This window comes from Macrobrachium rosenbergii, chromosome 15 (assembly GCF_040412425.1).
Source record: "Macrobrachium rosenbergii isolate ZJJX-2024 chromosome 15, ASM4041242v1, whole genome shotgun sequence".
Classification (NCBI taxonomy): domain Eukaryota; kingdom Metazoa; phylum Arthropoda; class Malacostraca; order Decapoda; family Palaemonidae; genus Macrobrachium; species Macrobrachium rosenbergii.
The window spans coordinates 13,340,202-13,392,701 of NC_089755.1; the positions used below are offsets into that span (position 1 = coordinate 13,340,202).

General features: G+C 40.1%; 1 long non-coding RNA gene across 3 annotated transcripts; it reads left to right on the forward strand.

Annotated features, from left to right (window-relative positions):
- The first annotated feature begins 5,816 nt into the window (after positions 1–5,816).
- On the forward strand, positions 5,817–29,699 carry LOC136846443 (uncharacterized). Of its 3 annotated transcripts, XR_010855389.1 has the most exons (6): positions 5,817–5,917; positions 10,306–10,506; positions 24,154–24,315; positions 25,248–25,423; positions 25,723–25,846; positions 29,234–29,699. It is a non-coding gene; the product is annotated as an uncharacterized lncRNA (long non-coding RNA). The 3 variants fall into 3 exon arrangements; XR_010855387.1 differs by lacking the exon at positions 25,723–25,846 and having other exon boundaries at positions 5,839–5,917; XR_010855388.1 differs by lacking the exon at positions 25,723–25,846 and having other exon boundaries at positions 5,864–5,917; positions 10,306–10,376.
- The last annotated feature ends 22,801 nt before the right edge of the window (positions 29,700–52,500 follow it).

Consider the following 52,500-nt stretch of genomic DNA (forward strand, 5'->3'; position numbering starts at 1 on the left):
GTGGCGACCACCGCCTTAACCTGTATTTGAACTTCCGATAATACGGATTCCGCTTCTTCTCAATATTCAACAAGGTAGTTTGACAAGAAGACAAAACTATCATAACATCTAAGTCTCCCCCCATCTTATTACTGTGACCAATAACCCATTACTATCTCATAAAGTCATCAAAGTTTTACCTTGGCTGCTAATTCTGCTGAGACCTGTTCAGTTTTCACCAAATTACAATTGACACACCAACAATTGTTCCTATGACCAGAACAGTTCCAATTAACAATGGTGCAGCCCTCTTACTCCTGAGAAGCCGAAGAACCTAAATTTGGAAGCCATGTTAAAGTCTGCTTAATCTTATCCTTTACCCTAACAGCTGTAGCATAAAGTTCGGTTAACCGACCCCGCAGCTGATCAGACGGATTTCGTCCGGTATTCATTTCACCCAATAAATTCCTAAGCAACTGAACTTTATTCTGGGATGCTTCAAGCTCATTCCTTGCTGAACCTATATCCTCAAACTCTATACTCAAAGTTACCTCGTCAGACAACAACCACACATCACAGTCTTCTTCTATAATAACACCTGGGCCTAACCTCACTATGTAATTAACCCATGCCATGATCTATAAGTTACCAGATCCCGAAACGAAAAAAAAGTACAAACAAAGAAGCGAAACCTGTGTATCTATAAACTTTACGGTATATTGTGTCTAATTTAACTAAGTTTTCTCCTCTCAGATATTATTGCAACACACAAAAATAACTACTCCTAACTGCTGCGCTTACACAGAAAAAGGGAAGAAAGCAATAGCAAAAAAAACTGAACTTGGACTATAAAAGATTTGTATAACTCTATGGACAGACGTCTTCCTCAGTTAAGAAAAAAAACTACAAACCATGCACCTTTAAAACCCGTTAAGAAAACAAAAGAGAAAGAAAAAAAATGATCAGAAATAACAGTATGTCATACTTTATCTTTCTTTCTGTTTATGTCTGCTATTCGTTGCCAAGTTAAGAAGATTTCATTTCTTTATAGATGCTTACCATTCTGGCTTTGTTATGTAGTAGCATATTTAGTCCCAGGAGGCTTAAGAAGACACTTAGTAGTTTCTTTCTTTCATTGGCACCAATAGAAACAAAGTTACTGTAGGTTACAAAATAAATTGCTGTGCAAGATTAAAGTGTGAGTCAAATGAGAGCCTTTCTAATTATATCAACCCACAATTGGTGAGGCTTACAACCTCACACCCTTTCTTCTTCTGCTTCCTTGCCTTCTCTCTGCTATCTTCTCTCTCTGCTGCTCCCCCTCAGAACTGAACTTGATAAGGATTTCTGGAAGTCCATGTCCAGCCCCTCGTAGGTGGGAATCTTGCTTCTGTCATGCCTTTGTAGATGCCTAATTGGTTAAAGCTAATCTAAAGACATCCCTTTTTGGGTGGATTTTTGGAAACCGCACCACCTTCAAAGGAGGTGCTTGCATGTCACCAGAAGTTATGAATTCCGGCGGCTGTTTATCCAATTAAGGCCACATGCGTTTTGTTACGAATTCCTTGTGATTTCCAGCTCAATTAAGTGTCGTAACACATACCCAGTCGTAACACATACCCAAGTTTGGCTTTTTGTAATCACAACACAGGTTTTGCTTTCCTAGCGTTGGTTTACAAATCTTTTGTGATTTTCAGTTTGACTAAGCGTACCCGAGTTTTGGCCGTGTCATCAAGATGTAGGCAAAACACAGATGTTTTGTTATTCTCTCTCTCTCTCTCTCTCTCTCTCTCTCTCTCTCTCTCTCTCTCTCTCTGTTCGTTTCTTCTAATCTCTCTCCCTTTCTCTAACTACCAGTGTCTATTAATGGAAGGTTTCTCTCTCTTTCACTCTCTCATTTCATTATGTTAATTAACATTTAGAATATTCAGAATTCCTAGTTATCACTTCATGTATATCACAGGAATTAACCCACAAGATTCCCATTAACCTGTCCTTTTAATTTTAGATATATGTGTCAGCCGAGACACTCCCGTATTTTCATCCTGAACAACAAATCTACTCCCTTTACTTCTACAACCCGAAAAGGACCCTCAAATTTAGGACCTAGTTTATAATTCAACTGATTCCTAACATTTATTTTCACAAAAACCCTATCCCCCACAGCAACTTTAACTCTATCTGGCTTTGAATTTCTCCTGTCAACCATATCCTGAGTTTTCAACTCAAGATTTTTAGCAAGAAGCACATATCTCTCCTTAGCAGTAGAGATCAGCAGTTTAACTGTATCATCACCCAATGGAATAGGTAATAAATCGAACATGCCCCACACTGGGTATCCAAATAGCACTTCATTGAGAGACATTCCAATGGTATCACTAACCATAGAATTGATGCTATGCTGCACCTGTGGAATATATCGATTTCAATTCACATCATTGCCCCCTTCAGTAATTCTGGGAGCTTCAATTACCTTCCTATTTGCCCCATTCACATAGCACATTAGCTTCTGGTCTATAGGGAATAACATCCACAAGACTAGTGTCATGTTCACAAATTCTCAACCATTATCTGTAATCAGCACCTCAGGAACCCCATGACAACAAATATATCAAAGAATGTGACTGCCACCTCCTCTGCTGTTTTATGCTTCAAAGGAAAAATCTCTACAAACCTAGTTAATTCGTCTACAACCACCAACAGGTGCCTATGGCCATAACTAGATTCACAGAAGTTGGGCAATAGGTCCATATGGACCCTAGAAAATGGTCTATTGGGAATAGAAAACGAACCCAATCTACAAGAAACGACCCTTGATGGCTTACACGTATTATGAACCGAACCACCTCTCGCAAAGTTTTCCACTGATGCGAGCATATTCTTCCAAAAGAATTTTCCCCACATATACTGATATGTCTTCTCAATACCCAAATGCGGACTGCCAGACCTACAATGAACAATGTCCAGAACCGTAGGTACTAAACCCCTAGGGACAACTATTTGCATCATATCACTCTTATCCTCACTATTTCTCAGTCTGTGTCTAATCTTCCTAACTAACAAATTACCTTCTAATTCAAGACTTGCAAAATGCAACTTATAACCCTTCCTAACTAATTCCCCTCTAGGAAACGCTTTGCATCTGCCAAAATCTCATTCTCATCCTGTATAGATTATACTAAACCAATATCCCAGTATGTGCAATCTCCAGATACTAACATACATAAGAATCATCCAAATCAGAAAAACTTCTACTAAGGGCACCTGCTGCAGCATTATGTCTACCCCCTATATACCTGAGCTTGGCATCAAAATCCCTGATTTTCAAATACCACGTAGCTGTAAGAACCTCTACTTGACTGCCCATCAGTAACATCTTAAAATGAACTTAACTAGACACTACGTTGAATACACCCTTTCCTATATTGTTTTTTTTTAAATCATTAATAATCAGTAATAATTAATAATAGAATTAGTGTTGTGGTGGGTGATAAAAGTGATGCTAAGTGCACGTTATGAAGCTGAGGTAATTGGAAGATGGTGTGGTGGGTGGGGGTGGATGGAGGAGGTTGTTGACGTTAGGGTTTTTGGGTGGGGAGGCGGAGGTGGGATTGGGGTAGGGATGGCGGTGGCTGCTGCCCTCTGTTCCCTCTTCCTTCGGAGGTGGCTGATGTGATGGGTATTTTTCTTCTGCCTCCCCCTTCCTCCTCCTTCTTCTTCGATCAACTGGAACAGAAAAGGAAGTGAGGGAGGAGCTGAATTATCTTTTATTCCTGATGAGTTCGAGAGGTTTCGAGGCCATAGCTGACCCACCTCTTGAAGTGTGTGAGCCTTTAGTTCATTTGGCCTCTCATTTTGATTTTGAGCGGTATTCAAATGTTTATTCATTCCATTATCAGTTCATTCATTTCATAATCAATTTATTCATCTCATTAAGGTTTCCCGTATTGAGAGTGAAGGGTTTCAAACAGCTTCTAGACCTATATAGCATAGCCTATATACTAACACAACTCATCCGTGTATTACGTATAAATGTATATAAGCAACAAAGTAAAGCCATGACCGAAATAACGATATTTTGGCAAGTCTTCCTTTCACTATTTAATCCTCCATTATGCCCCGATCGCTCCTCCTGGGAATAAAAGAGGGAAGAAAACCGGTCATTCAAATGGTTCACGTCCAATGCTTCATGTTCCCCAACCTTGTTATAATTGCTGCGATGTTTCGCTTAACTGGAATAGGATTGCTGAATGAAAGTCTTACCTCTCACTACGAGAGAGAGAGAGAGAGAGAGAGATCAGATCTATTGAAGCGATAAGTACTGATCATCGAGGCAGGATGTTCGTTTGTGCACGTCTGAAGAATTTGAGAATTTTTAAATATACTCGTTAACTGGCCTATAGTATGTTGATAATCTTTATTATTATTATTATTATTATTATTATTATTATTATTATTATTATTATTATTATTATTATTATCACAAGTGCACATTTATGGCTTCAGTGTTTGTGTAGTCGTGGTGAGATTCCAAAGTGTTTATTTCCTTCCCACGGAAACTAGACAAAATGCACCATTGCCTGAACGCACCAGACCAGAATGCACCAATAGCAGCTTAGTCTGAATGCACCACCAATAGTCTGAATCTAAATGCGCTTGTTGCCCGGTTGAACCTGAACCATTTTTGTCATTAGTCTGAAAATGGTTAAATCTCAAAGTTTTACCATTTTGTAAAGGTAATTTAGTCTTGAATGCACCACACTGCATATTTGATAAAATGCGCTTTTATGCCAGTATAGTCTATGGGTTGATTCTGGATCATCAGATTTTTGTCATTCTTACTAGTTTAAAATGGTTTTAACTTCTCCCTCAAAGCATTTTTAGCTTGTTAAAAGTTAGTAATTTTAGGTCATTTAAAGAATTGAGTGTCATATCTTTACTAAAATTTTTATGCATTCATTAATCATTTTTTTATAATCTTTGATATCAAATGTATTCGCTGGTTTTTAATATCTTTTTATGTAAAGATTCATTATACCCCAGCGTAGCCTATAGGGTTATGTGAATTTTTCTGGGACCACAGGAAAAATATTCTATTTTTATTCAGAAACAGACCATTATGGGCTTGTAGTTTGCCTTTAAAGTGGTATTAAGTCCATCAAACTTCTCATTTCAAAGCATAATGTGTTTGTTGGTTTTGTAATGTTCTCATTGTTTTTATTCAGAATTTTAAAATGTTTTGCTTATCAAAGAAAATAATCTTGCAAAGTGAATATTGGAAGTTACCTTTATAGTTACCCAAAGAACAGGTGTTATGTGAATGATTTAGTTGGTGCATTGGGATTAAATAAGCATTGACCGTTTGGGAGTGCACTTTGTTTTGTGTCTGGAAGTAGTGCATTGGGACCATAAGGAAAAGGTGCACTTTAGTCATCGGAAGTGTAATTTTGCATTTGGGACCATAAAGGAAAGGTGCACTTTAGTCAGGAAGTGGTGACGTTTGGGACCAGATAACTCAGTGTTGCATTCGGACCATTTGGTGCATTCAGCCTGGAACAATGGTGCATAAAGTCCAATTTAAACCTTTTCCCATTTCAAACCATGACTTCCTTCCTGATTTCCGGTGGCGTTGCCATACCTATAGTCGTCCTTATTAAAAAAAGTCTCAGTGCCCTTACATATGTTGATAACTCTTGAATGAATAACATGAAAATGCATTTATAATGTGGAAATTAAATAATTAAATAGGGAGCCTGTATTGCTGCCTTGTAACTTTATTAAATGTATATTTATAGTTTAATTTCATATGTTTTTAATATCAACAACGTAAGAAATGAGGAATTCTGGGAAATTTCTGCTTTAGGATTGAGGGAACTATGGAAGACGGTGGTTGGCATCACTAGTCCACCACCGAGTTAGTGATTGCGCCGGGACGAATGTGGGAACTCTTATTTGTAATTATTTGTGTGAGGAGCTCGTTTTGTAATTATTAATTTTCTTTAGTGCAGACTAAAAGTTGAATTTGGCAATGGAAATTTATTTTTGGCCTGGTTTAGTATTATACATTTTTAGTTTCAGAGGAAGTCTTCGTATGGAATAGGCCTAGTACCTATTGCTTTGTCATGCCTTTGGAGGTTATGACTTAGCCTAAAATTTGTTTTACTGTATTTTCATTTTTAGAAAGCTTTTTTCAATCTATCAATAAACAATATCTCAGTGAGCAGTTCCTTCTTAGAATTACTTCAAAAAACTATCCATGTAGGCTACTGTACCAAAAATTTTGACTTTAGCGTGCAAAATGCAGGTTAATTAATTAGGGTAATCCCTGTGTCTGTCGAGTTCTGCACAGACCCTGTAGCCATGAGGTGGTTCTTTTTATGGGGTTCGTATACTAACCATTGAGTTGGGTTGGGGTTATAAATCCATTTATCTATTGATGAGGTCACTCAGCAGACTGACATCTCGGTGGAGGTCTGTTCCAAGTGTTGAGTTGTGGAAATGGTTATTCATTGTTATAATAATACTCAAATATATGATTTAATGTTTTAGAAATTACAAAAATACTCAAAGTTTTCATCTTTTAAACGTTACAAAAATACAGGTACTTTGTTCAAGCTAATTATAAATATTTTCCACTTAACCCAACCTATGGGGTTTTGGGTTCTCACATGAACTCAAAAGTTACTGTTTTCATTCATTTTTATACCATTTTTATTTTATGTTGCCAATGAAGTTAAGGAACATATTATGGTCATAGAAACTGTATGGTTAAAGCCAGCATTGTATCTTCATATTAGTTAAGAATAGGTAGAGGGTAGCCTATGTGGAATCTTTCAGTTATGTCTTGTAAGAAATTTGTGAGTACCTTTGACACTTTGTGGCAGGTGAATCATATGTCACAAAGTGTCACAGGTACTTTGTGGTAGATGAGCACCTTCAGTGTCACGATTAGTTATCTGACACCAGGTACTAACCCTATAACAATTTTTCACAAGCACTGATGTCAGGTCATGCTCGAAAAAGCCAGGTTCAGTCCTCAGTAATGACCCCTGTAGTTCAGATGTACAATTTTTGTTCTTTATATTATTTTATCTTTATTGCAAAATTTCATGCAAAATTTTATGGCCCAAGTTTTGAAAGATTATGATGTTCATATCTGTGTCGTATTAGTGGTTTTAGAGATACTGAACTGCCCATACATACACTAATGCAATTATGGGGGGATACAGGGATATATTAAATGTCCCCATGATACTTCTGCAAGTTCTCATTCTAATTATTATCGATAAATGTTTTCACTGTCTAATGTTTATTGAATATTTTCAAAATGACACCAAGCACTAGGCTATTTTAGATTAGGAGGTCAAGGATGGCAAAGGCCCCAGCCTTGCTCACCAGATAGGGACCCAGCATCCTAGGTTAGGTTAAGGTGGGGGACATCCAATGGGGCTGGGTAAGAGACAGGTGCCCTTGGGTTGGGTTAGGTTGCAACCCTCTTATTTATTTTAATTTACAGTTCTTCTGGTCAGGTTAGAGCAGAATAGGCCCCTGTATTCCAGTTGGTTGTGTTTTCCTCCCTTAAAAATCCTGGTTTCCCTACTGTGGTCCCTCATCATTGCAGGATATAAGGGGCGTGCAGTGTCTCTAGAACTACTGATTTACTACCAAATTGACCACCAGAAACATTGAGAACACACACTAAAACATAGGAAAACCTGATATTGAATAACAGAATGCGATTATGGTCTGCATGTCCACAGGTGTAAAAGACCTTTCATCTAGAGCTTAAGCCAGTGTTGAGTGGGTTTGGTGTCTGAGCCTCTGTAATCACACTTGACTGTATGACCTGTATTTTCCAGTAACAGGATTACCTCCTTTTGATTGAATGTTGTAAAGTAATGTCATGAATACAATGCAAGCTGTTTGAAACTGATATTATGTTGGATGAATCTTAACTACAGGCACCACCCCACTTACAAACGAGTACATTCCTGATGGCCGTTTGTATGTTGAATTGTTTGTAATTCAGTTACAGTACTCTTCATGCCCATTTAAGTACAGTATAATATAAAGTCAATACAGTATTTTACCTTTATTCAAACTAAACCACAAAACACTATACTGTACATACAGTACAGTATGTACAGAGTAGGTGCACAAAATAAAGTTTGAACTTATGGATGGCAAAGGGGAGCACTCTGAAGACCATTTTAATCTGTGATCCCGTTTGTTTGTATCTGAATGTTTGTAAGTTTAATGTTCATAAGTAGGGTGGTGTCTGTATTGCATGAATGTTTAGTTGTTTGTTTCATTATGCCACAAACCCCTCAATCACTTAAACCATCCACCTTGGAAAGGAAACCTCAGGTTTTCAGGCATTGCCCAGGGAAGGACAAGCCTTACAATAGGTTCCTCTCCTCTTTCAAGACCCTCATGCCCTCCATGCCTCATGCAGGAGGCTTGATTGAAATTAGACTAGCTCATGTTCTAAGTACCATGTCTGGCTGTTTAAATAGTAGGTGAAGTTTACCAGGAAGATGAAGAGGGAAGAGGTCTCCTCAGTGTCATCAGATTGTAATACTCCACCAGTGACACTGAAAGTCCTCATGATCAGAGTGCCACTTGGCACCCCTGCCCTCCCCTGAGATGATTCTGTTCTTGGACACATCAAACAAGGGTTGGGGGTGTACACCTGGGGAGGTATTAGTATCAGGTGTGTGGGATCGGAATGACAAGCACCTCAATATCCTGGAACTGAAAGCTGCATTTCTGGTCCTTCTGGAGTTTCAGAGCTGAATTGATGGGGCACTCCTTTGGTGTTTATGAGCGACAACACCAGTGGTGGCATACATCAAAACACAAGGGGGATTGGTGTCCTTCCAGCTTCACAGTTTTGGGGGTGCAGTTACACTTGTGGGCAGTAGCTCACTAGATAGAGCTGTCTGCCTGGTACATGTCAGGGACTCAAAAAATAAGCTGAGTTGCCAGAGTCATGATAAGGAAGAAATGGTCTCTGAACCCAGGCATTGCAGAGAGACTCTTGAGCTTGAGGGCTTTGGGTATAGACCTCTTTCCCACCTGGCACAACAGGAAGCTTGCAGTGTTCTGTTCATGCCTTCTTCACCTTTGGGACAACCTAGTGACCTATGCCTTCCCTCTGTTTTGCCTAATTCGTTGGGTAATCAACAGGGTGCCGATTACCCTGAATCTCAGGTTGATTCTGGTGGCCCCCAAGTGGCCACATGCTGGGTGGTATCTGGACCTGCTAGCTCTGTCATCCGAGGCCCCTAGAGAGATTCCCACCAGGCCGTGAAAGTGTTGGCACTTCACACCTGGAGACTACCCAGCATCTCATATGAGTGAGAGGTTCCTCTCGCTGCACAGCAAAGGAGATGTCTGGATAGCTTCAAAAATCCTCAGTGGCTGCATGCCAGGGGAAATGGGCCATCTTCTATAGTTAGTGTCATCAGCAGAGTATCTCTCCAATCAGAGACACTCTTCAGCAGGTAGCGTGGACTGTCTCGTCTTTCTTTGCTGAAAGAAGCTTCTCTTTGTCTCAGCCATTAAGGGCTACATGTCTTCACTTGTCCAAATCCTTAGTTTGAAAGGAGTCGATCTCTCTTCCTCGTGGAAGATCTCCATGCTCCTGAGAAGCTTCGAACAGTCTTGCCTACTCAGAAAACTCAGTCCCCATGAGTGGGATGTGATTCTCATTCCTGAGGAGCCAGACTTGTCCCCTTAGAGCCTTTGAGAGAGTTGTCATACAGAAATCTGACCCTTGAGACTGTTTTCTCCTTTCACTGGCTTTGGCGAAGGGAGCAGGTGAGATTCATGGCCTCTCCTTTGATGCCAAGCATTTGAGGGGATGGGGATCAGTAAGTTTGTCCAAGAATTTGTTGCGAATACTCAGACTGCCCCAGGTATTAGAATGAGGGGTGGCTGAGGTGGGACGAAAATGTAAAGAACTTCAGGTTTGTATGTTAGGAAAAATACAAATTAATGTAAAAATTTTCTTTTTTTTTTTTTAGGTTATGTTCCTTCCTTGATGTTTTGTGAAATGGTGGTGAAGTGAATAGTATTAAAGGTCATGTATTTTCATTGGAAGCAGTCTTTGGCCTCATAGTTACCCCTATTCTGTTGGCATCATGGATCAAGTTGTTGAGGTTTTGTAGAAAGGTTGCTGATTTTGTAGAATGTGTTTGTTACTAATCTAAGACTTCTGGTATGCATTCATTCTTCACTTTCATATTTATTTATTATTTGCATCTGGTGTATAGATATGCAGATAATTACTTTCTCTGACCCCTCCCATTATTCTTCTTCCAGAGGTTGAAGCCTAACATTGCAGCAGAAGCCAAGGGAAAGGTGTCACTTAAAATTATCCATTACACCCAGAGGTACTGAATTCACCAGTTGACTTCTCACACTTCAAAAGCTGATACAGTTAAGCAATCATTGCCCAGTCACCCACCAGGACCTACTTTGCATCAAGAAGTGAGACAAGAGATCAGAATCTACTGAATACTGGTAATTCTATATTGCAGCTCCTGTTGCCCTCTCTTCTTTGATTCCTCTTAAATAAAATCCCTTCTGTGGTGGTGTGGTGTATCCTGCTTATCCACTGAGCTGCTTTTCTTATTGGACTGTTTTGTTGCGTTGTGGGATGGTGTATTTTTGGTGTTTGTAGGAACCTCTGTTGGTTTGTCTCAAAGGAACTTGATCTATCAGTTGCTTTCCTTAATCACTTGAATTTTCTTTTAAGTTTTCTTCTTATTTAAAGATAGAGGCCTATGTTATTTAGTGGTTATCTCGTTTGCATTGGCTATTTATAACAGTAGGTAACTATCCAAATAATAAATTTTAATATGAAACTTTATATAGTAATACTTGCTGACATTATTATTATTAATCAGGAAAAGAGAGCTCTAGACTTTGAATAAACACCCAGCCCGACCAATATGCAACAATTACTCAATTTACTGTACACACCTATTCCCGTTGCACTGCTCGCCCAAGTCAGCTCATGACCCCAACAGCCAAAAGAAAGACTTAAAAACCAACCCAACAAACCACCAACAAGAATCTTCTGACGTCACAGCAACAACCATTGCAACCATTCCTAACATAATGAGAGGACTGGCTTTACAAACACCCAATAAAATTAACAGCATACTTTATCTACATTTCTTAAATGTACAATGCCTACACCTACTTCACTAGCCCATTTAAGTAAAGTAACAAAATAACAGTGATTAAATTAATAAAACTGACAGATAATCAGACTTGGCCCTGGGTCACTTTCCCACCTCCTGATCATCTTTCCAGATGAATGAGAGTTTGGAAGTATAAATAAATGTATTATATATCCCTTTAATATGTTTGTCACATTTCGTAAATTGATTCGCTTGGCAGATGTTAAGTCTCTACTTACAGTAATACTTATACAGTATAATCCTCTTCAACAGTGAATAACCAAACAAGTGAATTTGGGAGTTATTGTAGGAATGGCATGCAATAATGATTATAAACTGCGACATGACTTCGAAATTCAACTTGCATTCTCATACACTTCATAGCTTCAAGTGCCATCTGAGTAAATTATGTACACAGTTTCCTATGAGATTAATAGTTTTTCTATATATTAATTTTGCAAAATTACATGTTTACAGTTTTGAAAATTAATTCTTTGAAGGGTCAGTTATATAACTGGAATGCAGATGGATGAAAGCTAACTGAATAATCCCTGTCCGGCAATGCAGATGTTAGATACAATGTACAGAGGTATTATGGTAAATGCCAGAGAAAGTTATCTGTTATCTGTTCACTGTATTTACCAGAGAAGGATATCTGTTAGCTGTTCACTATTTGGAGTGCTGTTTTTCTAGAATAATCCTTCCTAACATCATGCAACAGAACATTTTATATAAGTGACTTACCAAGCAGTTACAGAGTTGCTAGCCTTCTACATGACAGTCTGACGAAATTCATATTATTATTGGCGGTGCAGGCGCTGCTATCGCAGTGTAGTAAAGATAAAAGGGTCCCGTCCCACTTTTGGGACTGAAAGGTACAACTCAGCATAGAGCTTCAATTCCTTTTTGTGCTGGCTCCCAATTAATGTCTTTGATTCAGTCTTGTGCAATCGCTGCTTCATCTTTTTAAATTTTTGTCCCCGTATTTTTGGTGAAGTATTCTCTCTCATTTTTTTGTGGTGGTTGTGCCCAGTGACAGTGTTGTATCTTAGTAGTATCGTTAGTTAACTTTATTTGTAAAATGAACAAATATGTCAGACTCCAGCTCTTCAAGTCATTATTGCTTTGAAGGCTGTAAAATTAGACTATGATTCGCACACTAAGCATGGCAGTGTAGGGAGCAGGAATATAGTAGAGAGCTTACATGTCCAGAGTGTCAGGATTGGGAAGATAGTAAAGGGAAGACGTTGAATCCCATGTGGACAACTTAGACCAAGATAGGAAAAGGAAGGCAGCCTTTAGAGCCAAAAGTAGAACTAGTCTTGAGATTCTTTCTCTACCTGATGTGGTAGAAGACAGCTGTTTCATCTCCTTTGATTCATGTAATGTGGACGAGTGGCTGGCCATGATCCTATAAGCCCTCCTCCAAACAAATTTACCCCCACTCCTTTACCAGGCTCCCATGCTCCCAGGGGTTTTCATTCTGATCCCAACTCTGTTGCCAGTCTTGAAGCAAAATTCTTGCCAACACTGTTATGGAATTAACTTCCTCTTTCAGGGATTTTGTGTTGAAAACAGCGCCAAGTGTCAGTGTTGTACCCAGTGACAGTGTTGTGGGTGTTGAGGAGGTGGCTGTTGTCGGCTGGTGCTCCTAGATGACAGGTCACTGTCCTGCTCCCTCTGATCTTCAGGAGAAAACACACCCCCTTGGCTCATCCAAGCGGTTGGAGCCAGGCTGCAACACCTCTTTTGGGAGGATTGGAGCTTTCAGAGGGGCAGGACCTTAATCTAGACCTGGGTAGTCCAAGTATAGAGGAAAGGATTTAAACCAGCCCTCTCCATGAAAAAGTCCTCCCTTATCCAAGTCGCCAGTCAACTTGACTGCCTGACAAAAACTTATCTGGCTCACTGCCAAGTTCAAGCTTGCCACTTTTTCTCTGGAAGTAGAGTCCCTTCTTCAAAGGGGCAATAGAAGAGTTTTAGATCTCAACTCAGAGGGATTTTAATGCTGTCTCTTCATGGTCCCCAAGTCATTGGGGGGGGCTAGAGGCCAGTTCTGGATGTCAGTTTCTTGAATTGTTTCATGCTGGAAACCAAATTTCATATGGAAACCAGTCAATAGGTCATGTCCTCTCTCTATAAGGGCAACTGGATGGTTACCCTGGGCATGCAGGATAGCTTTTTCCATGTCCTGATACATCCAGATTCAAGAAAATACCTGCACTTTGTATATTGGGGCAAAGTTCTCCAGTTTCGAGCCTTGTGCTTCTGCCTGTCCACTGCCTCACAAGTGTTCACTCAAATCCTAGCTCCTCTTGGGAAATGGCTTCATCTTCCCGATGTCAGTGTTTGTCTCTGTCTCGAAGATTGGTGCTTTGCTTTCCTTGGACTTGCTCACTGCTTCAGTGGATGATTCTGCTGGGGACCAGGGCCTCAGTAGAATCGTTTGTAAAGAGGGCCAGGCTTCATGAAGCCTCTTCAGTTTAATCTAAAGCGTGCTGGAGTGGGAAAACCCAACCAGACTCCTTCCTTTACCCCCATCTCCTCAGAGATCAAGACAGACCTTTGATGGTGGTTGTCCATAGAAAGACTTTTAGAGGGGAGTCTCTTCTACCACTGCACCTAGAATTTTATTCTGACGCTTCAGGAGGTTTGGGGAGCCCTTCTATGGAGTCGGAATATCTCAATGATGTGGCCTGTAGATTAGAGAGCTCCACATCTGCGAAGGAACTACAGGGCCATTCACTGAGTCTTCAGGTTTTTTCTCCTTTAGTTTCTGCAAAGAAGTAAGGGCCATTCAACTGAGCCTCCAGGTTTTCTCTTTTAGTTTCTGGCAAAGCAGTAGCAGTTTATGTGGACAACACTTGCGGCTCTGTTTCATGTCCACAAACAAGAAAGCACAAACCAGCTCCTTCTCACTGGGCGAGTGCCATGGTGAAAGACCTTCTCTGGACAGATCAGTACCACAGTGAAGATTATCTGGCCCAGGAAGGAAGTTTCTTCTTGTCTGTTAATGGGGAAAATGAATGTCCTTGCAGACTAATTGAATCGCTGCAATCTAGTGTTGCTGATGGAGTGGACTCTGGACTCTCTTGTAGTGATGATTTCTGGAAACTTTGAGACAAACCAGCTGTGGACTGCTTTTGCAACATCAAGAAATCATTGTTTGCCTCCTGCTGCTCCCCAGTCCTGGACCCTCTCACATGGGCGATGGATGCCATGCTGTTGGATTGGATGGGGCTGGATGACCACGCCTTCCCCGCCTTAGTATTGGGAGGCGATCAACAAGTTCTCTTGATGACCCTGGTCGCTCCATTCTGGCCCAGGGAGGAATGGTTTCCGGATCTGCTGTGTCTGTTAATCGACTTCCCAAGCCTCTCTTCTTAAGGTCCCATCGGGGATTGTCCTCTCTTGCCATAACAGGCTTCAGACTGTCATAAGCTTCATCAGAGCAAAAGGCTTTTTGAAGCAAGCTATAAGATGCTTTTGCTGGGTGCAAAAGATTTTCTGCTAGCAGGCTCTACCAATCCAGGCAGTCAGTTTTCAGAGGATGGTATGTCATCAGGCCTTAACTGACAAAAATAACATTTCGTCTTCTAGAACCTTTATAAACCAGTTAGCTGACTTTTTACCTTTCCAGAGGACGATAGGATGTTGTCTCCCTCTACCATCAAGGGGTATAGGTTATTGTTTTACATCTACCATCAAGGGGTATAGGTTATTGTTTTAAGACATCAACGACCTCATCAGTTCAAAATTTAAAGAAAAATAAAATTTTGAAACCTCCAAATTAGAAAAAAATAAAATTCTCTCTGCCAGAAAACCCTGGAATTCTCTCTTGAATTTGGATGTTATTCTAAATAAATAACATTATGAGCTCAACTTTCGAACACCTCAGCTTGACCTCTTTTAAGAATCTCATGAAGGAGACTCTCTTTCTTGTGGCATCAGCGATTGCCAAACAGGCGTGAGCAAGCGGCAAGCCTTCAGTATGACAAGGCTTTTCAAATGGAAATGCAGTATACTCTTTCTCTCTCTTGGTTTCCTTGCCAAGAATGAGGACATTTTCAAGCCATGGCCTCTGCTCGTTAGTTAATAAAGAGGGTAACGGACATCCTCTTGGGCCAGAGAGGAAGAAGAAAGACCCTTTTGTCCTGTGGGAGCCTTGAAGTACTATCTTCAGAAGACAGAAAAGATCAGAGGACCCTCTGACATGTTTTGAAGGAGCTCTTTCTTCTCTTTAAGAATCTCATGGGGGAAGTTCGATTACAGAAGTCCATTTCAAGTTCAATAAGATGTTTTATTCTCCCTAAGGTCAGAAGTGCATTTTCAAGCTCATGAGGTTAACAGAGTAACGGACATCCAGGGGCCAGAGGAGGAAGAGAGAGCTCGCACTCAGCCCAGAAGACAGAAAAGCAGTGCCCGTCTTTTTGACTCGATGTTTTATCTTTTGCGCCTGCTTCGTCAATCTTCCACACCTGCCAACCGATTGTGCGCCAATTCCTACTATTTGGGCATTTGGCAACAGTGGAGCACTTGACGCCAAACTCTGGGCACTTGGCGCCAACTTCTGGGATCCGTGGCTGGCATGGTTGGGAAAGGAAGCGTAGGGGGCTCTCTGTCCCTCTACTGTCTCTTCCCCTTGCTGTAAGGTCACTGAGTTTAAGGGAAGCCTGGGGTACAGTTTATCTGAAATAACCACCAGTTTTTAATGGTTGGGGTGGTGGTTCTTAATTTTGACTGTAGGTGACAATGTTGTGTTTATTCTGGTCTATGCCCAGGGCAGGGTGCTGTTTGTTGTCTTTGCCAGCCATCTGAGAACTTCCATGGCTGCAGATACCCACTGAAGTAGGGGTGACTCTTGGCCAATACTGCCACGCCCTCTACAGGTTAAGATGAGTCGACCAGAGCCTGCCTGAAGCAGCTCTCTTACCAGATAAGGTACAACAAGCATTGATCCAATGCTAGCAGCCTTTCTAGTTCAAAGTCATTATCTTTATTAATGTTTTGGATTAGAACATATCCATGATTCCCACCTCCTCGCAGTGTGGAATCAGCTATGTAATTGCTCAGTAAGTCACTTATTTAAAAATGATATTTTTATGATAAAGTTTTATATATACTTACCAAGCAGTTACATAATCAGAGACCACCCTCCTCCCCCTCAATGGACATTTAGGCATCAAACGAATTGAAGCTCTATGCTGAGTTGTACCTATCAGTCCCGAAAGTGGGTGAGACCCTGTCACCTACACTAGTGATGGCAGCACCAACTGCAAACATTTGAATTTCGTTAGACTGCCGTATGGAAAGCTAGTAGCTATGTAATTGCTTGCTAAGTATAAATAAAACTTTATTTTATCATAAAAATGTCATTTTGTAGAATTTCCATTTATCATTAATATCAAGCAGTTACAATTCTTTTATATTATTAAGCAGTGTATGATGTTTCATCTTTGTATAAGCAAAGTATGGTTTTAAATTATGCACAGTATTGAGAAAGATCTGGCAAACAATTATGTACTTTATTTCTAAACTAGCATGATGTTCATTTTAAGTAAGGATAGGGATGTTAATTTTTGTAATGATATGGAGGTAATCGTTAGTGTGAATATCAGCTTTGAGGAAGGGAGTCATATCTTTGGACCTCTGCACTCCCATGTCCCTGTTCATTTTGTAGAGTAATTCAGGCTGCTCTATTTTGGGCACTGCCCTCAAGTCTTAATTCCCAGAGTTTACACACCAGTAGCTGCCTTGGATGGCTTCCTCAGTGATGCATCTTTAGATGTTTCTTCATTATATGTCAAAATTTGACTTAACTGTGAAGGATACTATAGTATGCCATGTCTTTCAGATTATCATCATCAGTGCACAGGTTTCTCCAGAGTCCAAAATCCTCTATCCAACAGTGACAGCGTCTCATTCCTGGGGCTTTTTGTTTGTTTTCTTCTTGAGGGCCATTTTGCCTCCTCAGATATTACAGTATGCTGTATTCTGTATCTGCCCTTCTGTCCTGCCAACATCCTCCATTTGCACTCATTAGAATACTGTTTCAATCTTGCCCGGATCCTTTTTTTAACTTTAATTTTTCCATGTTTATCTTTGGTTTCCTTTGTTCCTGTTACATCTCTACAAGTTTCAGGCTCATATATTCTGAATATTGGTCTGGTGTTTGTTAGTGCTAGTGTATGTATTGTATGGGGTTCATTAGAAAATGTAATTGTTTTTCATTTTTATATAAGTGTTTGCCTTCAGGCTTTTTTGCATGACTTTAAGATTTGATTTGTAGCTTTTTAAGCTCATTAATCATTTTTATATATGTAACTTACCAATTACATAGCTATTAGTTTCTACTTTAATGGCAGCTTTAGAATTGTAATTCATGGTAGAGCTCTTTTGCTTTGCTGCAGGTAAGTGGCCCGCTCACTTCAGGGAAGTATAGGTACAACATAGCTGAAGAGCTCAGTTTGTTTCTGCTGCTCAATGGCCATACATCAGTTGTTCACCAGCTTTGTTTTGAAGTTCAGGGTATTCCCCAGATGGTTTTGATTGTTTTTGAAGGATTTGGTGAAGTATTCTTTACCTTGGTAGCCTCTGTGCTATATTTTCTTACCTTAGATAAACCTAGCTTAGCTTTTTTTTTTTTTGACTTATTATGTCAGATTAAATTGTGTCTAGTAACTGGTATTGTAGCAAGGGCTGTGATACTAGGTTGACTTCTTCCAAATAGGACACTCATACAGTGTGTTGTCATTGCTGAGGGACAAGTTTGTTCTCCTGACTTGATGCGCGAAGAATGTAGAGACTGGGATGAAATTAAATGGAGAATTTTGACTGCCCGTTTAGATAAGTTAGAAAAGGCTAGGCATAGAAAGGCAGCTGCTAGAGCGGAGGCTAGAGCTTCAGTGTCCTCTACTCCTAGAAGGGTCTTTTCAACACCCGTGACTACTTGCTCGCCTATTCCTACTTCTCTCACACTCCCTACGACTCCGTTGGCTGGTTCCTTCCCTCTGAACCTAGTGCCATTGCTAGTCTTGAAGCTTGGATAGACAAGAAATTTGGCGCAGTAGTGAACACGGTCACTCAAATAGAAGCTTCAGTTAGAGTCCTTTTAGATAAGGCAAGTGGTGATCCCTGTGTCGGTGCAAGTGTTAGTGCTACTGCTTTGTCAGTGGAGGGGGTGGCTACTCGTCCCATTAATGCTCCTAGACAGAGGTCCCTGCCAAACTCCCCAGCCCGTGGGAGGAGGTAAACTGTAAGTCCAAGAGAGGTTGGTGGGGTTCGCCCACAAGTAGTTGCTCCCTCAACTGAAGCTGTTGCTATTTCCTAGGTTTTGGTAGCTAAGCGCTGGAATGGTGTACCAGTGGATCACACCTTATCCTCCACTGGTTCTGATTCCAAGCCCAGAGGACACAGTTGGTGTTTTCATGATTCCTCCAGACCTTTGAAGAGACATGTATTGGAGGACCAGAACCCCTCGATTCCTCGTAAGCACCAAATGGACCAAGAGCCTTCATGTAGCCATTGGGACTATAGAGAGCTCCTGTTGGATAACAAATTCCCAGTGGTTCACAAGAGCCCATTGGCTCCCAAGCGTCAAGTGGCTCACAGGCATACAAAGGAATCAACTTCTCCCATGGGATCAGAGCTCCCAGTGGCTCCTAAGCATGCAGTGGGATCAGAATGCTCAGTGGCTCCCAATCTCCCAGTGGCGTCCAGCTCTCATGCAGTGTTGGATTACGTGGCTGAAGAGTCTTCTGATTCAGACGTCCCTATAATGGTGGGTAAACCTGTCTTGGTGCCTTCTGTTAAACAAGTTACAAAGACTGTGCATTCTTCTCCTGTCCCTGAGCTCCCGAAGGCGTCCTTAGTACCGGCGACTCAAGATTCATCACTGTTTCTGATTCATCAGTGATTGGACAATATCATGGAGCTTCTGAAGAAACCGTCTTCTCCTCAGCAACCAGAGGAAATGCAACAGAACTTGTCACTTTCCGCTATTTCTTCAGCAGAAGAGGAAACTGAGCAGGAGCAGCCTTCATCGCCTTATGCATCCCTTTTAAATTATTTTCTGTTCTGCTTTCTGTTGTACTTTTTCACCATGGCGCCTTCTTCTCCTGGGTCGTCCTTCATGTTGCGACAACCAGCAGGATCTTCTAAACTTCCGAAGATGGCTCTCTCAATTTCGCCCAAGAAGGCTTTAACAGGCACTGATGCTTGGTTGGCTGAGAAGAGGGAATTAGGCAAGGGTGTATTTTGTTCCCTTCCTTCATGCCTGTCTAAGAATTTGGGCATTTTAATCAATCAGGAGAAATTCTAACTAGTCCCTTCTCAGTTGATAGTCTATTTGGGGATGAAGATAAACTCGGATTTTTCAGGTTTTTCCATCAGACAAGAGAGTGCAGTCATGCACCCAGAAAATCCGTCACTTTCTGAATCTATAGTCCTGCTCTGCCAACGATTGGATGAGTCTTCTAGGAACCCTCTCCTCCATCGAGATGTTCATACCATTAGGGAGACTGCATGCGAGGCTTTTACAGTTCTTCCTAAAGGCCAATTGGAGCAGGAAGATTCTTCCAGATTCCTTTGTATTCCCCATCACACCGGAGTACAAAGGAATCTGGTGGTGGCTCAAAGAAGGGAGGTTTCTTATAGGAAAGTCTCTGACGCTTAGGATCTGGGTTGGGGAATAGTTCTAGGACAGTAGGAAGTAGTAGGAATGTGGTCTCTACAAGAGAGGAAGCTACACACAAACCTGACAGAGCTGAAGGCAATTCACCTGGCGTTTCAACATTTCTCTTTAGTAACTCGCTAGCATACATCCAGAACCAGGGAGGCACACACTCCTTTTTGCTGTGCGAAGTAGCCAGAGATCTCCTTCTTTGGGGTCACAATAACAACACCCAGGTTCTTCTCACTCGCTTTGTTCAGGGCAAGTTGAATGTATTAGCGGATGAATTGAGCCATTGCAAACAGGTCCTACCCATGGAGTTGTCGCTGAATTCACAGGTGTTCACCAACCTGTGGAAACAGTGGGGAAAGCCGTGGGTAGATTTGTTTGCAACGTCCAGGAACCATCGCCTTCCCTTGTATTGTTCTCCGGCCCCAGACCCTCTAGTGTGGACAACAGATGCTATGCTCCAGGACTGGTGAGACCTGGAGATTTACACCTTTCCTCCATTCAGTTTAGTGAGGGAAGTCATAAATAAGTTCAGGACTTCCCATCACGTCAGTGATTCTGGTGGCCCCCTTTTGGCCTCAAAAGAATGGTTTCAAGACCTTCTAGAACTTCTGTCAGACTTTCCACGGCTCCTTTCACAGAGGAAAGATCTGCTCAGACAACCTCATTTCAACAGGGTTCATCAAGGTTTATCCACTCTCGCTTTGACAGGCTTCAGACTGTCGGAAAGCTTGTCAGAGCGAAAGGATTTTCAAGAGAGGTTGCAAATGCCATTGCGAGATGTAGATGCGAACCTTCTTCCAAGCTCTACCAAGCTAAGTGGGCAGTATTTCACAGATGGAGTAAGGAACGTAACATCTCTTCTACTAGGTTTGTCAACGTCTACAATCAAGGGCTACAGATCTATGCTGAATTCAGTGTTCAAGCATAGAGGTTTGGATCTTTCTTCAAACCCAGATATTTCAGACTTAAGTCATTTGATACTATGAAACAGAACATCCACTTGGAACCTGGATGTAGTACTACTGCATTGGTTATCAGGCCCTCCTTTTGAAACACTTCACACAACTTTTAGGGAATTATCAAGAAACTTTTTTTTTTTTTTTTTTTCGCCTTAGCCACACAAAACGAGTCAGTGAGTTGCAAGCTCTGGATAAACAGGTTGGTTTCTCCCAAGAGAATGCAGTATTTAAGTACATCTTAGGGTTCTTAGCAAAGAACGAGAACCCTTCTAATCCATGGCCTCATTCTTTCTCCATTCAGAGTCTTACGGATTTGGTGAGACCTTTGGACCGAGAGAGAGTGTTGTGCCCAGTGAGAGCATCTAAGATTTTACCTTGAGAGAACCAAGAATATCAGAGGGGATTTTTATAACCTCTGGTGCTCTGTTAAGAATCCTTTGTGCCCTCTCTCCAAGAATGCTATCTCATTCTTTTTGGGAGACATCAGTGTGGAATCTCACTTGGAGATTCAAGAAGGTAATTTAACTTTGTTAAAGGTAAAGGACTATGAATTGTGGGCAATAGTCACATCGTTGGCTTTTAAGTACAATCTCTATCTCTCTACTATTATCCAATTGACTTACTGGAAGTGTCACTCAGTCTTCACCAATCATTATTTATGTGATGCCGAAACACTGTTCAAGGACTACGGTATGCTGGGTCCATTTTCCTCAGCTGGCATGGCACTAGGAAATGAGGGGTAGGAGTGATTCTTCTGTTTTCTTCTATCTCTTAGCTTTTTAAGGTTGTTTAGTTATTTGGGAAGCCCTGGGGGTACTTGGTACCTGGAGTACCCTCCGATCTTTGTTTTTAATGGATGAGTAGTGGTTTTTATTTGGTGTTCAGGTAACACGGTAGTTTTTTTATGGTCAATTTTTGGTGGTTGTATTTTCAGGCCCAGGGCAAGGGCAATTGTTTTGTTGAGCTTTGCCAAGTCATATATTCTGAATTATTTACTGTGAATAATAAACCAGAAAAATAAACTAAAATTTAATAATAAATTCTAGTTTAATTTATCAATTCATTTTCCATCAAGCTGTTGTTAATATCCTTGCTTCCTGGTTTGCAACAGGTAATCCCAAACCATACGAGGTAGAGGGATGGTGCTGGCCCTGCTTCTAACTCACAGTTTCGGAATAAATCAAGAGAATCTGAAAATGAGGGAAATCTAATGTAAGAAGGGACTCTAATCAAATTAATCTAAAATTTCATGTAAAACTATTAAGAAATTGACTCAAGTAATATATATATATATAAAGTAAACCTCTAAATGCTCAAGAGCAATGCAAATATATGGGCGTGTCCATTCAAACAACGTAAGAACAATGAGGCAAGCTCTGGATAAACAGATTGAGAAGCTAAGCAAAACTAACTGGGATGAACAAGTAGTTACTAGGTTAAACGAGCAGACCCATAAATAGAATATTATGGTTGGAAAAATATAAATTACTACCTGGTAAATATAAGTAAAAGTACTATGCTAGCTCCAGAAATATTAATTTTGCCTTTAAATGAAAGCCCAAGAATATCAGGGGGTTATATAACAGGCTTACTTGGTAAATATAATTACATACATGGGTACCAATCGAATATGATTCTCTGATAAATTCCATGGGAAATTCTTTTAGGACATTATTGTTCAACAATAATTACTGAAATTGAAATTCAAATGACAAGCACCAAACGAAATTTTAAAAGAACCTTCAAATTTTCAGCTATCCTTTCTTGGTCCAAATTAAGCACGAATAGTCGTAATGGCAACTAGATGACATTATCCAAGTTGTTCTTGTGGAAAATGGTGGTGGCCTAAGGTGGATAATACCATTATTATTCTCCTCCCCACCCTCGGTTTGGGCCAGGTCACAGATACATGTTAGCTCTTCATAGTTCCTTTATAATACACTGCACGAAAAGATTAGTATGAGTTCTATCTAATCTTCTCAAAGTCTTCTCACTGTGTTTAAGGTTGTTGCTCACGTCTTGGGAACCTGGGGTGGTACTTCCTTCCGAGCTACCCTGCTGCTCCAAGGTTTTTTGGGAATGGGGTTAGCTGGAAGATCACCAAACAGGCAGTAATGCATTTTTTACAGGGGTGTAATTTTAACTACCTTCGTTGCTGGGCAATTTGATGTTTATTTTGAGTTAAGTTAAAAGAAAATCAATGACCAAACATTTATTTAAATGATGAACTCAATTAATAAGAACAATGCATAGTCATGTACCAAGCAATTACAAAGATGAACAACAACCAAAAGGCAGTATCTTCCTACTCTTGCTCTCTCCCCAGATAAGGTTACAACAAGCACTACCACAATGCTAGTTTTTTATCCATGCTTCCCATCTATCAAAGTGGGATTCAGCTATGTAAATACTTGGTAGGTTACATATATTAAAATGACACTTTCATAATAAAAAAAGGTTTTATATATACTTACCAAGTAATTACATGATCAGAACCCGTCCCCCCTCTCCGCACATGGAGACATAGGGCATAAACGAAGTGAGTTCTTCACCTATGTTGTACCTATACTTTCCCGGAAGTGGCCGGGGCTCCTGCACCAAAACAAAAGAGCGCTACCACAAATTTCAATTTTAAAGTCGCCATTAAAGTAAAAACTAACAGCTATGTGTTTACTTGGTAAGTATATAGAAAACCTTATTTTATTATAAAAATGTCATATATCTTTTTTTCATACAAAAGTATTCTTATTGAGTATGGTTTGTGTATGTGGGTTTTTTTTGTAAAGTGTGTCTGCTTGACTGAAGTACAGATTTCTCAGAAATGCATAACAAATTTATTTGCTATTACTTTGTGTGTTTGCCACGAAAGTAGAAGATAGTCCAGTTAAATGGGGCAGTGTGAATGTTCCATCTTAGTTTTCTGTAAAAGAAAACTATTGAGATGGCTTTGTCTGTCTGTCTGCACTTTTTCTGTCCACCCTCAGATCTTAAAAGCTACTAAGGCTAGATGGCTGCAAATTGGTATGTTGATCATCCGCCCTCCAGTCATCAGACATACCAAATTGCAGCCCTCTAGCCTCAGTAGTCTTTATTTTATTTCTGGTTAAAGTTAGCCATAATCGTGCATCTGGCAACGATATAGGCCAGGCCACCAACTGGCTGTGGTTAAATTTTCATGGGTCACGGCTCATGCAGCATTATACCAAAACCACCAAAAGATAGATCTATTTTCGGTGGCCTTGATTATGCGCTGTACAGAAAACTTGATTGTGCTGAAGAAACTTCAGTGCATTTTTTACTTATTTTTAAGTTCTAATGGAACTGTCTTTCCCTTCCACAGATGAGGACTTGGTGGTTGGTAAATGAAAGCTGGACAGGTGATGGTGATCCCATCCTCAGGTTCACTCCTGGAAGTGAGGGAATGTTAAGTGGACAATTTTACTGAAAGTGTTTTAAGGAAGTCTTCTCATCTTGCTGTTGCTCTTCTTTGAGAAGGAAGGAGGTATTTGATTTTTTTTATTTTGTTTTGGTTTTGTTACTTTATGTGGTCACTTTTTCTCTGTTTAAGGTCAGTTCTTTCTTTAAGAGTTGCAGCTTTTTCTCTTGTGGGTCACTGCTTTCTCTCTTTAGGATTACCCGGTACTGCTTTCTTTCTTTTGGGTCATCACTTTCTTTCCTTAGCTTCACTGCTTTCACTCTTGAAGGTCACTGCTTTCTCAACGTAAAGTCACTACCTTTTCCCTATGGGGTCGCCACTTTCTCTTCTTAGGTTCACTACTTTCTCTCCTTAAGATTACTGCTTTCTTTCTTGGGTCATTGCTTTCTCTTCTTAAAGTCAATATCTTTTTATTTTGAGCCACCACTTTCTCTCCTTAGGTTCATTACTTTTGCTTTAGGTCAACTACCTGTTTTTGAAGTTCACCACTTTTCTCTCCTTACCTGTTTTTAGTGTTTTGTTTCTTGAGGGCCGCTGCTTTCTCTCCTTAGGGTCACTTTTCTTTCATGGGTCATTGCTTTCTCTCTATAGCCTCAAAATATTATGAAGTAGATAGTCTGGCTCCATGTAACCTATCAGATGACAGTGTGCTGCTTAATCTCTTTGAATCTTTATCAATCATTTGCATATGAGTCATCGGTCATCACAGTAATTTATTTAAAGAACATACTGTACACAATTGACTTGCTATAAAAAAGTTTGTCTATGTCTGAAAAATGTTTGGATGCTCAGTCTGTCACTATTTGACAAGTCGTTCGTAAACAGAATCTGTAACAGACTCATTTTTGTTCTTTTAACATTTATGACACAATTAATAGCGTAACCTCTTTTTCTTATTTAGTCTTTATTAGTGGCATTTACTTTCTACACCTTTTCCTGATTTCCCTCTCTCTCTGTAAGTCATATTAATCCTGGACAAATTCATATATCTCTTACAGTGCATGAGTGAAAGTTTGTCAGTAGAGGCAACTATCAGGTTATGAAGTTGAGATATGTAAAGTAGTGAAGGCTTTGTGATGCTCTTATTGTGATTGTGTATTGGAACATACTTGGTTGCCAGACAACTGCAAGTGTCCATGCAGTAGCTATGGCCTCTGGGAGATTATTATTACAGGTATGTATTATTATTATTATTATTATTATTATTATTATATTCAATCTATTCGTATGGAACAAGCCCACAGGGGCCATGGACTTGAAATTCAAGCTTCCAAAGAATATGGTGTTCATTAGAATGAATTAAGAGGAAGTAAAGTGAAATACAAAATGAAGAGATCCCACCTATCAAAAAAGAAAAAAATTAATAAATAGATAAACAGATAAAAAGTATTAATATGCAAGGAGAATAGTATTAGGGTAGTAGTGCATTGCCTCTTTGCTTGAACTTCTGAAGTTCTAATTACATATCCTCAGGGAGGCTGTTCTGCAGTCCACTAGTGTCAGGAACAAAGGGCCTCTGGAACTGATAAGTTCAACAGAGAGGCACATTTGCTGCATATTGGTGCTGCTCTTCAGCGAATCTAGCAGATCTCGGCAGGTAAGGGGGATCAGGGATCAATTGTGAATGTGAAAGATCTGCTGAAATACAACTTATGAAAAAGTGACAAACAAGAGACCATCCGTCGATGGTCCAACTCATAACTGCTACTATTAGGAAACAGAAACCTACCACCATGAACAAGTCTATCTAAAAGAGATACATCTCTGGTAGAAGCAGACATCCACACCAGAGACTAGTTGTATTCCAGTAAAGGAAGTACAAATGAGCTAAAGCAGGTTGCATTGATTTTATCACTGTTATAGGCATCTTGTGCCATGGAGTCTGCCTCTGCCACTGGGATCACTTTCCTTATTTTATGCTCCAGTTAAGGTTGAAGGTCTTTAGGTCCATTCCATGGTCTCCCCCATACTGGGATAGTGCCATCAGTGTGCTTCATGCAGTGCACTTTAGGCATTACTTAAGGTTCTTTGCATTGTCCCTTCAGCCCCTAGCTGCAACCCCTTTCAATCCTTTTACTGTACCTCCATTCATATTCTCTCTTCCATCTTACTTTCCACACTCTCCTAACAATTGATTCATAGTGCAACTGTGAGGTTTATTCCTGTCACACCTCTAAAACCTTTTACAGTCAATTTCCGTTTCAGCGCTGAATGACATCATAGATCCCAATGCTTGACCTTTGGCCAAAATTCTGTATTCTGTTCTATTGTATTCTAAGGTCTCATTAAAGGAAACATTATCATTGTCCCTGATAATTTCCATAAGAGGAACCTCTTTAAGATCCTTGCCAAATTGGGTTCAATTCACGTGGGTCTCTGTGTTCCTGAATTTGAGAGGTAGGCTATGTTGAGGTCTGCTTTTGGGGCATCAGGCATCTCTTTAATTCCAGGTAAGGGGAACAAACTTTCTTAGTCCTTCTTGGAGTCCCTTGTTTGGGAGTCTTGTGACTTTAAGTTCTCATCCAAAACAAGATGATGATGAAGGCAGTAAGATGTATACCAAAGCCTATGCTCTGTCTGACAGCAAGCAGCTGGTCAAAGTTATACTTCTCTGAACAGGGTCCTTGAAGCCAGGAAAAGTTAGTATGATGCCCCTGTCTGCAACTCTCCTGGTCTTGATGTTTGGCATCACCTGCTGGAAAGATGACTGCTCTCTAGGTTGTGGACATAGTTGGCGTGTGGTTTGATGTGCTTGGAAGTACAGGTATCGTCTTTCAAAGGAGAAGAATGAAATGAGGGAGATCACAATTCCAGCTCATCATTGTGGATATTTCTTTGTATTGTAAGTTGAGTTGGTGATTCCACCATTGCCAAATGACTGCATCTTGGAACTGGATGAGTACCACACATGGGTCAAGAAGGATGAAAAGTTGGAGGTCGAGTTTCAAATATCAGGTGTGAAAGACTGTCTTCCATATATTTGTGAAGTATGGAAAACTGGTACTGCAGAAGTTGAATCCTATATTCATTCACAGAGATTGTGGCCTATGCCAAGGGAGCAGAAATTGAGAATGCTGGTAGGGCACTGGAAGGAGAAGCCATGGCACTGAAAGACACTGGGTTAGAGCCAGGCAGCATTGCTGGAGTATCATCAGTTTTAGAGAGTTCTTTAACTGTGCCATGTTATGTCATTAAGTAGCTCAAGACTGAAGTAGAAGAAAAGCAAACTTCTTTTCAGTACTATCAGAACTTCTTTTGCAATGTCTTCTAAGTTGTGACTGTTCTCTGCAAGTAGGATATGTTAGCTTAGGGAGCAAACCTGACCATGGCAACTACTGCAGGTTCCTGTCAAGGCAACATATATTCACAATAAGACTTACCAGGTAAGCTGTTATACCTATGCTGTAGTGTCATATGTTGAGCAAAGCAGAGATAAAAAAGCTCAATGACAAGCATAAGGCAAATACAGCCCTGCTTACAACCTATTAGCATACAGCCAAGCACATGTACATGAGAAACACAAAATAGAGTACAAAGATCACAACTATAAAAGAAAAGCTGACAGTTGTAAATTTAGACAATATGGTTACAAGAAATACAAAATGTAGACTACCCCGTATCACTTACGGAATGCTATAAAATGAACATTTTGAGGATTAAGTGAATCAGATACTCAATGCAAACTAAGTATTAGCTTCTACAAAGTAAAAAAATACAAATTATTAAAATAGCAAACAAGAACTGACCTTTAACATTAAAGGAAAAACAACTAAACAGAGGTGTAAGGAAATACAACATACAGTACTCCCAAAAACACTTCACACAAAAAAATTATATTTATACAGAATTTAGGATCCTAAACTTAGAAAATTCATTAGCTTTCTTGCCACTCATAATTACTAGCACTGACTTAAACCAAAATGAATACCAAAATAACCCCAAACATTGGAAAAAACAGAAAAACTAGCACTATAAGTGGTAACTGAAATAGTTCTCTTAATTGATTGCCACAAGTCAGGCAGTGAAAAACTTTTAGCAAGCAAAGATGGTCTTCACCTAAGAGGTGAAAATCTCACCAGAATTTTCCCCATAAGGGGGTAGTGCCATCAGTGCACCTCGCGCAGTGCACTGTAGGCATTACTTAAGATTCTTTGCAGCATGCCTTCAGCCCCTAGCTGCAACCCCTTTCATTCCTTTTACTGTACATCCGTTCATATTCTCTTTCTTCCATCTTACTTTCCACCCTCTCCTAACAATTGTTTTATAGTGCAACTGCAAGGTTTTCCTCCTGTTACACTTTTAGAACCTTTTTACTGTAAATTTCAGTTTCAGTGCTGAATGACCTCGTAAGTCCCATCACTTGGCTTTGGCCTAAATTCTATATTCTATTCTATATTGTAGGTAAAACTAGCACTAGAAATAGTACTTGAAGTGGTTCTCTTCATTGATTGCCATCAAGTCAGGCAGTGAAACCTTCTAGCCAGCGAAGATGGTCTTCACCCAAAAGGTGAAGATTTCACCAGAATTTCCTTCTGCTAAAAAGCAAAAATAAGGAGATAAAATAGTGGATTAATGCTTGACTGACTTTGTAAGCAAATGAAGGCAATCCTCTAGCAAGGAATCAGGAAGTCTGAATTTTGTGAGCTGTTGACAGTTCAAAAGACACATGAAACGTGTGACTGTTAACTGCTGAGGATTGGAACCCATGTGCACATGCTCATAGTTACCTGCTGACTAATGTTTTCTTTGGCCTGTTAAGGAAGCTTGAGATGGATTTGTGTAGAAATTTTGGGAACATGAAACTGGGCTAAATTATAAGCACTAAAAGGTTTGTGATGAAACAAAAGAATAAATTACAATATACTGTGCTTTTTAGTGTAAGACTTCAGAAGAAGGCTTAGGTAATGCCCCAGAGTATTCAATATTGGAATGGTCTTTTGAGTAGTTTTAAAGTCATTTCTAAAATCTTTGGTTTTCTTTTCAGATTATTGTCCTGTCTTCAGAAATCCACCTCGGCATCCAAGGATCTTGACAGTATTATTGACTGGCTGCTCAAGGAATAAGGACACATTTTAAAGTAACCAATTTTGGGCAAATTAACCTCCTGTATTTGCAAAGCTGTCTCACTTCAGAAGAACTGGAAGAAAGAGAATATGCTGTATTATGATGACCCAGTTTTTCTCAATTAATTTAAATTCAGCATTCAGTATGCTCATACATAGGAGATATATTTGGTACAAATGTATGCATACATCATCTGTACGGAGGTCTGAATGTTTGCTAGAGTATTGGTAATCTTTGAAAGGTACAGTATTTATGATATACAAGTGATGACAATTGATACAAGGATTTGGAATGTACCTATGCACATCAAGATTTTCATTCTGTTGTGTAATGACTGCATGGATGTGATTTCTATCTTTGGATTGTAATACAGTATATTGATTTACTGGTTCACTTTATTAATTGTTCATTCAGTTTTTCTTTGCTCAACTTTTCTGTCATCATACTTCAGTGCTCTTTTGTGCTAAGAGCATTTGCTTGGTCATGTCCACAGTCTCTAAGCTGTAGACTTGATTTGGTCATGTCATTCCCAACTACAGTAGCCCCTCAGCTTATCTGATAATTCAGGGGTCTGGCTTTTTGAAGAACAGCCAAATTTGGTAAATGACAAAGACTTTATGGTCAGCCTTCAAACACAAGATGTCAGGGCCAACCCAGATGCCCTGGATACAGTAATTTGTATAATTTATAGTGTAACCTAACCTGGGTTTTACATTTATTATTTTAAGGTAATTTACCCACACAGTTGCCTCACATTTTGAAAGTTAGCCTAGCAAGACTCTCTCTCTCTCTCTCTCTCTCTCTCTCTCTCTCTCTCTCTCTCTCTCTCTCTCTCTCTCTCTCCGTATATGCTTACTTGATACATAACTTGTGTACATTCAGTAACAATAAGCAGCATATAAGAAACTCTGCAGCCTGTATTTTTAATGTTCTTTATTTTTTGTTAACTTGTGAAAAATAATTCAGGGGAAAGATGACAGTAGGTGTAGCTCAGTGTATCACAGCAAAACTTATATACACTTAGATTGTTGATAAAAATGGCACATTAATACTTAACACAATAGAAACAGTGCTACATGAGTTGGTTTAATGTGAATAAGTTCCAAGACACTTGGATATTTAATAATATGAGTTCCCCAGCCATTAGTGGAACACTTTGTTTCAATACAAGTGCAGTACTTTTAATGATTAGATATAACATGTGAGAGTGTGGTTATGCCATCTTATTGTGTACAATATTACTAAGAAGCTAAGACAGTGCATGCATATATGTGTGTTGATCATCTGGTCTTGTCTAAGTTCACTCCCCCTCTCTCTCTCTCAAAGTGTTTCTAGAACAGTTGTGCATAGTAGACAACATTACTGAGATTTTAAATGAACCCCATATTAAAATGCAAAAATCTTTTTATGTGTATGTGTGCACATGCATCAGCTTGTGATTTCATAGTTACACATTACAATGGAATAACTGTAGGTTAGGAAAAAATTAGTGCTATGCATAACATTAGTTAATAAGTACTAAATAAACTCACCAATTCAGTACTAACAGGAACATTAGGAAATTAAAGTATTGAATAAAAGGAACCCATAGTCATCCCCACAGGATTGAAAAAACACATTGTAGTACAATATTCATGCATTATATACTTTTCTTTGTAGTGATAAATTCCATCAAAATATCAAAATGAAAAATCAATAAGCATCTGCATAGTGAATGCTCTAGAACCACCAACAGACAGCTTGAAGCCTTTCTGTCAATCACTAGTTTTCAGTACAGGGTTTAATACAGGATTTTAGCATGAATCCCAGTAAATCAAAGAGAGAGTGACATTCTATACAGTTTCTCATGTAAACTACACTGGGAATGTCATAGGCAAATTTAGCTGAGAAAATTATGCATATTTACTGATTTACATTTCAGTGATTATTAAAGTAAGTTGGACAACAGTGGTGCAGCAATTTCACTGTGCTGTGTATGTGCACTGGTCTTAGGATTATCTGAATGTGACATCAAGAGTGTCTTTGGAATCTATAAGGATTATATGCAAGAAATCATTACTCTGTTGGTACACTAAAGTACATACATATTCATGATCTGTGATGAAATATTTAACCTGCATGGCCTCTAATTGCACAAAAGAAAGAAAATCACCAAACCTGCTTGAATTTGCATTATTTACAATACAAACAATTCACACAAATTTAATGAGTTATTGCTTTATTTAGATTACAAACAATTCACAAAATTTTGATGAGTAGGAAAAATTGCTTAATTACATCGCAAACAATTGACAAAAATTTATTGAGTAGGAGAAATTGTTTTATTTACACTACAAACAAATTTACAAGACTTCATTGAGTAGGAGAAATACTGTGGAGGCAATTTGGGGGATGGGGGTAGCAGGGGTTAGTCATGTAAGTAACCAAGGAACCTGTGATTGCTTGTTTAGAATATCTCAAGGTTGTTTCAGAATTGCATGTCTTGCATCATTACCAGATTTGTGAGTTTCACTTAAAAATCATGTGGTGGAAGCTAGTAAGATGAGGTGCTACCGTAGTAGTTACTTTAAAATTTATCATTCTTTCCTTCTGTTTAGTAATGCTGTAGAAATTGCCTGTCAGTATTTGGATCTGGGTAACTAGATCTACATCATTTTCATTGAAGTTATAGAAGCATTTTCCATTTCTACCAAGTGACTGGTGAGGTGCTTTAGCTGTATAAGAACTGGTTATCATATGGAAATGTGTTTGTTGTTGCTGAAAAGATATTCAAAATGTATTTTCATGGAAACAGGGTTCTTGACATGTTGTACACCTGTATGATATGGTGTGTCTAGAGGATTTGATTTGAAAAATTAATGTAATATATTTTAGAGTTTTGTTAAATTCTATCATTTTGAAAGTTTTTTATTGGGTGCATTCTGTGGTAAATTTTCTGATTGAATAAGTGAAATCTTGTTAAGGAAAACAGAAGCCAAGGAGCTTAGATCTTGTTTGGATTTTATGTAACAGTTTCATTTTTGTATAAGTGTTATGGGTAGATGCAGTAGTGTCGAAGAAATATATTGAAAAAGAAATATTTCTTTTCCAGAAGTTTCCAAGATGTGCCTACTTCTTGTATTTGCTCGAAGATGTCATCACCAGTCAGTTACTGTTGTCAACACCTCTTGGACAATTAGTGATTCGATGAAAACCCTTTCTTGTGGAAACGACACCACATGGTATCTCGTGCCATGCTTTTGTAACATGGCGCAATAATCGATCCACATTGCATCAAAAAATTTGTTCTGGTAGCTTCTATGGCGTGACAGAAAGGGGCGGTTATTAAGGAACCAATCATTATGCAGAAAATCAAAAAACTCCTTAAGTGGGAATGGCGATTGTCTGTAGTCATTAATCCTGCCCATACAGTGGTTATAAACTTCAGAAGACTTGAAGAACTACTCCCCGTAAAGTGATATAAATCTGCTCCTAACTGCAGCAGCAAAAGAGCACACCTACACTGAATGCAAAAATTGCCATACTGAAATGCGTGACTTTAAAAGAATTCCACCTGACCCTCGCCATGAGATGTCCTGAAAGGAAGAATATTTATAAGAAATTGATGAAAGAAGAGAGGCAGAGGAGGAAGACAAACATGGAGTCTCCAACTTATGCAGTCACAGCAGCACCCACACATAGACCCACCAGTCAAGGCCCTAGTGGCCAAAGACCGCCGGTGCCTTCAAATCAAACCAGCCAGTGGAGTATGCCCCCCAGCAAACAGAACATAATAAACACTGCATTTTCATCATGGCTAACATGAATGGGCAGCAGTTCGGCACATTCAGAAAACACTAGAAGCTTGCAAACAAATGGACTACAAATAGTTGAAATTTCCAAGGAGGTCATATTTGCAAAGAAGAGACTCGGAACCATGAGAATCAAGAATGTGACAAAGGAAATAACCAAGGACCAGACTGAGGAAGAAGCCATAATAACCTTGCTTGAGACTGAACAGTGGGAAGCACTGATGCAAGAAGACGACCTGAAAACAGAAAAAAGGCAGAGGGAAACCCAATCAGTAACTCCAGAGAGAAGACCAACAAAAATCCAGGCAGCCAGGGAAGAGGACTGTGAGCCAGAGCAAACAATGGAAGCATATGGAAATAAGACCAAAAAGAACACAAAGAAAGTGATAATGAATCTGTACCCAGATACAGAAAAGGAAATACCAAATAGTCTCAAGCACTTAAAGATCATTGGTATGGTCTCCGGATCTGGAGAAATAAAATATGTATACACAAATGACATAGAAGAAGAAGAAGAAATAGAACATGCTCTGTAAAGTGGTGTGAGGTCAAAGAAGACAGAACTGGGTAATGATTGATTTATTACCTGGGCATAAGGTTATATATAGCAGCGTGCGGACGGAAACGTGGTTCCTGACCTCAGATATCCGTGACCCGCACGCTGAGAGAGAATTTGTGTTTAAGTCAATCAAATAACAATAACAAGAGACATAATGTACATACAGTGATGAAATATATATTGGCGAAAAGGCCAGGAAGTTCTACATACAAATATATACACAAGATTCTTGCTGCATTGATAGATTCAATACATGATCGTAATTAATGGGTTAAGAAGACGTCTTTACAAGTATACTCCCCCCAGGACAATTACTATGAAATAATGATTGGAAGATCTGTTGAATGTTAATCACGGTATCTTCTTAGGAGCAGGAGCGAACCCGAGTTCTTGATATCTGCGGTTGTGGGGCGGTTTCAACTGCCAAGTCATCCAGCCCGGTTTTGCGGGCTGATGACATCGCAATCTTGATTTCTTGGACGTCCTCGGCCTTGGCATTTAGGGATGCCAATCTCTTCATCCAAGGTCTTGTTGTGGAGAGAGGAATTCTGGGACGTCTGCTGGGTTCCTCTATCCATTTAAGAAGGCTGGCTTTAACCTGTCGATAGATATGGTCCAGTCTTACGCCCATGGATGTTGATGGGGTAGGCCTTGGATGTTCTGCAGAGACTAGTATGGTCTGGTCCAGGGTGGGCAGTGGAGTGTCATTCGCTTAATGAAAGGCGTGTACAGGTTTTCAGGCCTTATCGGCTGAGATTGGGTCCCTGTCACGAAAGTCTTCCAGCAGGGTGCTAACCTTGGCAATTTCTCTTAGGTCTTGGAAGGGTGTGTATCAGGTTGTCCGTGCTCATTGGGGAAGAATTCTCCAGATACAGCCAATGCTTTGCTGTAGACTTTTTCATTGGGAGATTCGTCGGCGTTTGCCCTTGGTGCGGTGTGGAGACCCAGCAGGACCCAGGGCAGCTGCGCCTTCCAATTCTCGTCAGTACAACGTGCCATCAGAGCTGCTTTCAATGAACAGTGGGTCCTTTCCACCATACCGTTGGCTGCCAGAGTTGGCATGCTGTCATACTGTGGGTGTTGTCCCCATTAGGCACGCCAGGAGACCCACAGTTCAACAAGAACGCCGGGCCTGTACCAGCGGTTATATGCGTCCGGCTGCAGCTTGGCTCATGCGGCGGCTTGATTGTAGGGCTTCCGTTACTAGCGCGATGCTTCTACCATTGGGGTTGCTTCTGGTCATCTTGTGGAACGGTATGTGACTATCAGGAGGTATCTGGCATCCCCTGATTGCTGCAGAGGTCCTACGACGTCTACATGGATGTGCCCGAAACATCGCTGTGGTTGAAGGAAGTCTCCAATGGCTGATGCCTTGTGATCTTACTTGTTTGGCACGGTATGCAGTTCTTCGCCCATTCTCGTACGTCCTTCCTTATCCTGTGCCACACAAATTTCTCTGTCATCAAGCTCGTCGTTGTTTGTCCTGATGGATGGGACAGCCCGTGGATGATGTCGAATGCCTGCTTTCTTCGTGACGTGGGTATCAGGGGGAGTGGGTGGCCTGTGCTGGTGTTGCAGAGAAGTGTCTATCAGATTCACTGGTAACATCTTCCCACTTCAGTGCGGTAAGCTGCTGTTTCCTGGTCTGCAGCCTGTTTCATCACCAGGTCTTCATAGTCTATGCCCAGGTGGACTGAATTTATTTCAATCCTTGATAGGGTGTCGGCTAATGGGTTCGTCTTGCGGGGACATAACTGATGGTGCATCCAAATTTGGAGATAGCAGCCAGGTGCCATTGCTGTCTTGCCGACCGTCTCCCACCTTTGTGAACGCATGTACCAACAGCTTTTGATGTGGACATTACGACCTTGAAAATCTTTCTCTTGTGCTCCTGGAGACTTCCATCGAAGAATGACCTGTAATGAGGGAGAATGATTGTCAGAACTGTTATTTCCTTTGAATTGTGTAAAATAAGTTTTATGATTGTCGTAGAAAACCATACAAAATAAGGTATTAGCTGCAGCAGTGTAATTCATTTGCAATCCTTCTTCGTCTTCTTCGTTTAATGCTTTTTTCCCATTTTTGTAGGGTAAGCACGATGCCTTCTTTGAAGGACTTTGATTTGGCGTTGGGGTAGACCGTAGCCTCGATCAGCTGCCCTGCCTGAAATCGCTTAGACCCCGGTAGTGCACTGTACAAGTAATTCTACAAACACACGAAATGAACTTACCTTCTTTTTTTCTTGTGATCAGCTACATTGAAATACAGCATACAATAAGGTGAGAGTGATGAATCATCCTCTCCATGACAGGTTTGCACCTCTGCCACATACGACAAGTAACCAACATCTTTCTTTCCTTCTGTCTTCAAGTCTTCAGCTGAAAACCCATATGGACAGAGTCAACAGACTATAAACACAAGACGGCAATGTAAGTTAGCCTGCAAAAAGGTAATAAATAATTATATATAAGGGAACATGACTTTAAAACAATACAGTACACCTGAATGATTGAGGGTCTTTTGGTATAACCTCCACAGACACATGACGAAAGGTAGACTAATGGCTTGGTACTCCTGCTGATCTATGTGCCAGTCATCACTGGACTGGGCTAAGTGGTAAACCAAGTACTTCTTCATACGCACACTGCACATGGCAGAGCTCAGTTATTCCTTATCTAAAGACAATCTCTTTCGGTTCTAATAAAGATTAGTGTGATAGCCGGGCCAGAGTTTAATGTTTCTACTAATGATTTCTGAAGACTACTACATCTCAGTAACCAGAACTCAAGTGGGTATGGTAATGTATCTTGCTAGGGGCTGTTTTTTTCTGAGAAGACAAATACTATGTCATACAAGTAATCACTACTAAATTGCTAAACCTTATACTGACCAAACTATTAAACATTATGTTATAGAACCAAGACACCTTCAGGTTCTGGTAGAGAATAATTTGGCCTAACCCCAGTACTAAACATTATGAGGAAGATGAAAAATTGTCACCACCAGTTCCACGGCCCTGTCCAGGGTTTGCCAAGATAATATGTGACTACACTAAATGATGTATGTATGGTAAGGCTGGAAGAGGCACTAGAGACATCATCATCCCAAACAGGCAGGACCTGACTGCCATCATAGAAAATATTATTTGTTGTTCACTAGAAATCTTTGCACAAACCTTCTCTAGCACCCACTGATCTGGACAATGGCCCCCGAAATGGTGCCTTAGAAATATCTGGCTCCACCTGCCTATCCAGGTATTTTGTCAGGGTTATGGCAAATAACCTTTGACTATTACAAGCAACTACACATATATGAGGTGCTACACTAAAACAACAAACAAAAATCTATTACTGAAACCAATCTGATTGCAACCATGCCATACTGAAATAAAGTGGAAAGGTGAAATTGTAAATGTACATTTCTATTCAAAGAATTTTGTACATTTCAAATCCAACTTAAAATGGAAACCTTCATGAATGCATCCGTACCCATTCAGAAACAGCTACTAGGTCAAACAATTACTAAGCAACCTTCTTTCACAGAAAAAGGAATTGTGGAAGAAGCTCACTCTTTAAACAGAGATTCTATCAATGCAGTAATATTATTAGTTTAAGCATGGAAAAATCAAGCAAGGCCTTCAATTTACTAGCAAGCTTCCACTGAACAGAATGCCCATATCAGAGGATAACAACAGCTAATAGTAAATAACACTAATGAATACACCTTAACGGATACAAACATTAGCAGCAGTTGGTAAGAAAAGGAAAGATAATGATGAATGATGCTTTACCTAGGAAAAGCCAATTTCAAAAACACTTATAAATGCAGATGCCTACTCAGGTACAGGATTCAGGCTTATGCTGCTAAGGCATCTTAGCAATTCTGGTCAAGTCTTCAGTACAGAATTTCAAACTTGCAGAGTAGAGTACTTATCCAACATGGCGATAATATGCATGACCTTCATAACTGTAGTATAAAAGTTGGAAGCTGCTGCAGTTAGACAGTATTATTAGCAATGACCTGTAAGGATAAATCCATTACTCAATTTGGACAGTCAATGGACATGCCATGTACATATCTCAATATTGCCAATCAAGTAAAATTCAAAATATTGTATATTTCAGCAAGATCTCTTCATGGATTTATTTCCAAAACATGTCATACAGCAATGGCTAAAGCGAAGGCAAACATCAACAACATTAACATTATTAATAGTTTCACCAGAATATTAAGTACTGATGCAGTCATATGAAATAACATCACTTAGGCCCCGAGCACACTAGCCACTCTGTGGCACCACAAGTGGCCGCGCAAAGTGGCGGGCCAGAGCACACTAGCTTGAAAACAATGGGAACCTATGGGAGAAAATATCCACGCCACAAAACGCAGCGCAGCGGCTCTACAAATCGCCAATGTGTGAGCCATATAGTTAATGTTGTCCTGTACATACTCCTTGAGGCCTGGGTGTAGCTACAATTTTAGCTGGGTAAAGTTACTGTAAATGAGACCCCTTACAATTTCTAGATTGACAAGCTCATGAAGGATTTGTTGTTGAGACTGTAACATTTTGTAATGTAAGGCTAAAGTAACTGAGCTGCTTAGTGGAGAGCCTCCATGGGAAGAAGAAGAAACAAAAACAGAAAATGCAGCTCGGAATAAAGTTTCCTAAGAACCGTGAGAGTCTACAGTGAACACCTCAAGATAAACTATAGAGTACCATCCTGTACACTGGTTCCACTTAAGATAACCACTCAGAAATTCCTGAGATACTTGGAAAGCATTTCAGAACTAAATTTCAGCCATAAACAATACATTATTCAAACAGCTAGCTTTCAATTACTAGGAATGATGCAGCTATCAAATGACCACTGCTAAATGTCAAGAATTGAGGTGGAGGCCAAGACATTTGATTCTACGTAAGGGTTTATGGAGGCCAAGACATTTGATTCTAGAGTGAGGTTTATGGGAGGACGCATTTGTTGGATAACTTGTATATGAACATTATCTATGCAGGAGTCCAGGTGGGTGTTACTTGATCTTGAGCTAATATCAATTTACAGTGAAAACATCATAATCTTCTACAGTGAAAACATCGTAATCCAGTGTTTTCATTACTGAATCCACTTACAGTGTGATTTAATTGAGAGAAAATTCAGGTCTTCTTCAGCTTCTTGTATATCATTAAAATTATCCTCTCATATCTCTTATTCGTGACCTCAAAAAACTGTTCCATCACACATTATCTTGCTTCTCGTTCTGATGTCATTACTGACCCATCATCCCTCCTTTCGCCTTGGACTGTCCACTCTTATCTTTTCACCCGTGGATATTTCATAATTCTTAGTGCTACCCTAACCACTGTCACTCCCTGAATACAGAACATGGCTTTGCCCACAGAATCAGCCTACATCTCTCCAATACCTTCTTGTAATTTGTTTTAATTTCATTTTCTCAACTTGAGTATTTAATGCATTCTACTTTGTATTCTCCACCTCCTCCCTGAAATTTTTCTACGAGACTTTTTGCTTTTGTTTGTTCTTTACTGTATTCATGGTTTCACTTGATACCCAATGTTTCTACTGTTACCCCATCTCCCTGTATTTTTTTCCCCAGAACATTGCTATACATTCCCAAAGTTAAACCAGTCCTCACTGATTGTTTGCTCCTCCTCCAGATATGGTTTCTACAACTGCTAATCTATTTTATCATTACACTTCAAAATTCTCTTGATGCTCATCAAGAAACTTGAGGTCTAATATTCTGTCAGGCTTTTGTTGGGGGTTTTAATTTCCTTTAGTGTGGCAGAGAAAATTAGTAATAATTTTCTTATATCTGCTGCTCTGTTGCTCCTAACATTCCTCAGCTTAACTAGATATCTGGGGTATGTAAATATATTTGGGGAACGGTATCCCTGCTCCTTAAAGAATGGAACAGAATATGAATTTTTAATTTTAAAGTTAATTTTTGGATACTTACCTGCAGAACTAATATTTGGATTTACCTCCCATGCCCGTGACAAACTTACAAACATTGAATCCTAAAAATTCAATACAAACATAAAAATACTGCATGTATATGCATACCCATAATCCACATATCTACACCTATAAATACATATACAGTATATGAGGAACTTAAGATCCAAAACAATAGGCAACAAGCCAGTGGGTCTCTATGAAATTAGCCCATGTCACTTGTTCCCAGTTGTTAAGATAAATACAACCCGATCGCCACCAGAGCTGGGGGAGGGACAAAGCTCCCTGCCACACCAAGCCATTCCTTCTTTAAATTAAGCAAGTGCATCGACCGGCCTATTAAGCAAAAGTGGGGAGGAGGGAGGGTGACTATTAGTTCTGCAGGTAAGTATTCAAAAATTAATTTTAAAATTGAAAATTTATTTGTTTCATGCTAACCTGCAGAACTAATATTTGCATGATTCCCAACATTGAAAATTGGATGGCAGGATGCAATAAATGACACTCAAAACAGGCTTGTTGTGTAATTATATCCTTAAGATTCAGATTATCTTAAAAGTGACTTACCAAAACAGACAATGCAGGCTTGTGATGTCACAGAAAAAGAAAATGTGGCTGACTGTCAGCTTGTCTTTATGTCAGTCCGTCTGCCTAAGGTTGCCTAGTAAGCTCCACACCAGTTCATGCCCCCTCCTCACAGACTCGGAAAGCTCAATCTCCCAGACTTAGAGTTAAGGCAAGTAGCAATGACTGATATGTCATGTGAACTGGCAAGTATCAGACTTCCAAACACAGACATAAAACCTTTTTCTCTCTCTGTCAGGTATTGGCAAGAATCAGACCTCCATTCACTGACATCCCATTCATGCAGCCTCTTATGCATTGTACATCCCAGCATACAAAATTGGGATGATAAGAATGACTCGATGCACAGCTTTCATGTCTCTGATCTTGCATGCGAGCTAAACTCAAGCCTGACCATACATGCCTCTATTATTCTAGGTACAAGGAACAGGGAGAGAGTGAATGGTTTGGTTAAGATATCACACTGCTAGCAGCAGCAATGGGGCCAAGTGATCTTACAGAATCATATACATACTGTACAACTCTTAAGTAATGACTAGCAAAAACACTACTCAATCTCCTTGTAGCAGCATTTAAAACTGATAGTATTGAAACATTAAACCAAAACATTTAAATAGAATAGCCCCTAATGCCGCCATGGACCTTTTGTCCCTAAGCAGAAGGTTCACTCTGCCTATTTGAATGAGCCCCTGAAATTACCTCCCTAAGCAAACAGGACAGCCCATTCTTGGAAAGTGGCCGTGAATTGTTTCTTAATGATACAAAAAGAGATCTAGGTCTCTGCTCTACTGATTTAACCCTGTCCAAGTAGTAACTTATTTCCCTGACTGGACATAAAAACCTGTCTGGCTCTTGGCCAGTAACAAATGAAACTAAAGGATGGATAACATATTCCCTTGGAAGAGGTCTGGATTCTGTCTCAATTTTTGCTCTAAATTCTAACAAATATGAAACTACCAAATCTTCTCCCTTCATTGTCACAAATGATGAAAGAGCATGAAGCTCACAAAGTCTCTTTGCCGTAGACAGTGCCAAAAGGAAAGGGCTTTCTTCGTCAAAGACCCTAGATCAGCCAATCCAAGAGGTTCTTAAGGTGGTGCCAGTAAAGCTGCCAAAACCTCATCTAAGTCCCATTGGGGCTGGTGAAGAGATCTCCTAGGGACTTCTACCTCGAATGAACAAAGAAGATCAGAGAGCAGAGGATCCTCGAATACATCCTTATACCAGAATCTAAAAACAGCAGATGTAACATGTTGCCAGCATAATAGTAGAGACTGAAAACTACTCTTCTGTTGCAAATGAAGCAAGAAAATCTGCTACATTTGTTACTGTAAGGGACTGATACTGTGTCTATTATTCCTACACCAAGTGCGATACACTTTCCACTTATGTTGGTAGTTTACATTTGTAGTACTTTGTCTAGCCCTGGAGACTTGTAGGGCCACCTGAGCTGACATTGACCGAAAAGCTGGATAGACTCCAAGCAACTAGATAAGCACTTTGGGGTTCAGGTGAAATTTGTGCCAATGGGGCTGCCGCAAGAGGCTCCCGTCTGACAGGCAGTCTCACAGGTACTTCTGCTGATATCTCCCAGAGGTCTATCCACCACTCCTTCTGGGGCCACCAAGGAGCTGTGTGACCATGTACTGAGATGACACTTTTATCTTGTTCAAAACTTGTTGTAGAATGGGAATTGGAGGGTAAGCATATGCCTCCAGGTGCGACCAGTTCTAGAGCATAGCACCCACTCTCACTGCCATAGGATCTTGATGTGGGCTGAAATAAACTGAAGGCAATAGCTGAGAGTTGTGGCAAAAAGATCTACTGTTGCTGGCCAAAGGTGAACCAGGTGGTCTACCACCTCTTGTGCTAGTTTTCTGCTGGTAATCTGATCGGATCTGCTGAGGGCATCTGGAACTACGTTCTTGCTCCCCATCACAAACTGAGGAAGCAGTGTGACCTGATGGACTTCGGTCCAACGACGGATCTCTTGAGCCAGTTGATTTAGAACCTACAATTTGGTGCTGCCTTCTTCCCTCCCAGGTATAACATTGCCCTGGTGTCTGAGAAGATAGCCACCACCAAGCTACAATGTCAGCAAAGTGATGAAGACCTAGCAGATTGCCTTCAGCTCGCTAAATGATGGACTTTGTGGTCTCAACGTGCATCTCCTGCCACGAAGACCTCCTACTGCTGCTCCCAGCCCCTTGATCCGGGCATCATAGGACAACATTAGATCTGGGAAATTTGATTTCAGAGAGACCTCTTGAAGGAGGCTGTAATCCATCGCCCATATTGAAAATTCTACAGTATTTCTACATCCCATGGAATTCTGACCATCAGATCTTCTCCTTGCCACTTTCTGTGAAGCATATGCTGAAGCACCTGAACCCGACGTCTCCCCAAGGTAACCAGTGCTATCAACGAATTCAAATACCCCAACAGATGAAGCCACAGAGATACTAGGGGTCTTCCCTCACCCAAAAACTCGCCTATGCAGGTTTGAATTGTATCTATTCGTCTGTGCCGTCAAAGCCTTACAAACTATAATCTGAATCCTCATTCCTAGATGTGTAGCTTCCTGCTTTGGAGTGAGGTCCGACTTTTCAAAATTGATTGTTAAACCTAACTGAGAGCATAGACTTAGAACAATCTCCTTTGCAGGGAGAGCCTCTCTCAGGCTGCTCCCAAGAATTAGCCAGTCATCCAAGTACCTGAGTATTCGAATGCCTGGAAAGTGAAGGAGGCCTGGCACTGGAGCCATCAACCAAGAAAATACTGGGGGCTATGGAGAGGCCAAAGCGCATCGCCCAAAACTGCCATACTCTCCCGCCCCAACAAAACCTGAGAAGATGGAGACAGAGGGTGAATGGGGACCTGAAGAAATGCATCCATGAGATTGATGGAGAACATCCAACTGTCCTGATGTTTTGCAATAAGAACTGATCTGGGTGTCTCCATCTTGAATGAAGTTTTGAGCAAATGCTTCTTGAGATGAGAGAGATCTATAACAGGTCTCCAACCTCCCGTTGTCTTCCTGACAACGAACAACCAACTGTAATACCTCTTCGGTGGAAGTAGAGCTGGTTCCACTGCTCCCTTTGTTACTAAGGAATTTATCTCGGCCTCTAAAGCTCTCTTTGGCTGAAGTTGGAGAAAAACTGTCCAAAGCAAATAGAATTATTTGACTGAGGAGAGGAATGGACTCCAGAACCTACCTTCCTTGAGGATTTAGATGACCCATTGTTCCACTCTAAGGACTCTGACTCTCAATACTGTCCTAACTGGCCCCCCTATTGCTCCCCGTGAAGATGGCCCCTATTTCCCAAAATTTTGCCCCCTACCAAGTGAAGCAGACTGTTGCCCACTAGAAGTGGGCCAAAGAATTACTCCTATCAATGCCTAAACCCTGAGAATTTCCTCCTCTAAATTTCTTACGAAGACCAGCAGGCTGGTCTTGCAAAACCCGCTTCATCTTATCTGAAGCTTGGGGCTTCAGAGAACTGGAAGGCTGGTAAATGACAATGGTAGGCTTATTCTCTTACTCTGCTTAACTACATGAGAAAGCAATGCTTGATCACATCTCTTGACCTCAAAATTAGAATCATCTAGTGCTTTTTCAAGAACTGCCTCATCAAAACGACACCCTCCCAAGAAGGACGATGCTCTAAGTTTCTTCTTGTTTAGATATGAAAGAGTGGGAGGGGTATGTCCGAAATAAAAGTTCCTATGTTTAGCCCTAAGAAAGAACTAAAGGTTAAACATCTCTGACATAAGTTGTTTTAGGAAGGTATTAAAACTATTCACCAACTGATGGTATAGTGAAAGGTTGTCATCAATAAGACCAGGAATTGAGACAAGGGCATTGTTTGCTGACCAGACCCAAACTAAAGAATTAATGGTTTCAGTCATGGTATCCAAGGACCCTTCCAACTTTGAACAGTCACCTACTGAAATTCAAAGTCGAGCCTTCAGAGACTTACCAGAAGCGGATAATGCATTAGCCATATTCTCGTTCAAGGTCTGCGTTGAACATGAGTAACCTGAAACTCTAAAATATTTCTTCCTGGATGTCCAAGCAGAGAAGGGATTAGCTGGGTTACCTTCTAAAACCTTGGCAATTGCTCTGTCATTGAAAATGTCCCCTGTCATTTCAACAATCTCATGAAGGTTCCACTGTGGAAGGGAAGATGATGATGCTTTCTCTGACATTCCCCTAACAAACCTGGATGCCTGACCTGAAGAACACCATTTAGCCTGAACCGAAAGACCTCTAGCTCCAGGGAAAAGTTACATAACAAACTCCTTTATGACCCTGTACATTCCCACCGAGGCTGTCTCTTCATCCCCAGAGTCGTAAGTCTTACTGGAAAAATTCTCAGCAATCTCTGCAATATTAGGCAAGGAAGGAACTGAGTCCTGATCACCCATCCCAGCTGACGATATAGTAGCCGCTGAAGGCTGTAAGATCGACTCAGTCTGCTGCGACCCAAACTGAGACTTTGCTCTACTAGCCATAGCAAGAAGGGATTCTATAGAAGACTTCACCCTGCCAAAAATATCCTCCTTCTCCCTACCAATAGCAACACTATTCTTCACATTAGGTGAAAACCTAATGCTGGATGTGATTCGTTCTCTTTAACCTTCCCAAAACTAGAACCAGCATTATGATTATTACCCACACTAGTCAAACTATCCCGACTCAAAATGAACAATAATTGGATGACGTGGATAATTTCCACAACAATCAAGCATATGGCAAGATAAGCCAGATCCTGACTTAACACATGGAATCAAAATCTTACGTAGGCAGTAATTCTGCTACAGGTCTAGAGCTTGCCCATCCCACTAAACGTACACGATTGCGTGGCCTGAAACCAAGTCTCGTAACAAACTCCTGACCTAGGCCTACACAGACCTTCCCAATTGCCTTCAAGATCTGCATCACTATCCCCATCTAGCTCAATATCAGGGGAAGGGGAGAGACTAGTAATCACAGTCCTGCTATGCACTCCAGTCAGGACACTCCTACTGCCTGTGGAATAGTGTGGTTCTCAATGATCTGACTGTTGTGACAAGATCGCTTACATGTGACACTAAAATAGGACTGGGGGAGCTGGAATAAATGTGATTAGCCATATCCTTAACATCCACTAAATCCTTGATCTGACTATCTACATGATCTCTATAGCTACCAAGGATAGAGCTCAAATCGTCAAAAGATACACCTGACCTCAGTGTTCGGCCTAATTCAGAGTCGGAGGAAGTACCTAGTTTAACCGAATCATCTACCTTCCTGCACTGATCTGGTAACTCTGGAAAAACTTGCACATCTGAAGCCACACACTTACCTCTAATCTTATGCTTGCTACTATGCCTTGACATTGCAAGACATACTCCTGATGTTGCAAATCAGACAAATTCTTACACTGATCACAGCTAATCTCAAAGCAGGCATACCCCCTACAATTAGAACAAACAGTATGACCGTCAAAAACAAGTTCAACTCTTAGCCGTTTGTGGCAAGAAGTACAGCATCTTGTGTTCGTTGAAGTTGATGAAGCTGCGCTGCTATGACTGGATAAATCCTCCATACTAATGCAGAAAAATACACTAATATCTAAGAGTAAGATTGCCACCATTACAACAAAGAGCTGTCAAGAATTGTGTGCACTGGATAGCGACAAAGATGGTGTGGGAGGGAGCTCTGTCCCTCCTCTGGGGATCAGTTGTTTTACCTTAACAGCAGAGAACAAGCACCACCAGCAGTCCTAATTTAATAGAGACCAGCTGGCTTATTGCTATTGTTTTGGGTCTGAAGTTCCTCATATATATGTACTTGCATAGGTGTAGATATGTGTATTCATATACATTCGGTATTTTATGTTTTGTATTGAATTTCAGGATTCAATGTTGAAGCTTAAGTTGTCTATGAGCATGAAGGGTACATGCAAATGTTAGTTCTGAGTTAGTATGAAGCAAATAAAATTTAGGCCAAAGGCCAAGTGCTGAGACCTATCAGTTGTTAGCATTGAAGAAAGGAAACAAGAGTAAAGAAAGGTTTTAAAGCAGGTGCCCTTAGTAGAAGTTTTTCTGATTTGGATGATTCTTATGTATGTTAGTATCTGGAGATTGTATATACTGGGATATCAGTTTAGTATAATCTATACAGGATGAGGATGAGATTTTGGCAGATGCAAAAGCGTTTCCTAGAGGGGAATTAGTTAGGAAGGGTTATAAGTTGCATTTTGCAGGTCTTGAATTAGAAGGTAATTTGTTAGTTAGGAAGATTAGACACAGACTGAGAAATAGTGAGGATAAGAGTGATATGATGCAAATAGTTGTCCCTAGGGGTTTAGTACCTACGGTTCTGGACATTGTTCATTGTAGGTCTGGCAGTCCGCATTTGGGTATTGAGAAGACATATCAGTATATGTGGGGAAAATTCTTTTGGAAGAATATGCTCGCATCAGTGGAAAACTTTGCGAGAGGTGGTTCGGTTCATAATACGTGTAAGCCATCAAGGGTCGTTTCTTGTAGATTGGGGTTCGTTTTCTATTCCCAATAAACCATTTTCTAGGGTCCATATGGACCTATTGCCCAACTTCTGTGAATCTAGTTATGGCCATAGGCACCTGTTGGTGGTTGTAGACGAATTAATTAGGTTTGTAGAGATTTTTCCTTTGAAGCATAAAACAGCAGAGGAGGTGGCAGTCACATTCTTTGATATGTTTGTTGTCATGGGGTTCCTGAGGTGCTGATTACAGATAATGGTTGAGAATTTGTGAACATGATGACACTAGTCTTGTGGATGTAATAGGCATTTGGAAAGTCACTGTTATTCCCTATAGACCAGAAGCTAATGTGCTATGTGAATGGGGCAAATAGGAAGGTAATTGAAGCTCCCAGAATTACTGAAGGGGGCAATGATGTGAATTGAAATCGATATATTCCACAGGTGCAGCATAGCATCAATTCTGTGGTCAGTAATACCATTGGAATGTCTCTCAATGAAGTGCTATTTGGATACCCAGTGCGGGGCATGTTCGATTTATTACCTATTCCATTGGGTGATGATACAGTTAAACTGCTGATCTCTACTGCTAAGGAGAGATATGCGCTTCTTGCTAAAAATCTTGAGTTGAAAACTCAGGATATGGTTGACAGGAGAAATTCAAAGCCAGATAGAGTTAAAGTTGCTGTGGGGGATAGGGTTTTTGTGAAAATAAATGTTAGGAATCAGTTGAATTATAAACTAGGTCCTAAATTTGAGGGTCCTTTTCGGGTTGTAGAAGTAAAGGGAGTAGATTTGTTGTTCAGGATGAAAATACGGGAGTGTCTCGGTTGACACATATATCTAAAATTAAAAGGACAGGTTAATGGGAATCTTGTGGGTTAATTCCTGTGATATACATGAAGTGATAACTAGGAATTCTGAATATTCTAAATGTTAATTAACATAATGAAATGAAAGAGTGAAAGAGAGAGAAACCTTCCATTAATAGACACTGGTAGTTAGAGAAAGGGAGAGAGATTAGAAGAAACGAACAAAGAGAGAGAGAGAGAGAGAGAGAGAGAGAGAGAGAGAGAGAGAGAGAGAGAGAGAGAGAGAGAGAGAGAGAATAACAAAACATCTGTGTTTTGCCTACATCTTGATGACACGGCCAAAACTCGGGTACGCTTAGTCAAACTGAAAATCACAAAGGATTTGTAAACCAACGCTAGAAAAGCAAAACCTGTGTTGTGATTACAAAAGCCAAACTTGGGTATGTGTTACGACTGTGTCATGGTTACGAAGTCATTATGACTGCACTTAATTGAGCTGGAAATCACAAGGAATTCGTAACAAAACGCATGTGGCCTTAATTGGATAAACAGCCGCCGGAATTCATAACTTCTGGTGACATGCAAGCACCTCCTTTGAAGGTGGTGCGGTTTCCAAAAATCCACCCAAAAAGGGATGTCTTTAGATTAGCTTTAACCAATTAGGCATCTACAAAGGCATGACAGAAGCAAGATTCCCGGCTACGAGGGGCTGGACATGGACTTTCAGAAACCCTTATCAAGTCCAGTTCTGAGGGGGAGCAGCAGAGAGAAGGCAAGGAAGCAGAAGACGAAAGGGCGTGAGGTTGTAAGCCTCACCAATTGTGGGTTGATATAAGAAGAAAGGCTCTCATTTGACTCACACTTTAATCTTGCACTGCAATTTATTTTGTAACCTACAGTAACTTTGTTTCTTTTGGTGCTAATGAAAGAAAGAAACTACAAAGTGTCTTCTTAAGCCTCCTGGGACTAAATATGCTACTACATAACAGAGCCAGAATGATAAGCATCTATAAAGAAATGAAATCTTCTTAACTTGGCAACGAATAGCAGACATAAACAGAAAGATAAAGTACGACATACCGTTACTTCTGATAATTTTTTCTTTCTCTTTTGTTTTTTTTTAACGGGTTTTAAACGTGCGTGATTTGTAGCTTTTTTTTTCAACTGAGGAGGACGTCTGTCCATAGAGTTATACAAATCTTTTATAGCCCGAGTTCAGCTTTTTTTGCTGTTGTTTTTTCCCTTTTTCTGTGCAAGTGCAGCAGTTCAGAGTAGTTATTTTTTGTGTGTTGCAATAATATCTGAGAGGGGAAAACTTAGTTAAATTATACACAAAATACCGTAAAGTTTATAGATACACGAGTTTCTCCTCTTTGTATTTTTTTTTTCTTGTTTCGGGATCTGGTAACTTATAGATCATGGCATGGGTTAATTACATAGTGAGGTTAGGCCCAGGTGTTATTATGAAGACGACTGTGATGTGTGGTTGTCGTCTGAAGAGGTAACTTTGAGTATAGAGTTTGAGGATATGGGTTCAGCAAGTGATGAGCTAGAAGCATCCCAGAATAAAGTTCAGGTGCTTTGGAATTTATTGGGCGAGATGAATACTGGGCAAAATCCGTCTGATCTGCTGCAAGGTTGGTTAACCGAACTTTATGCTACAGCTGTTAGGGTCCAGGATAAGATTAAGCAGACTTTAACATGGCTTCCAAATTTAGGTTCTTCGACTTCTCAGGGTAAGGGGGCTGCACCATTGTTAATTGGAGCTGTTCTGGTCATAGGAACAATTGCTGGTGTGTCAATTGTAATTTGGTGAAAACTGAACAGGTCTCGGCAGAATTAGCAGCCAAGGTAAAACTTTGATGACTTTATGAGATAGTAATGGGTTACTGGTCACAGTAATGAGATGGGGGAGACTTAGATGTTATGATAGTTTTGTCTTCTTGTCAAACTACCTTGTTGAATATTGAGAAGAAGCGGAATCCGTATTATCGGAAGTTCAAATACAGGTTAAGGCGGTGGTCGCCACTTCTAAGGGGCGAATTTTTGGAGATATTTTTCTTCTCAGGTCTTTAGAATCAACTTTGATGAATGCAGCATATCTGTATGGTTCACAGGTAATTTTTATGGAGGAAAATTTGTATTGTTACTATGGATTTTAAAAGTTCAAGTGTCTGATAGGGGGTTGCAAATTGTTTTGTACATGGCGGCCATTAAAAACACAAAACAATACACAACACAGATACACAGAACATATAACCACATACAATACTCAACTCTGATCCTTTGCTGAAATTACGATGGAATGAACCCTTTGTCCACGGTCGCCAACACAGTAGACAAATTATTCAATCAGACTTTCAACCCAAAAATGGAGCAAAAAGGAAGAGACACATGCAGACAGACAACAATGACATCAACAACGGAAACACATTCGAAATCATGAAACATACAAAATCCACCATCAATGTCCGCCTTGCACAGAACTCAGCTCAAGACTCCCTGACAAAAAACCAAAAAAACTCCCTAAACGACATTTGCACAGACAGACAGCACTCGTAAACAACTTAACTAAAGACCCTCATCCCTCTTCCAACAATCAAGCACTATATGATGAATAACGACATATCTGTATTCTCTCTCTCTCTCTAATCTCTCTCTCTCTCGGGGACAAAATGTTGGGACATGGAAATTTTAAAAACAAATTGTCTGATCCCTTGCTTGTGGAAATTCCAGTTAGTAAATTGAAATAGTTTCATAGTTACATCATATGACCTTTTCCTAGTGGTTTTAATGGTTCGGTAATAGTATGGGATAGTGAGGAGACTATGTACCTTTTTCAATCCTTGACTGTTAACTATAAGTCAGAATGTGTTTTAGTTCATGATAGATATATTTGTGACAGTAGTATCTTTACGCTCATATACGTTGCCTGGTTAGGAGGTGAGATGATGTTAGTACATAACCTGACTGTGATTTTCGAACATTCCAACAAGAGTACAAGGTGGCCTCTACGAAGACTCTCAACGCGGTGTTCTGCAAGCAATGTGAGATCTCCACCCGGTGCCATAATTCATCGGGTATGTTTCTCTTGTGAGGGTCCCGCCTCTTCGATGCTGCGTGTAGACTGGTCACGCCGAAGTTTCGAGTCCTGGGCAAGATTGTCTTCAACTCTACTACTCGCATCTTCATGCGGCATCTTCATTGGGAACACCAAGTTGCTCCAGTGCCTCCTTTAAGGGGAGTGATCGCCACAATTCCACCACTTCCTCCAATGCCGGAAGATGAACCTCTCCCCGTGCCAAATCAGTAACCCCTCATCGATAATTTATCAGTGGCTGGGGCCTTTGTTGTCATACTCTTCGTGAAGTGGGGTATTTCTCGTGTACGAAAACATTGTGTGAGTAAACCCTCACCTGAAGATCACCCTGCCAGGGGGTGTGGTTGTTCATTTTGGAAAAAAGACATATCTAGATAACAATCCTGCGTTACAGAAACTCTCACTTGTCATTACTTAATCACAAAGGGATGGTTCTTAGGTAAAACATAATACTTTTGACACCATTGAGGATAACTTGTGACTTCACTAGACAACAATAATTGTACTTATAGATGACTTTATGAATGGGATATGTTTTTTTAGGATTTCTTAGTCAATGAATGTTGAAGAAAGGAAAATTTGAACAGGGAAAAATGAGAGTTACAGTCGAGGGGAAAGAGAACTGGGAGCAATTGTCAATTCAGACTTACTGCTAGGTTAGGTAATGCAGTGATCAGTTACATAAGATTCCTTGGTCCATTGAAATAGCAAATTTATCCTCGGTTTGAACAAAGGAGGGAAAAACAAAGGATGCTTGGACGGCAACCCGGTCACGTCCAGACACTGTGGCAGGCAAGTGGAGAGTCTCAACGCCGGGACGTTTCTCTTATACTTGCTTCAAAACTCTGCCTACCCAGGGCTTGACTTGAGATGACAATAGTCTCGCCAGTACACAGAATAGAGGAAATTGGGTTATAAGAACAGAATAACTAAGGTCTAGCCTAACAAAACTGTATCCCTCTATGACCCTCTAGGTTAAAGTCTCGGGACGTTGGCGCAGTTTAAATCGAAAACACTGATTCCCGATCGCTTCTTCGCATGCTACCAGCCTACATTGTCTGCCCTCTTACTTTAGCAACAGACAAATTTTTATCATTCGATTAAGAAGCAAGGTAGAGAGGTCAAACAGTGAATATTTATAAAATTTATGTATGTGTATATTTGAGTATGTGATATATAAATATATATATATATATATATATATATATATATATATATATATATATATATATACATATTGTATACATACATACATACATATATATACATATATATACATATATATATATACATATATATATATATATATATATATATATATATATATATATATATATATATATATATATATATATATATATATATATATATATATATATATATACACATATATATATATATATATATATATATATATGTATACATATCAAATTTTCAAGACAGTTGCTGAAAAGAAGAAATTTCTTATGATTAACATGAATAAATGACATGAATAAAAGATTTTATCAGTCACATTCCCCTTACCTTCTGATACTGTAGACTTCCCCATTCCCTTCTTCACGTCTTCAATGCCCTTGGGAACGCCATCATCTGAGTACCTGAGATACCCCTTGGGGAGCAGCCTGCCCCTCAGCTGCTTAATGGCTGCTGTAAACTTAGGTACGGTTGTGGTATCCAAAACTGGCGAAGTCCCATTGAATTTTTATGGTTAATATCCAAAAGGTGTATTATATGAATGAGCTGGTTCATCTTGATGTTTCTGTCTAGCAAGGCACGTTCACCTAACCCACAGCACCCAAGGCTAGCCCATACCTTCACCTAATCTGGTTCCTTTGACGTATAAAATCAACA